The 65370-nt window shown below is 42.3% G+C and overlaps 2 protein-coding genes, 1 long non-coding RNA gene and 1 pseudogene across 5 annotated transcripts; 2 read left to right on the top strand and 2 right to left on the bottom strand.

The window, feature by feature from the left end:
• The first annotated feature begins 20157 nt into the window (after positions 1–20157).
• On the top strand, positions 20158–22386 carry iba57 (iron-sulfur cluster assembly factor IBA57). Its single transcript, XM_024435916.2, has 3 exons — positions 20158–20669; positions 20888–21237; positions 21661–22386. The coding sequence occupies exons 1-3, from the start codon at positions 20293–20295 to the stop codon at positions 22050–22052; spliced, it is 1119 nt and encodes a 372-aa protein (XP_024291684.1). The 5' UTR covers positions 20158–20292; the 3' UTR covers positions 22053–22386.
• Positions 22387–23021: 635 nt separating this feature from the next.
• Positions 23022–26753, bottom strand: LOC112259618 (annotated as a pseudogene).
• A 371-nt stretch (positions 26754–27124) lies between these two features.
• On the bottom strand, positions 27125–28105 carry LOC112260642. Its single transcript, XR_002955041.2, has 2 exons — positions 27402–28105; positions 27125–27162 (listed from the first exon to the last, which is right to left on the bottom strand). It is a non-coding gene; the product is annotated as an uncharacterized LOC112260642 (long non-coding RNA).
• Positions 28106–28177: 72 nt separating this feature from the next.
• snap47 (synaptosome associated protein 47) lies at positions 28178–34171 on the top strand. Of its 3 annotated transcripts, none has more exons than XM_024435915.2 (6): positions 28178–28345; positions 28841–29369; positions 29625–30124; positions 30734–30855; positions 33030–33172; positions 33652–34171. In XM_024435915.2, exons 2-6 carry the CDS (start codon positions 28864–28866, stop codon positions 33665–33667), a joined length of 1287 nt encoding a protein of 428 aa, XP_024291683.1. In that variant the 5' UTR covers positions 28178–28345; positions 28841–28863; the 3' UTR covers positions 33668–34171. The 3 variants fall into 3 exon arrangements, with proteins under 3 accessions (XP_024291683.1, XP_024291681.1, XP_024291682.1); XM_024435913.2 differs by having other exon boundaries at positions 28179–28345; positions 30731–30855; XM_024435914.1 differs by lacking the exon at positions 28178–28345 and adding an exon at positions 28357–28460 and having other exon boundaries at positions 30731–30855.
• Positions 34172–65370: the final 31199 nt, after the last annotated feature.

Here is a 65370-nt window from a genome sequence, read left to right as displayed (position 1 = left end):
CAGTTTGCACTTGTAACTTTTTAACTCATTTTGAGTTGTATTATGACATTTAGAGAAATGATGCATGAATAATTTATTTGTTTAAGACATTTTGGATGAAGTTAGTATAGGTTTTGTTGAAAGAAGAGATGTGACATGTCATGGAACAAATGGTGTTCCATCAGCAGCAAAGATTTGAGCTACACTGTTCTCCATAAAGTCATATTTGAATTCACTCCACTTCTTAAAGCTTTGTCACTTTAGGCATTGTCGGAATAAATTAGTTTAAGAAGAAAAAGGTAAGTTGTTGTATTGAAAACTTACCGTAAACCAATTTCTGATCATTTCTGATGTTTTTGTGGGGCATATAATGCATGCTACATTTTTACACATATGACATATACAACACAATGTACATAGTCAAAAATCTATCCTCATAAAGTTGACTCCATATTTTCCTATATTTAGGAATCTGTCTTGAATCAAGTAGTTTTCTGCATTGTTTTCATAGTAGATACATAATTCTGCCTTTAGCATTATGATACTCCAGTCCAAAGTGCCTCAAACGGTTAAGATTGTTCCTGTGTTTAATTCAAAAATAAATAAACCTAGATTATGTGTGTCTCTAATTATATGTCATTGTATATTGTATATTGTATGTGAAAGGGGATACCTAGTCAAATAAAATGTTATTTGTCACAGGCGCTGAATACAACATTTTACCTTACAGTGAAATGTTTACTTACAAACCCTTAACCAACAATTGCTTTAAGAAGTTAAGAAGAAAAACATGTTAAGTAAAAAATGTATAAGTAAAAAAATTGAAAATAAAAGTAACAAATAATTCAATAGGAGCAGTAAAATAACAATAGCGAGGTTATATACGGGGGGTACCGGTACAGAGTCAGTGTGCAGGGGCACCAGTTAGTCAAGGTAAATGCGGTAATATGTACATGTAGGTAAAGTTAAAGTGACCATGCATAGATAATAAACAGAGAGTAAATAATACATGGAGATGAGTAGCAGCTTGAAAGAGGGCGTCAGGTTAGCCCTTTGATTAGCTGTTCATGAGTCTTATGGCTTGGGGGTAGAAGCTGTTAAGAAGCCTTTTGGACCTAGATTTGGCGCTCCGGTACCGCTTGCCGTGCGGTAGCAGAGAGAACAGTCTATGACTAGGGTGACTGGGGTCTTTGACAATTTTTAGGGTCTTCCTCTGACACCGCCTAGTGTAGAGGTCCTGGATAGCAGGCAGCTTAGCCCCAGTGATGTACTGGGCTGTGCAAACTACCCTCTGTAGTGCCTTGTGGTCAAAGGCCGAGCAGTTACCATACCAGGCAGTGATGCAACCAGTCAGGATGCTCTTGATGGTGTAGCTGTAGAACCTTTTGAGGATCTGAGGACCCATGCCAAATCTTTTTAGTTTCCTGAGGAGGAATAGGCTTTGTTGTGCCCTCTTCACTACTGTCTTGGTGTATTTGGACCATTCTAATTTGTTGGTGATGTGGACACCAAGGAACTTGAAGCTCTCAACCTGCTCCACTACAGCCCCACCAATGAGAATAGGGGTGTGCTTGGTCCTTCTTTTCCTGTAGTCCACAATCATCTCCTTTGTCTTGATTACGTTGAGGGAGAGGTTGTTATTCTGGCACTATCCGGCCAGGTCTCTGACCACCTCCCTATAGGCTGTCTCGTCGTTGTCGGTGATCAGGACTACCATTGTTGTGTCGTCTGCAAACTTCATGATGGTGTTGGAGTCGTGCCTGACCATGCAGTCGTGAGTGAACAGGGAGTACAGGAGGGGGCTGAGCATGCAGCCCTTGGTACCCCTGTGTTGAGGATTAGCGTGGTGGATGTGTTGTTACCTATCCTTACCACCTGGGGGCAGCCCGTCAGGAAGTCCAGGATCCAGTTGCAGAGGGAGGTGTTTAGTTCCATGGTCCTTTGCTTAGTGATGAGCTTTGAGGGCACTATGGTGTTGAACGCTAAGCTGTAGTCAATGAATAGCATTCTCACGTAGGTGTTACTTTTGTCCAGGTGGGAAAGGGCAGTGTGGAGTGCAATAGAGATTGCATTATCTGTGGATTTGTTTTGGCGGTACGCAAATTGGAGATGGTCTAGGGTTTCTGGGATAATGGTGTTAATTACCAGCCTTTCAAAGCACTTCATTGTAATTATTGTGATTATATTAGCAGAATACCTTATTGAACATGTGACTAGTGGCTGATAACATAATGTCACTGTAAAATTGTCTGAACACAGTTCAGCGACAATGGATAAGTCTGCCCTTCTCTTTCTCACCGGTACAGTTAGAAATATTAGTAGTATTATTGGGGACGAAGTGATACTCCTCCTCGACTTCTCTCAGCTATGGAGACAGGTTATCAGTCAGAACTGCCTGTGAAAAAGCACCTAAATTATGCAAAAAGTTTAACATGGGGGAAACATAAAACAAATAATCAATAGCTAGGCTTCCATCCAATTTGCAATTTGAATTTTCCCATCAGAGATGGGTTTCCATCAAAATTACTATTTGAGGGGAAAGGGTTGTGCGTGATAACGTTGTGCACATTTTTAAAAAGTTGACGTTAAATTCCCATGTACCAAATGAAAAATACAAGTGAAATGGGTTTCCATCACATTTTCAACTCTACTGATGGTGTTGTCCCAAAATATTTTGCATTATATAGCAAATGTGCCCACTCTGATCTTGACACATGCGCTCTAGCCTAGCCAACATCTTGCATATACAGTAAAGATAGGCTAACTACATTATGAAATGATTATGGATAAGAGCGATATTATTTCTATTTGTCAAACAGCAGCCAAGCATCGATCATCATATCACCAGAATAAGATCCTCAATATTTATTGGAAAGAACCATCAAACTCATCACCACACAACATATCACGTGACTCCAAGTTTATTTCAATATGATGGTTATTATATCAATATTTGCGTTTCCACCGTCGTTTCTCAAATAATTAATTTTACCGACACAAAAAGATCCCACCATGTCAAATGAACAAATTTCAAAAATTCACATGAAACGGTTTGATGGAAACATTGGTGATGTAAAATGAACTAATAAGTGCACAAGTTACAATTCAATAACTGTTTTTTATTGTTCACGATAACTACAGTGCATTCGGAAAGTATTCAGACCCTTTGACTTTTTACACATTTTGTTACATTACAGCCTTATTCTAAAATTGATTAAATAAATAAACATCCTACACACAATAACATCAATCTAATAACATCAATCTACACACAATAACTCCATAATGGTGAAGCAAAAACAGGTTTTTTGAAACTTCTGTGAATTTATTTAAAAAAAAACAGAAATACCTTATTTACATAAGACCATTTTTTGCTATGAGACTTGAAATTGAGCTCATGTGTATCCTGTCTCCATTGATCATCCTTAAGATGTATCTACAACGTGATTGGAGTCCACCTGTGGTAAATTCAATTGATTGAACATGATTTGGAAAGGCACTGTCACGATCGTCGTAAGAACATTCGGCCCAAAGTGCAGCGTAATATGGGTTCCACATATTTACTGACGTGAAACGCACAAAACAATAAAAAGCAAACGATTACATGAAGCTATGGAGTGCTCACAGGCAACTACACATAAACAAGATCCCACAAAAACCCAGTGGGGAAACGGCTGCCTAAATATGATCCCCAATCAGAGACAACGCTAAACAGCTGCCTCTGATTGGGAACCATACCAGGCCAACATAGAAATAAAACAACCTAGATTACCCACCCTAGTCACACCCCGACCTAACCAAAATAGAGAATAAAAAGGCACTCCAATGGTCAGGGCGTGACAGGCACACACCTGTCTATATAAGGTCCCACAGTTGACAGTCCATGTCAGAGGAAAAACCAAGCCATGAGGTTGAAGGGATTGTCCGTGGAGCTCCGAGACAGGATTGTGTCGAGGCACAGATCTGCAGAAAGGTACAAAAACATTTCTGCAGCATTGAAGGTCCACAAGAACACAGTGGCCTCCATCATTCCGTAACGGAAGAGGTTTGGAACCACCAAGACTCTTCGTAGAGCTGGCTGCCTGGCCAATCTGAGCAATCGGAGAAGGGCCTTGGTCAGGGAGGTGACCAAGAAGCCAATGGTCACTCTGACAGAGCTCTATAGTTACTCTGTGGAAATTGGAAGAACCTTCCAGAAGGACAACCCTATCCGCAGCACTCCACCAATCAGGCCTTTATGGTAGAGTGGCCAGACAGAAGCCAATCCTCAGTAAAAGGCACATGACAGTCCACTTGGAGTTTGCCAAAAAGCACCTAAACTCTCAGACCATGAGAAACAAGATTCTCTGGTCTGATGAAACCAAGATTGAACTCTTTGGCCTGAATGCCAAGCGTTACATCTGGAGGAAACCTGGAACCATCCCTACGGTGAAGCATGGTGGTGGAAGCATCATGCTGTTGGGATGTTTTTCAGGGGATTGGGAGACTAGTCAGGTTCAAGGCAAAGATGAAAGGAGCAAAGTACTGTGAGATCATTGATTAAAACCGGCTCCAGAGCACTCAGGACCTCAGCCAGGGGCGAAGGTTCACCTTCCAAGAGGACAATGACCCTAAGCACACAGCCAAGACAACGCAGGATTGGCTTCGGGACAAGTCTCTGAATGTCCTTGAGTGGCCCAGCCAGTGTCCGGACTTGAACCCGATCTAAATCACTGGAGAGACCTGAAAATAGCTGTGCAGCAACGCTCCCTATCCAATCTGACAGAGATTGAGAGGATCTGCAGAGAAGATTGGGAGAAACTCCACAAATACAGGTGTGTCAAGCTTGTAGCGTCACACCCAAGAAGACTCGAGCCTGTAATTGCTGCCAAAGGTTATTCAACAAAGTACTGAGTAAAGGGTGTGAATACTTATGTAAATGTGATATTTCAGTTACTTATTTATTTATACATTTTGCTTTGTCATTATGGGGTATTGTGTGTAGATTGATGAGGGTAAAAAACAATTTAATCAATTTTAGAATAAGGCTGTAACGGCTTGGGGGTAGAAGCTGTTCAGGGTCCTGTGTGTTCCAGACTTAGTGCATCAGTACCTCTTGCCATGCGGTAGCAGAAAGAACAGTCTATGACTTAGGTGGCTGGAGTCTGACAATTTTTAGGGCCTTCTCCTCTGACACTGCCTGGTATAGAGGTCCTGGATGACAGGGAGCCTGGCCCCAGTGATGTACTGGGCAGTGCTCACTACCCCCTGTAGTGCCTTGCCGTCGGATGAAAAACAGTTGCAATACCCAGTGGTGATGCAGCCAGTCAAGATGCTCTCAATTCTGCAGCTGTAGAACTTTGAGGATCTGATGTTCAGTTGCAAATCTGTTCAGCCACCTGAGGAGGAAGAGGCATTGCCGTGCCCTCTTCATGACTGTGTTTCTGTGTCTGGACCATGGTAGATCCTTAGTGACGTGGACACCGAGGAACTTGAAGCTCTCGACCCTCTCCACTACAGCCCTGTCGACATGAATGGGTGAGTGCTCAGCCCTCCGTTTCCCATAGTCCAAGATCAGCTCCTTTGTCTTGCTGATGTTGAGGTTGTTGTCCAGGCACCACACTGCCAGGTCTCTGACCTCTTCCCTATAGGCGGTCTCATCATCATCTGTTATAAGTCCAACCCCTGTTGTGACGTCAGTAAACTTAATGATGGTGTTCGGCGACGCATTCAAGGTTGAACAGTCCTGAAGGGAACTTAACACGCACTGCTGAGGGGCCCCTGTGTTGAGGGTCAGCGTGGCAGATGTGTTATTGCCTACCCTCATCACCTGGGGACGGCCCGTCAGGAAGTCCAGGACCCAGTTGCAGAGGGAGGCGTTCAGTCCCAGGTTCCCAGGGTCCTTAGCTTAGTAATGAGCTTGGAGGGCACTATGGTGTGCTGTAGTCAATGAACAGCATCCTAACATAGGTGTTTCTCTTGTCTAGGTGGGAATGGGGAGCATGGAGTGCAATAGATATTGAGTCATCTGTGGATCTGTTGGGGCAGCATGCGAATTGGAGTAGGTCCAGGTTGTCTGGGATGATGGTGTTGATGTGAACCATGGCCAGCCTTTCAAAGCATGTCATGGCTACAGATGTGAATGCTACGGGGCGATAGTCATTTAGACAGGTTACCTTGGCGTTCTTAGACACAGGGACTATGGTGGTCTGCTTGAAACATGTAGGCATTACAGAGTGGATCAGGGAGAGGTTAAAAATGTCAGTGAAGACACATGCCAGCTGGTCAGCACATTCTCTGAGTACAATTCCTGATAATCCTTCTGTCCTTGTAAATGTCAACCTGTTTATAGGTCTTCCTCACATCAGGTATGGAGAGCTTGATCACACAGTCATCTGGAACAGCTAGTGCTCTCATGCATGATTCAGTGTTGCTTGCCTCAAAGCGAGCATATAAGGCATTTAGCTCGTCTGGTAGGCTTGTATCACTGGGCTGATTTTAGTTCTGTATTGATGTTTTGCTTGTTTGATTGTTCATTAGAGGGCATAGCAGGATTTCTTATTAGCACCCGGATTAGTGTCTCGCTCTTTGAACGCGGCAGCTCTAGCCATTAGTTCAGTGTGGATGTTTCTTGTAATCCATGGGATATGTATGTACGGTCTGAGGGGATGATGTCGTTGACGCACTTATTAATGAAGCTGGTGACTGACGTGATAAACTCCTCAATGCAATCGGATTAATCCCGGAACAAATTACAGTCTTTGCTAACGAAACAGTGCTGTAGCTTAGCATGCACTTCATCAAACCAGTTCCTTATTGAGCACATCACTGGTACTTCCTGTTTGAGTTTTTGCTTGTAAGCAGGAATCAGGAGGATAGAGAAATGGGGATATTTGCCAAATTTGTGTGTGTGGAGTAAAGGTGATCTTGAATTTTTCCACCTCTAGTTGCACAGATAAAAAGCATAATATGTTCGGCGCTGAGGAGGGTGCGCATCTTTCCAGTTCTTTCTCAACTTTGCTTTTTTATTTTATTTTTGAGTTATTGCTTTGTTAGCTTAGAATGTTCGTGCAATTATTTTCTATGACCGACAAACACTTCTGGATTTGTTCCCTGCACAGCGGGCTTACCTGTTGCTCTTGGCCAAGATGACCTAAGGCAACAAAGAAGAGGAAGGAAAGGGGGACTCCAAGCTAGGCTACATGGCCTCCTCTTCTTAGTATCCTGATGGCTAATGTCCAATCGCTGGAAAATAAACTTTGTGAACTCAGAGAAAGGCTTCAATTGCAAAGGGACATTATGTCTTTGTTTTTACTGAGACGTGGCTTAGAGACAATATACTCGACTCTGCTATTCAACCAGATGGCTTCTCCATATTCCAAATGGATCGATCGGCGGTTCCTGGTAAGAGTCAGGAGGAGGGGTATGTTTCCTCATAAGCAATTCCTGGTGTACTGAAGTTGGAAACATTGCAAGCTCCTGTTCACCTGAACTGGAGTTTCTGATATTAAAATGCCGACCCCACTGTATGCAGAGGGAATTTACTTGTGTTATTATCACAGCATCTACTGCCACAAGCAAACACCAAGGCGGAACTCAGTGAACTGTACAGGATCATTAGCCAACAAGAATCCTCTCACCCGGAAGCAGTCCTTATTGTCACGGGTGGATTTAACCAAGCCTGTCTAAAACACATTTTCCCAAAATATCACCAACATGTGTCCTTCCCCAGAAGAGGATCCGCCGTGCATGAACATGAATACACAAACATCTGTGATGCGTACAAAGCCACCCCCCGCCCCCATTTTGGCCAATCAGATTAAATCTCTCTGTTCCTACTTCCCGCCTACAATCAGCAACTCAGAGGGAGCCACCAACACAGAGAATAGTGAGGTGCTGGACAGAGGCAGAGTCAATGCTGCAGGATTGTTTTGAGAATACTGATTGGAATATGTTCAAAGATTCAACCACCCTGGACTCATCCATTAACATTGAGGAATATACATTGCCTTCAGAAAGTATTTACACCCGTTGACTTATTACCGTGTCTGAATTCTGGCTTAGGAAAGCCACCAAAAATTCTGAAATTTCCATCCCCAACATCAACATTTCCCACCAAGATAGAACTGACAAAGGGTGTGGAGATGCAATCTACTGCAGAGATAGTCTGCAGAGTTCTGTCATGCTATCCAGGTCTGTGCCCAAACAGTTCGAGCTTCTACTTTCAAAAATCGTTCCAGGGAAAAAAATCTCTCACTGTTGCTACTTGTTATAGACCCCCCCAGCCCCCAGCTGTGCCCTGGACACCATATGTGAATTAATTGCCCCCCATCTATCTTCAGAGTTCATATTTTTAGGTGATCTAAACTGGGATATGCTTAACACGCCGTCCTACAATCTAAACTAGATGCCCTCAATCTCACACAAATGATCATGAAACCTACCAGGTACAACCCTAAATCCATAAACACGGGCACCCTCATAGATATCATCCTGACCAACCTGCCTTCTAAATACACTTCTGCTGTCTTCAACCAGGATCTCAGCAATCAGGACGGCAGGGTAGCCTAGTGTTTAGAGCATTGGACTAGTAACCGAAAGGTTGCAAGTTCAAATCCCCGAGCTGACAAGGTACAAAATCTGTCGTTCTGCCCCTGAACAGGCAGTTAACCCACTGTTCCTAGGCCGTCATTGAAAATAAGAATTTGTTCTTAACTGACTTGCCTAGTAAAATAAAGGTTAAATAAAATGTAAAAAATCACTGCCTCATTGCCTGCGTTCGTAATGGGTCCGTGGTCAAACGACCCCCCCTCACCACTGTCAATTGCTCTGTAAATCACTTCAGCAAGCAGGCCTTTCTAATTGACCTGGCCCGGGTATCCTGGAATGATATTGACCTCATTCCGTTAGTAGAGGATGCCTGGTAATTCTTTAAAAGTGCTTTCCTCACCATCTTATATAAGCATGCCCCATTCAAAAAAGGTAGAACTAAGAACAGATATAGCCCTTGGTTCACTTCCGACTTGATTGCCCTTGCCACAAGATGTTTTTGTGTTGGTCATACTGCATTAGCATTGAATAACCCCCGCGATATGCAACTTTTCAGGGAAGTTAGGAACCAATATACACAGGCAGTTAGGAAAGCAGATGCTAGCTTTTTCAAACAGAAATTTGCATCCTGTAGCACAAACTCCCAAAAGTTCTGGGACACTGTAAAGTCCATGAAGAATAAGAGCACCTCCTCCCAGGTGACCACTGTTAGGAAACACTGTCACCACCGATAAATCTACGATAATCGAGAATTTCAGTAAGCATTTTGCTACTGGCAATGACTTTTGACTCTGGCAATCACAGCATTCTTATCGGCAGACTCAATAGCCTTGGTTTCTCAAATGACTGCCTCACCTGGTTCACCAACTACTTCTCAGATAGAGTTCATTGTGTCAAATCGGAGGGCCTGTTGTCTGGACCTTTGGCAGTCTCTATGGGGGTGCCACAGGGTTCAATTCTCAGACTCTTTTTTTCTGATTACATCAATGACTTCGCTCTTGCTGCTGGTGATTCTCTGATCCACCGCTCCGCAGACGACACCATTCTGTATACTTCTGGCCCTTCTTTGGACAGTGATGAGCTTCAATGCCATACAACCCTCCTTCCGTGGCCTCCAACTGCTCTTAAATGCAAGTAAAACTAAATGCATGCTCTTCAACCAATCGCTGCACGCACCCACCCGCCCGTCTAGCATCACTACCGTGGATGGTTCTGACTTAGAATATGTGGAAAACTACAAATACTTAGGTGTCTGGCTAGACTGTAAAATCTCCTTCCAGACTCACATTAAGCATCTCCAATCCAAAATGTATTCTAGAATCGGCTTCCTATTTCACATCAAAGCAACCTTCACTCATGCTGCCCTCATAAAACACACCCTCATAAAACGGACTATCCCAATGATCCTTGACTTCGGCGATGTCATTCACAAAATAGCCTCCAACTCAGCAAATTTGATGTAGTCTATCACAGTGCCATCCGTTTTGTCACCATAAGCTTAATATACTACCCACCATTGCGAACTGTATGCTCTTGTTGGCTGGTCCTCGCTACATATTCGTCGCCAAACCCACTGGCTCCAGGTCATCTATAAGTCTTTGCTAGGTAAAGCCCCGCCTTATCTCAGCTCACTGGTCACCATAGCAGCACCCACCCGTAGCACGCGCTCCAGCAGGTATATTTCACTGGTCATCCCCAAAGCCAATTCCTCCTTTGGCCATCTTTCCTTTCAGTTCTCTGCTGCCAATGATTGGAACGAATTGCAAAAATAACTGAAGCTGGAGTCTTATATCTCCCTCACTAACTTTAAGCATCAGCTGTCAGAGCAGCTTACTGATCATTGCACCTGTACACAGCCCATCTGTAAATAGCCCACCCAACTACCTCATCCCTATATTGTTATTTGTATTTTGCTCCTTTGAACCCCAGTATCTCTACTTGAACATTCATCTTCTACACATCTATCACTTCAGTGTTTAATTCTTAAATTGAAATTATTTAGCCACTATGGCCTATTTATTGCCTTTACCTCCCTAATCTTACTACATTTGCACACACTGTAGATATACTTTACTATTGTGTTATTAACTGTACGTTTGCTTATTCCATGTGTAACTCTGTGTTGTTGTTTGTGTCGCACTGCTTTGCTTTATCTTGGCCAGGTCGCAGATGTACATGAGAACTTGTTCTCAACTGGCCTACCTGGTTAAATAAAGGTGAAAAATGTATAAAAGGTGAAAAATGAATAAATGAATAAATATGACACATTTTTTGTGTTACAGCCTGCATTTAAAATGGATTGAATTGTGATGTTTGGCTCTGGCCTACACACAATACCCCATAATGTCAAAGTGGACTTTTGATTTTAGACATTTTTGCAAATGAATGACAAGCTGAAATGTCTTGAGTCAATAACTATTCAACCCCTTTTGTTATGGCAAGCCTAAATAAGTTCAGGACTTCAAATGCACTTAACAAGTCACATAATAAGTTGCATGGACTCACTCTGTGCAACAGTAGTGTTTAACATGATTTTTGAATGACTAATTCACAGAGTTGTGGACTCGAGTCACATGAATGAACCCCAATGACTCTGTGGCTCGTGATGTGTACAAGGAAAGAAGGTACAAGGTCCGCAAATCCATTAGGGACGCAAAAAGACAATACAGACTCAAACTTGAATTGATGTCACAACTCAGTCGTGCATGTGATAGGGACTACAGACTATCACAGACTACAAAGAAAAATCCAGCTGTGCGGTGCCCACTGAAGCATCCCTCCCACACGAGCGTAACACATTCTATGCTTGCGTCAAGGCAGATAATACTGAGCCATCCTGGAACACTGTCGCTGCTCCAGATGACCAGGTGCTTTTGCTCTCTGAGGCCGACATAAGAAATCTCAAGAGTGAATACTCCGAAAGCCTCCGATTATCGTTCTGATTAACGTTGTCTTTACTATGGACAGTCTGGACATTTCTGTGCCTCCTGTCCCGAGCTGATCAGAAACAGGATGACTCGTCAGTAGACGGGAGAATACTGGCGAGTCAGATACAGTCCCCAGCTGCCGACACGGTACGCACCTTGCTTCTGGCCAACCTGCAGTGGGACAATGGGCAGTTGAACATTCCTGCTTTCATAGAATCTGGGGCTACCGGCTGTTTTCTGGATCGTTTTCTGGATACAATAGCACGTCAACAGGGGCTGCCTCTCACTAAGCTGGACATTCCGTTGTCGGCCACTGTGCTGGATGGTCAACCCCTAAGGTCTGGGAAGGTGGAGCAACTCAACATGCCTATTCAGCTACGGGTTCTGGATTATCATGTGGAGTTTATCCTGTTACATTTGGTCTCCTGAGCTTCCCCTGGTTCTTGGACATCCATGGCTTTCTATCCATAATCCTCAAATTGACTGGCCCTCGGGAAGAGTTCTGGGTGGAAATCCTTTCCAGTCCACCCGCCAGCAACTATCTCCAAACCTTTCCGGGCCCTGCATGTCTGGAGGCTTTCGATTCTCCTGTTCCCCTGGCTGGGGATTACAAGCCTGATCTTTCCCACGTACCTTGGGAGTACTGGGATCTGGGTCAGGTCTTTCGCAAATGAAGGGCCAGCGAACTGCCTCCTTACAGATCCTACAATTGTTCCATCGACATCCTGCTCGGCACCACCTCTCAGAGAGGAGGGCTGTATTCTCTCTCAGGTCCAGATACTGCAGCCATGAACAGTTACAGTTGAAGTCAGACGTTTACATACACTTAGTTTGGAGTCATTAAAACTTGTTTTCAACCACTCCACAAATTTCTTGTTAACAAACTATAGTTTTGGCAAGTCGGTTAGGACATCTACTTTGTGCCTGACACAATACATTTTTCCAACAATTGTTTACAGACAGATTATTTCACTTAAAATGCACTGTATCACAATTCCAGTGGGTCAGAAGTTTACATACACTAAGTTGACTGTGCCTTTAAACAGCTTGGAAAATTCAAGAAAATCCATGGGACCATGCAGCCGTCATACTGCCATTTCACATCCGTTACACTCACCCCCCTTTTGACCTCCTCCTTTTCCGCAGCAACCAGTGATCTGGGTCAACAGCATCAATGTAACAGTATAACTTTAGTCCGTCCCCTCGCCCCTACCCGGGTGCGAACCAGGGACCCTCTGTACACACAGACAACAGTCACCCACAAAGCATCGTTACCCATCGCTCCACAAAAGCCGCGGCCCTAGCAGAGCAAGGGGAACCACTACTTCAAGGTCTCAAAGCGAGTGTAGTCACCGATTTAAACACTATTAGTGCGCACCACCGCTAACTAGCTAGCCATTTCACATCGGTTACAGTAGCAAATGGGTCTTCCAAATGGACAATGACCCGAAGCATACTTCCAAAGTTGTGGCAAAATGGCTTAAGGACAACAAAGACAAGGTATTGGAGTGGCCATCACAAAGCCCTGACCTCAATCCTATAGAACATTTAAGGGCAGAACTGAAAAAGTGTGTGCTAGCAAGGAGGCCTACAAACCTGACTCCGTTACACCAGCTCTGTCAGGATGAATGGGCCAAAATTCACCCAACTTATTGTGGGAAGCTTATGGAGGGCTACCCGAAACGTTTGACCCAAGTTAAACAATTCAAAGGCAATGCTAACAAATAGTAATTGAGCGTATTTAAACTTCTGACCCACTGGAAATGTGATGAAAGAAATAAAAGCTGAAATAAATCATTCTCTCTACTATTATTCTGACATTTCACATTCTTAAAATAAAGTGGTGATCCAAACTGACCTAAAACAGGGAATTTTTACTTGGATTGAAAACTGAGTTTACATGTATTTGGCTAAACTTCCGACTTCAACTGTAAATTAACGAGGCGCTGGCGGCTGGATTTATTCGGTCGTCCACTTAACCCGCAAGAGCGGGTTTTTTCTTTGTTGGAAAGAGGCATGGGGGATACATTACCATCAAAAACCATTACCGTCGTCCTCTTATGTTGTCAGCCTTTGAAAGACTCCAGGGAGCTACGGTTTTCTCAAAATTGGATTTACGGGAACGCATACAATCTGGTGCACATCAGACAGGGATACGAGTGGAAGACAGCGTTCAACACCCCAAATGGACATTATGAGCATTATTATTATGAGACATTACTTCGGTGGCGGCGTCACTGACAGCGCTCACCAAGGGAAATGCTGGGCATGTAAGCTGGAACCCTGCTGCTGAGAAGGAGTTCCAGAACCTGAAATGTTGGTTTTCTTCTGCACCCATTCTAGTTCATGCGGATCCTTCTCTTCCCTTTGTGGCAGAGGTGGATGCCTCTGTCGTTAGCGTGGTTGTGGTTCTGTCTCAGTGCTCGGCTAAAGACCAAAAGCTTCATTCCCATGCCTTCTTCTCCAGGCGTCTCACTCCAGCAGAGAGGAACTATTATGTCAGAAATCGGGAGCTGTTTGCAGTCAAAATGGCTTTGGAGGAGTGGCGGCACTGGTTGGAGGGTTTGGAACATCCATTTACGGTTGGACTGACCACAAGAACATGGCCTACATCCAGGAGGCTAAATGCCTCAGTCCCCGACAGGCTCGTTGGGCTCTTTTCTTCCCTCGGTTCAGATTCACGTTATCTTAATGTCCGGGGTCTAAGAACGTGAAGCCGGATGCCCTTTCTCGACAGTTCTCCAGCTCCAGTGAGGATTGGCTGCTTGGATCCATCATCCCCAGGTCGTTCATCCTAGCGCCAGTGTCCAGGGGTTTAGAGACTGTAGTGAGGGAGGCACAAGGTAGGGAGGCAGTTCCTGACGGCTGTCTATCTAACAAACTTTTTGTTCCTCTTGAGGCACGGTCCAAGGTACTTCAGTGGGTTAACTCATCGAGTCTCACCTCTCATCTGGGAGGGCAGCGGACACTAGAGTTTCTGAGGAGGAGGTTTTGGTAGGCCTCAGAGGAGGCGGAAACTCGGACCTTTGTGGCTGCCTGTCCGACATGCATCCGGAACAAGACTCCTCATCAGCAGCCTCTGGGGGTTCTTCATCCGCTGACAACACCTCCTCGACCCTTCATCACGAGTTTTCCATCCTCAGAGGGCCACACTGTCATCCTGGTCATTGTGGACCGCTTTTCCAAGGCGGCACATTTCATTCCACTGCCTAAGCTTCCATCTGCCCATGAGACTGATCATCTACTTATTCAGCATGTTTTCCGCCTTCACAGACTTCCTCTGGACATCGTCTCCGACCGGGGCCCCCAGTTTGCCTCCAGATTCTGTAGGGCGTTCTGTACTCTTCTGGGGTCATCGGCCAGTTTGTCCTCGGGCTATCACCCTCAGTCCAACGGTCAAACGGAGCGGGTGAACCAGGATCTGGAGACCGCCTCATGGTGCTGTGTGTCTGCCAACCCTGCCACTTGGAGTCAGCATCTTCCCTGGGTGGAGTACGCACACAACACTCTCCAGTGTTCCTCCACCGGCCTGTCACCATTCCAGATTTTGTTACGGATACCAGCCTTCTCTGTTTCCAGATCAGGAGATTGAAGTGGCGGTTCCATCCACTCAACGTCTCATCTCTCGTTGCCGCCGGACCTGGCAGTGGCTAACCATATGATGGATTGTGGTCTCTCCTTTTCCATAAGAAACAAACATGTAAATATGTAATTAATTTGGGTGAACTATGCTATCCCTTTAAAATAGGACCATAGAAAATCCTGCCTCGAGATAGCTCTCCAAGAGGGTTGGCTACAACTGATCTATGTTTACAAATACTTGGTGTTTCTACAAATTACTTTGATATTGATATTTGATATTGATATTCATGATAAGTCTAATGAATATCAATCTTCAGGTGGTTGAGACTGATTTGTAAAACATTTCCATCATCTTACTCTAGGCACTGGGCTATATTGTCATATGCTGTCAAAAGGAAGCATTCTGTGACTAATTAATTTATTGACAATTATGTGTACAACACAGAGCTACAAGTTGCCTTACTACTCTTTTGACAGTTGAGTTCATCAACTTAGTTCAGAAGATAACAAACATGCCTGTCCAGTCTGCCAGTGGCTGTCTGCTTGACTCTAATCATGAGGGGTGTTATGGGATTTTTATGAATAATAACTCAATTATGTATACATTTAACTTAGAACTATAACTAAACGGAATACTCTCTGTTACTGTATGAATGTATGAATCTTATTAGAATCATAATACTGAATATAATGTGTGTAGTTTTGGTCAAGAATTAGAACAAGGACTTTCTGTTCCTTGTTGGAGCTATCGTTGAATACTGTGTTCCTTACAGGACATTCTGTCCCCACCCAGGGAGGGGAGAGACCTTGGGCTTGTAGTAGATTGTTTAACGGGTGGCAGACAATGTGAGAAGGCTTGTGAACTATATTGCCATAGTATCTGAGAGGAGGAAGGACATTTATGACAAAATGTGAGGTATATAGACCACTGTACCGGAAATGATAGGGAGAACGTTCCCGTGAAAAAAACATTTAACTATTGTACTATTGTAGACTGGGCCTCTGTCTGTCTTCATTTCTTTCAGTATCCTACAAATCCTGATATAGCAGACTGAGTAGTTTAATTGAATTGGTTAATGAACACATAGTTACCAAATTCATCTAACAGGGGTCTTTCATTACATTTATAAACTGGGTGGTTTGAGCCCTGAATGCTGATTGGCTGACAGCCGTGGTATATCAGACCATATACCATGGGTATGACAAAACATGTATTGTTACTGCTCTGATTACATTGGTAACCAGTTTATAATAGAAATAAGCCACCTTGGGGGTTTGTAGTATATGGCCAATATACCACGGCTAAGGGCTGTGTCCAGGCACTCAGCGACGTGTTGGTCCTGAAGAACAACCCTTAGCTGTGGTGTATTGGCCATATACCACACCCCCTCATACCTTATTACTTAAATGTGCACCTACTAAACCAAATCACAAGCTTCAATCTGCCGCTTTTCACAGTGCGGTGGCAGGAAAATGAATAAGAACATAGAAGCAGTACTTTTTTCAATACCTGAGAAATAAGAGGTATGGTGTGTGAAGGGTCAAATGAGTGAGAGTTGGCAGCACTGAATCAATATTTCAGTTGTATGAAGGCTTAAAAATCCTTATTCAGCCTATCTCCTCCCCATCATCTAAATTGATTGAAGTGGAAGTAAATGACCTCAATAAGGGATCATTGCATTCATCTGGATTCACCTGGTTAGTCTGAAACCATGGAAAGAGCAGGTGTTCCTACAATCTAAACAGTGTGATGAACACATCAAAGTTGAAGGTCCTGTCTGTCCGGCGCTGCTGCCGGAGTCTCCCGCCTGTCCGGCGCTGCTGCCGGAGTCTCCCGCCTGTCCGGCGCTGCTACCGGAGTCTCCCGCCTGTCCGGCGCTGCTACCGGAGTCTGAGGCGCCAGAGCCTCAGAGCCCCTCAGCCCAGAGGCGCCAGAGCTTCTGCCCCTCTATCCCGAGCTTCTGCCCCTCTATCCCGAGCCTCTGCCCCTCTATCCCGAGCTTCTGCCACTCTGTCCAGAGCTTCCGCCCCTCTGTCCCGAGCTGCCCCTCTGTCCCGAGCTGCCCCTCTGTCCAGTGGGGTCATTGAGAAGGGTTGCCATGGTTAGAAAGCCACGGAGGCGGACAATAAGGCGGACTAAGACAATGGTGAAGTGGGGTCCGCGTCCCGCGCCAGAGACGCCACCGCGGACAGACGCCCACCCAGACCCTCTCCTATAGGTTAAAGTTTTGCGGCCGGAGTCAGCACCTTTGGGGGGGGGGTACTGTCACGTTCTGACCTTTATTTCCTTTGTTTTGTCATTATTTTGTATGGTCAGGGCGTGAGTTGGGGTGGGCAGTCTATGTTTGTTTTTCTATGATTTGGGGATTTCTATGTTTCGGCCTAGTATGGTTCTCAATCAGAGGCAGGTGTCATTAGTTGTCTCTGATTGAGAATCATACTCAGGTAGCCTGGGTTGCACTGTTTGTTTGTGGGTGATTGTCTAAGTTGATTGCTTGTTTCAGCGCAGTTCGCATTAGCTTCATGGTTGTTATTTCGTTTATTGTTTTTGTATAGGGTTTCAGTGTTCAGTGTATTCTTTATTAAAATTAATGATGAACACATACCACGCCGCATTTTGGTCCTCCGATCCATCTCGCCTCTCCTCTTCAGATGAAGAGGAGGACGACCGTGACACACAGTCTGGCTTCATGAGGAACAGACATATTTCTAACAATGTCAGACGTCAGACTAGTATTAGACGTACTTGACTACTCAGACCTAATAACCGAGGATAGCTTCATATTATTTTTTAAATTTTTATAAAGCATTTGACACAGTAGAGCATCAGTTTCTCTTCCACTCCCTTGAGAGACTTGGCTTTGGGGATTTTTTCTGTAAGGCTATTAAGACTCTCTATGCAAATGGTAACAACTCTATCAAATTGAAATATGGCACCTCACCTAGATTTGACTTAAAGAGAGGAATTAGGCAAGGTTGTCCTATCTCTCCGTACCTGTTTTTATTAATCACCCAACTTCTTGCAAATTCTTTAAATAATAGTCCTGTACAAGGTATTTCCATAGCTGGTAAAGAAATTATTATAAGCCAGCTGGCTGACGATACTACACTTTTTCTGAAAGACGCTAACCAAATTCCCATATCGATCAATGTGATACAATCCTTTTCCAAAGCGACTGGTCTATATCTTAACATTAATAAATGTGAACTCATAGCTGTCAAAGATTGTGTGACACCTTCATATTATGGTATTCCAGTAAAAGAAGAACTTACATATTTAGGCATAACCATTACAAAGGATCAGAAGTCTAGAGGCTTACTAAATTTTAACCCTCTTATTAAAAAAACCCAGAAGAAACTAAATCAATGGCTACAGAGGAACTTATCTTTAAAAGGTAGAGTCCTAATAACCAAGGCCGAAGGTATCTCTAGACTAACATATGATGCTCTATCTTTATATCTTGACCGTAAAATAAGCAAGGAGATAGACCAGATGCTTTTCAACTTTCTTTGGAGAAACCGTACCCAATACATTAGGAAAATTGTTCTAATGAACACTTATAAGAATGGTGGACTGAATTTTCTGGACTTTACTACTTTAAATAATACTTTTAAGATCAATTGGATAAAACAATTCCTAAGAAGACCCACTTCTATCTGGAATTTTATTCCTCATCATGTCTTCTCTACTTTTGGTGGCCTTAACTTCATGTTGTTTTGCAATTATAATATTGACAAAGTTCCAGTGAAACTTTATGCTTTTCATCGGCAGTTTTTCTTGTCATGGTCCTTAATTTATAAACACAATTTTTCTCCACACAGATATTATATATGGAATAATCGGTATATAATGTATAAAAATACCTCTCTGTTTTTAGAATATTGGTTCCGAAATAATATCCTATTGGTGAGCCAACTGGTAAATGCAGAGGGTCTTTTACTCAGTTATAAAGAACACCTAAAACACTTTAAACACCTAAAGATTTTGCAATTGTTTTAGATGCCATTTCCTCAGGTGTTGCTATGTTATTCAGGAACATGTCAAGACCTGACCCTCAGAGCCTACCTTCTGTTGACCCTGTTGACTCATCAGTAGGAAAGATTTGTTTCTCTTTTGGTCCAAAGTAAACATCCAAATGTTAGCTAGTGTTCAGAACTATATACAAAACATACATGCACTGATGTTAAAACAAAATCTTAACTGTAAGGTCAAGACAACTTAGCCTCATTTATAAAAAGGGTAGACGAACGGAGCATATCTTAACTCCAAAACAATATTTGACATTTTTTAAAAGGCTGTACTTTGGAGCAAAGCATAGTTGATCTGCTCCTCAGACTGAGTAATGGGATTACAGGAGGTAGAGGTGGAATATCCCCAAACTGAACTTCAAACGTCTAACATTGTAATAAATAGTTCAACATTTATGTATGTTTTAAAAAGCAAGACACATTGACTTGACAATGTGGTGCTATGACAATATGTAAAGAGTAAAACCTGTTTATTCAAATGGAACATTGAGAAATTACAGGCATGCTTGGAATACAACAAAATACGTTCCCTAAAATTGTCATTTCAAATCAAACGGATTCTGTTTTATTAGTAACTGACCAAATCAAATTGACCTAAAAGGTTATTTTAATGATAAATTAACAGAACATGGGAGCACTTATTTAAGAAATTATTCTGTCATTTCTTTTCTTCTGGCATTGACTTTCACTATGATCAATTCTCAACAAGAAAACAAGTATGTTTCAGAGCAAAACGGCATAACTTTAATTATGAACCGTTGTGGAAAATTCGAGATGTTTCTACCCTGATATGCATATATATATATATATATATATATATTTTTTTTTTACAGGGAAGATCATGAGATGAAAGTGAATTGCAGTTCACACAAAACAAAACCAGACACCTCATAGTACATGCAATCCAGCTATTCAAATAATTATTCAAAAAAATAGGCCTCAATGAAATATGTGATGTCATAAATTCTTTAGTTAAACCTCAACTCTGACACCCACAGTTTATCAGTTATAGAATACAATTTGAAAAACATTTTTTTTTTAAACAGAATACATGCATAACCAATGAGGCTGAACACACGGAATCTTCTGGTACGCACCCATCGTCGTGACGTAAATGCACGCAGTGCATTGTGGGATTCAAAATGGAGTTTGTTATCAAGATGTCAGCTGAAACGTCCTGTCTTGGACTTATTTAACGAATTTTATTTAATTGTCTAGTTGCTGTTTTTCGCACACGTACCAAACAATGCACTGTATGGGATTGGTTTGTTTCGCTAGGGCCGCGGTTGGTCCAAACTCTTTTCTTCGACTCTACTCACGCAATTTCAATGCTAGAAAATGTTCCGAACGCCGGTACCAGTGGACAGGTGCTTGGTGCCCAGCAGGATGGACCAACATCAATAATTACAGTCAGGAAGCACGTAAGAATGAATTGGGACAGTATGTTTGCTATCATCTTCCACACAGGACCTTAATGAAAGTTCAAGGGCAAGATACAAGATCGTTTCTTCAAGGTATTGTAACCAATGACATGGAGCTCTTTGCAAAAGAGGAACAGAACGTTTTGTATGCGCACATGCTGAACGTTCAAGGAAGGACACTGTATGACATTATCATATACAGGTAATGCCTTATTGTAACAGCTACATCTTGTTTACGGTCAGGCTAGCCATAACCTCCATTGTGGGCGTGGCTTGCTTATCTAACTACTAAGTTTCACATAGAAGTTACTGTGCAGCAGTTAAGACTGTTTCAATTAGTTACTAGAAACCCAGGCATGATATACATTTGAAGTACTTCCACATGATGGCTGACGTGTTCTTTCTTTTATTGTTATTTAGGTTGAAAGTAGCAGAAGCGGGCTGTGGTGTTCTGCTCGAGTGTGACACCACCATAAAGGACGTAATTTTGAAACATTTGAAGGTGTACAAAATTCGCCGGCAGGTGAAGATCAGCACCTGTCCAGAGCTTTCTCTATGGGCTGTGTTGCCTCAGGGAACAGCCCCAGGCCACAAGAGGCCTAAGCCAGATCTCACTGACCCAGAAAAAGCTATGATGTGGGAGGAAGATCCGAGAACTGAAGCCATGGGCTGGAGGTTGGTGGTGGACAACGAAGTCGATCCTCTGGAAATGATTCCATGGTGTCAGCAAGGCAACTCAGAAGAGTACCACAGGCACCGCTATGCAATAGGTAGGATCAGCCAACTAGAGGTTTAAGTGGTGGAAATGGTTTGCTTGCCTCATCTAATACTATGTGGTGTGTAGCCAACTCTATGGTTGTATATTGTCAACTACTGGGTTGTTGTTATGCCATATACAATAGAACAGTTGATTGCAGCATACGGTATGGGGTGGCAGGTAGCCTAGTGGTTAGAGCATTGGACTAGTAACCGAAAGGTTGCAAGATCAAGTCCCAGAGCTGACAAGGAAAACATCTGTCGTTCTGCTGCTGGACAAGTCAGTTAACCAACGGTTCGTCATTGAAAATAAGAATTTGTTCTTAACTGACGTGCCTAGTTAAATAAAGGTAAAATACAAAATATGTTTAGCAGGGCTGTTGGATTGAAATGATTCCTGTAATCACCGTATGTTTCTATCTACCTGTTTCGCATAGGACTTCCTGAGGGGGTGAAGGACCTTCCTCCCGGGGTGGCTCTTCCTCTGGAGTCCAACCTGGTCTACATGCAGGGCATCAGCTTCAGTAAGGGCTGTTACATTGGCCAGGAGTTGACCGCCAGGACTCATCACACCGGGGTGGTGCGGAAGCGCCTGATGCCTGTACGCATGTCAGCACCAGCCGAAGGCCTGGAGGAAGGAGTATCGCTACAGACCCAGTCTGGCAAGCCAGCCGGGAAGCACAGGGCCGGGGTTGGAGAGCTGGGCCTGAGCCTGATCCGCCTGGCTCACGCTAAAGAGCCACTGACACTCAAGGCGTCAGAGGACACCACAGTGACTCTAGAGGCCTCCGTGCCAGACTGGTGGCCAAAAGACACTAAAGCAAAATGAGGATAGAGGTATTTTATTGACCCCAACAATATGAAACGTACATATGTTCAAAAGAGCCATATCATTTCTACATGGATAGGGTCCATAGTTACATCTTCTCATTCCAAATTCATCTAATACAGTATTTCACTGGTACCACTAGCAGCCATGTGTATGACAATAGTTTTACTTAGTTTGCAATATTACAATTGCTTTAGATAGACTCTGAAATTATAATTTCAGAGTCTATCTTCCTTGAAACTATGCTGTTTGCCAGTGCACCACAATTTACTAGCTATTGTCAGACATATTACTATGCATCTCTGGTGTAATAAACATATAAGGACACAAAGTATGGATGTTTCTCATTTTCTCAACATCTCATTCACACAAAACATCCATAAACGTATGTATTTCAAGACGTCAGGCAAGTCATTTGGGCTACCTATCTCTGAAACCAAAGCCTTATCAACCAAATGTATTGATAAAGATGCTCAGAAAGGGATAGTGGCCTACTCCTGGTAAAGGGAGTGCTGCCCTCTAGTGGAGTGTATGTTTCTTTAATCTACTCCAGAAAACTTTCTGTTTTTTAAATTTCACCTTTATTTAACCAGGTAGGCTAGTTGAGAACAAGTTCTCATTTACAACTGCAACCTGGCCAACATAAAGCAGTTTGACACAACAACACAGTTACACATGGAATAAACAAAAATACAGTCAATAGTACAGTAGAAAAAGTATATATACAGTGTGTGCAAATGAGGTAGGATAAGGGAGGTAAGGCAATAAATTGGCCATGGTGGCGAAGTAATTACAATATAGCAATTAAACACTGGAATGGTAGATGTGCAGAAGATGAATGTGCAAGTAGAGATACTGGGGTGCAAAGGAGCAAAATATATAAATACAGTATGGGGAGCTGCTCTGACAGCTGGTGCTTAAAGCTAGTGAGGGAGATATGAGTTTCCAGCTTCAGTGATTTTTGCAGTTTGTTCCAATCATTGGTAGCAGAGAACTGGAAGGAAAGACGGCCAAAGGAAGAATAGGCTTTGGGGTGACCAGTGAGATATACCTGCTGGAGTGCGATCTACGGGTGGGTGTTGTGTGAGCTCAGAGTTGAATGTTAAAGTAATTGCAGAGCATGCATTCTAGAATGTGAGCCATCCTCTGCAGGTCACAGGCAGCGTGGTGAGGTCCTAACGTGGTCAGGGTATCTGAAAGATGCAGGGGGTCATTTGAGGTGTTTCAAGAGCTCAAGAAAGACATGCGGTTGTCAGCGACGATCTTTAGGAAAGAGGCAAACTCCCTGTAGTCAATCCCAGAGCAAGACTTCATGATGACCTGGAAAACAAAAACAATTTAGTTACTACAGACCACAGCTTTTTCAAAATAAATCTGCTTTTGTCATACCAGTATCTCCAAGTGTTACTCCACTCCTCTATCTCCCTCTGGACAGCAGACAGCTCGTTATAAAGAAACTGCCACATAATGTACACATTGCAGCCATTCAACCAGTTATGGTTGATAGAGATGTTGTCTTCCTGTAGGATTATGAGACAAAAATGGGGTTATTACAGTTAAAAATTAGCCAGATGAGCTTATGTGCTTAACTGGCAATGATTTATAAATAAGCTCTTGCACCACATCCAAACAGCAGCACTTACCAAATTATAAACCTGATGGTGCCAACCACTGAGCACACGAATGATCTCCCCCGCTTCCTGAATGATCTCTAGTGGTTGGCAGGCCTCAACAGAGTGTGAGAACTGCCCCTGGTCTTAAAGCTCGGGAGTAGTGATGTCATAAGCAAGGTTGCCATGGCTGTCTTGTAGAAACTCTTCTTGGCCCGGGGGAAATAGGAGCCATTTTTTCCTGCCAGATATTCACTGACCAGCTGTAGGACCGAAACACATCAGTGTGGAATGGTGTCCTGTAGTGATGAGAGAAACAAGCACATGATGATAAGGGAGAGTGAGATAAGAGGATATCCATATTAGGGTCTATAATGAAATATGTTTTGTTATACCATGAGTCTTTGGGTTCCATGTAGACAAAGCGGTAGTTGTCCACCTCCAAGGTATCCCAATACTTATTGAACCAGTCAGAAGAAAAGAAGATTGGGGTGGTATAAACGTTAAGGAAAATCCCTGTTGCAGACAGGAGGGAACAGTTGAGCAATGTCTAAATCAAATCAAGTTTCACATCAATTCAAATTTTATTGGTCACATACACATGGTAAGCAGATGTTAATGCGAGTGTAGCGAAATGCTTGTGCTTCTAGTTCCGACCATGCAGTAATACCTAACAAGTAATCTAACAATTTCACAACAACTACCTTATACACACAAGTGTAAAGGAATGAATAAGAATATGAACATATAAATATATGGATGAGCGATAGCCGAACGGCATAGGCAAGATGCAGTAGATGGTATAGAGTACAGTATATCCATGTGAGATGAGTAATGCAAGGTATGTAAACATTATATAAAGTGGCATTGTGATACATTTATTACATCCAATTTTTAATTATTAAGTGGCTAGAGATTTGAGTCAGTATGTTGGCAGCAGCCACTCGATGTTAGTGATGGCTATTTAACAGTCTGATGGCCTTGATATAAAAGCTGCTTTTCAGTCTCTCGGTCCCAGCTTTGATGCACCTTTACTGACATCGCCTTCTGGATGATAGCAGGGTGAACAGGCAGTGGCTCGGGTGGTTGTTGTCCTTGATGATCTTTTTGTCCTTCCTGTGACATCGGGTGCTGTAGGTGTCCTGGAGGGCAGGTATTTTTCCCCCGGTGATGTGTTGTGCAGACCTCACTACCCTCTGGAGAGCCTTACGGTTATGGGCGGAGCAGTTGCCATACCAGGCGGTGATACAGCCCAACAGGATGCTCTCGATTGTGAATCTGTAAAAGTTTGAGTGTTTTTGGTGACAAGGCTAATTTCTTCAGCCTCCTGAGGTTGAAGAGGCGCTGTTGCGCCTTCTTCACAACGCTGTCTGTGTGGGTGGACCATTTCAGTTTGTCCGTAATGTGTATGCCGAGGAATGTAAAACTTTCCACCTTCTCCACTACTGTCCCGTCGATGTGGATAGGAGGCTGCTCCCTCTGCTGTTTCCTGAAGTCCACGATCATCTCCTTTGTTTAGTTGATGTTAAGTGTGAGGTTATTTTCCTGACACCACACTCCGAGGGCCCTCACCTCCTCCCTGTAGGCCGTTTCATCGTTGTTGGTAATCAAGCCTACCACTGTAGTGTCGTCTGCAAACTTGATGATTGAGTTGGAGGCGTGCATGGCCACGCAGTCATGGGTGAACAGAGAGTACAGGAGAGGGCTGAGAACACACCCTTGTGGGTCCCCAGTGTTGAGGATCAGCAGGGTGGAGATGTTGCTTCCTACCCTCACCACCTGGGGGCGTCCCGTCAGAAAGTCCAGGACCCAGTTGCACAGGGCGGGGTCTATGGTGTTAAATGCTGAGCTGTAGTCGATGAACAGCATTACATAGGTATTCCTCTTGTCCAGATGGGTTAGGGCAGTGTGCAGTGTGATTGCGATTGTGTCGTCTGTGGACCTATTGTGGCGGTAAGCAAATTGGAGTGGGTCTAGGGTGTCAGGTAGGGTGGAGGTGATATGATCCTTGACTAGTCTCTCAAAGCACTTCATGATGACGGAAGTGAGTGCTACGGGGCGATCGTCGTTTAGCTCAGTTACCTTAGCTTTCTTGGGAACAGGAACAATGGTGGCCCTCTTGAAGCATGTGGGAACAGCAGACTGGGATAGGGATTGATTGAATATGTCCGTAACCACACCAGCCAGCTGGTCTGCACATGCTCTGAGGATGTGGCTAGGGATGCCGTCTAGGCCGGCAGCCTTGCGAGGGTTAACACATTTAAACGTTTTACTCACGTTGGCTGCGGTGAAGGAGAGCCTGCAGGTTTTGGTAGCGGGCTGTGTCGGTGGCACTGTATTGTCCTTAAAGCGAGCAAAGAAGCTGTTTAGTTTGTCTGGGAGCAAGACATCGGGGTCCGCGACGGGGATGGTTTCGTGGTCCGTGATTGACTGTAGACCCTGCCACATACCTCTCGTGTCTGAGCCGTTGAATTGTGACTCTACTTTGTCTCTAAACTGATGCTTAGCTTGTTTGATTGCCTTGCGGAGGGAATAGCTACACTGTTTGTATTCTGTCATGTTTCCGGTCGCCTTGCCCTGATTAAAAGCAATGGTTCGCGCTTTCAGGTTTGCGTGAATGCTGAAGTCAATCCACAGTTTCTGGTTGGGGAAGGTATTAATAGTCGCTGTGGATACAACATCACCGATGCACTTGCTAATAAACTCGCTCACCGAATCAGCGTATACATCAATGTTGTTGTTCGACGCCATTCGGAACATATCCCAGTCCATGTGATCGAAGCAATCTTGAAGCGTGGAATCAGATTGGTTGGACCAGCATTGAACAGACCTGTCGTGTTCCTGGTCATAATGTTGGTAAATTGGCATTGCTCTTATATCCAATAGTTCCTCCCGGCTGTATGTAATAAAACTTAAGATTTCCTGTGGTAACAATGTAAGAAATAATACATAAAAAAACAAAATACTGCATAGTTTCGTAAGAACGCAAAGAGTACAAGTACTATTCATTACAAATAAACACTTTCAAATCTTTTGGACTACTGCTCTTTTGGACTGAGGCAACATATCAGTGAATTCAATACCTTGACATGTGTCAATCCTTCAGATAAAAGATTTAAAAAACATGAGCTGGCGCCCACCCAGAATAATAGTTTGTGTGGAGGTACTGACTACCGTCGAATAAGCTATCAAAATAAAGTCGCACACTCCATGTATAATCTCCCAGCAATTTAATGGGTATTTACCAATGTTTTGGCATCACTGTGCCTTCCTCAGGGTGATGCCGAAACGTTGGTAAATACCCATTAAATTGCTGGGAGATTATACATGGAGTGTGCGACTTTCTTTATTTTGATAGTTTAGAATCGTTCAGATAGACATCCTTTTGGTGACGAGTGTCCATACTGGATGTATTCTTTCCAGTAGTGAATAAATCATTTGCTTGGGGTTTGCATTGTATTCTTTCACATCACTGTTTGCAACAGGAACCAGAGTCTCATCTGCAAGGGTAAAAACAAATGAAAAACCTTATGTGAAAACAACTTAGAAATGGGTTATTTGTTCATCATAACTGCAGCACAAATTATATCAGATAATTCCACAGACGATGAGATATGGCTGTCAAATCACAGATCAGAACAGCCCATGCATAGGCTAATCAAACTCGTTCATGTCACACCAAAATTATGAATACAAAGTTACTGGGCATTGTAATAGATCTGTAACAAAATGTATTTACCAAATTGCTGCAGCAGTTTCTGGAAGGTTGGTTTCTCCTCTTCAGTGATCCACTGTTTTCTGCATGTCCAGTCTAGTGAATTTCCTCGAGAACATGAATGGGTGGTTGGGAAGTAAGTACCTTTTAAAGAATTTGGAATAGCTCAACTCCTTGTCTATGTAATCCACAAAGTGCGAAGACCAGAATTTTTCATAAGATTGCCTTGGTATTTTGACAAGGCTGCAGCAGTTATAGTAAGACTCCCTGTCCATGATATTCAATAATGTAAACAAATCCTGGATATAGCTAACTAGTTAGCAAGCAATTAAAACTGGCGACGTATCTACATAATATAACTACATAATTTTTGGATTTGCATTACAAAGATAAGTCGAAAATTAGGAGGGTCTGGTTCGTTTATTCGAACCTACAAATAGCTTTCTATTTTACATGCTATGGCTATGATATTCAGTTTGCATTGCAAGGGAACACATTTATCGATGCACAAGCCCAATATTAATTACAAAGCTACATTTGTTTATTTTTTTTTGCACCTTATTGTTTCCGTACATCTTGGATATTGTCTGCTAATTCAACGTTGTCTTAAAAATACAATTTATATAGTACATATAAGCAACGAAATTAGACAATCATGTTAATCTACAAATGTAAGGTAGCAGGATCATTGTTTCTAGACGGACTGTAAACATGTCTGTACTGAGAACCTGCCGTTGTTCCACTTCCTAAACAAATCAGTCGCCTGCAAACAGGTGTTTTTATTTAATTTGACAAATTATTAAACTGACAGATTAAAATATATATTCACAGAACAACTGTACTCGAATAAAAATGACTTTTGCACAATCGATAATATTAGCGCCTTGCCCAACATTGCAGAATTGTTGCCATTGATTTCCTGGGATAGTCATAACCCTGCAGGAGCTCACGTGCCAGGTTTCTAAAAAGTAAACAAAAACATGAACGTTGAATGGTCGCTAGTTATTTTGTTTGGTTACAGCTATTCTTTAGTTTGTACACGAATGTAATTTAATGCAAAATATATTTTATTTTATTTTAGAGGTAAGCTTATGAAGATGGCTGCTGGCTGGATAACTAGCTAACGTTAGATAGCTTCCTGGCGTATTATGATTGTGCATGTTTTAATAGCCAGCTAGCAAGTTTAGCATATACACAGTGGCCCTAGAAAAGTAACGTTAACTATTACACGGTAACGTATGTTTCTATCTGTAACGTTACTGCCATGCAGTAGGTCTAAATAGCTAGTCCAAAGTTAATTGATTACCATGATGGCATCTAGCTAGCTACTTGAAATACCTAGCTAATAGTTCCAAAGGTTTAGGGTCTAATCTTTAATCTTGATTAACATCTTGACCTTGATTCAAATACTCTGTTATTTCTAATATGACATCTGAATTTATGTTCACCCCTCTTTACTTAAGTGAGCATCTGAAGCCAAGTCAAGATGACAAGCCCAAACCGAGACATCCCCATCCACAGCTGGCCAGGCTCCTACTACATCAACAGCGAGAAGCGCTGGGAGGCCGGGACCCTGTCCCTGACCCGCACCATATTGCGCTTCACCTCAGACCAGAGCAAAGAGAACCTGGTTGGCTTCCGCCTCACCAGGATCATGGAGATCAAGATGGAGTCGTCCAGCTTCATCTTCAGCACTCTGACTGTGTTGGAACAGGGGAATCTCAAGCACTGGTTCGGCTCACTGAGGCCCAACCGGTTGGTGGTCTACAATGTCCTGGAGCATTTCTGGAGGGAGAGGTTGTTGTCCCCCTCTACTGAGGTCCAGAGGGCCGAGGCACAGCCCACCAAGGGGAGGGAGCTGATTAACCTGGTGGCAGGGGCTCAAAGACGGCTAGAGGACACAGGGTATGTCCTCCACCACCAGGGAGAGCAGTTTGATAACGTCATGCAGGGCCTGGACAAGATCGACTCTGATCTGGGCGTGGCAGACAAGTAAGGAGGATTTTGATATTCTATTCTACCTCTGGGCCTTGTCATGTAACTGTTTTATTGTTTTTATGTTTACAAATATTGTAGCTTGCCATGGATATTGTCTGACATTTTGATGCCTTTCTATTTACATGTAATTGGTTAATCTATAATAGTAAGGAATCGAGATTGGATAGCGATAATCCAGAAGATTGATTTGTGTGAACCGTCACTGAATTGGATGGATTCCTCTAACTTCTGTCACCATTCACTCCGCAGGCTACTGTCTGAACTGCAGTCTCCCCCTTGGTGGCCTTTTGGCAAATTACCCTGGAAGAGTCAGCAGGATGCCAATGCTGAGCATGCTGCCAGGGAGGCCACTTGTAAGGGAACAGCAACAGGCAAGCACAGAGTGATCACCAGCATACCAGCCATCGTTTCCAGAGGTGGAGACTCGGACCTGAAGCCTGGCTGCTTGATGGTGATGGTCTCCTCTTTAGAAGTCCGAGACACAAACTATGTGCTCCTCCACCGCTTTGAGAGGGACGAGGTGGATGACATCCGGGTGCACAACCCTTATGAGATCAGTGTGAGGCAGAGGTTCATAGGGAAGCCAGACATATGCTTCAGACTCCTGTCGGCTAAAATGCCGGAGGCCATGTCTGTGCTAGAGATACAGTATAAGAAGAAGGTAGAGTACACGAGTGAGTACTCTGCCTTTAAGACGACCCCAGCCACAACCCCAGGTGACCAGAATCAACGTTTAATATGGAATGCAGGTAAGAACTGTAGAATTCACCTCTGAAGTCACAGGCAGTTGTTCTTTGTTTATTTTGTATTGTACATTGGTTTGTATTTGACCACCAAGTGTCAGTAAAGGTCTGTATTTTAGCATTAGTTCAATATACATCTTTGAAATAGCTTTAGGCTCAAATGTCATGATACACTCTAGATCATTTTATTTGGCACCCCAAGTTTTCTGATTTAAAACATATATCATTTTTGTTGTTTGACATAAGACTGTAAAATCTCCAGGATATCAGCTCAAAGTGTATTTTAATGTAGGAAATCTTTTACCAAGTGCTCCCACACATAACTAGAGAGACATTGGCGGTCGTATTCCAGTGTAATCAAGGTTTTCAAAGATTCTGTGTTTGTCAAATACTATATCTGTTTGGGATTCTTGCTGTCAATTTGGCTGTATACAAATTATTTATAACTATGTTGACCCCTGCTCTAGATTATTGATTTATTACACAATTCTGCCTTTTATGTTATGAGCTTTCCCCCATACATTATCATGGGGATACTGTTACGCTCATAGGATGATCATTTGTTTGTTTGAGTTGCCTTCTCACTGTATCTCTGTCCCCCTTCCTTGGCAGCAGGCTTGCAGCAGTACCAGGAGACAGAGGTCCCCCGTACAGTCCCAGGAGGAGAGCTTTCCCAGGTGCATCTACATGTCCTTAAGCCAGAGGTTACTCAGGCTGAGGTTCAGGAGCTCCGACAGGTGAGAGATCTCTCCATCTGTATACTAAAGCAGTCTAAAGTTATACTGCCCTTACATTGTCTCTCTTTCTGCTTAATACCTGTCCTGTAGACACCTGTTTTGTATGTAGAGGAAATGCATAATTTAATAACCATGTTACGATTCAGTAAAGGTATTCCATTTCAATAGCAGGTTTTAAAGAACAAGCATAACTTTGCCCATGGAAATCATGGGAAGATAAATGCTGTATTTCCATTCCAAACAGAGATTCACTGTAATCATTTAGATTTGTCAAATTATATTTTATATGTAAGTCGGTGAGACCACAAACCAAACTCCAATGTGTTTAGGAGAGAGAGACGAGAGAGGGAAAGATACATGGCCAGTTATTTGGTCGACTTTTCTGGTCAGACAGTGTATAAAGTATTTCCATTCATAGCCATAATGTTGAACAGGGTGAGCTCCATACATGGTCTATGGTCGCGAGACATAAACAGTGACGCAAATGCAGTCAATTATTTTTTATTTAACACATTATTATAACTTTCTCAGAATGCTGTATTCCATATTAAACCTCTTCATGACACAACATTTTGTGTATATCTAAGACCACATATGTAATTGGTTGGTGAACCGTTACAGGTATGTTGTCATTTTCATAATCCTCCTGAAACATAGGCTACAGTCTCTCCAGACATGGATGGTTCTTACTGTCCCATAAGCAATTCTTTAAACCTGAATTGAAGCTAAGATTGAATGAGCCTTTTGTGGAAACTGCGTTTACAACGGAATAGTTAGTTAGGTATTACAAGTTAAGTATTGACCACTTCAGAATGGTCTCAATACGATTGTATCTCAATATAATATTTTAGTTTTATATATAATCATTTTACAAACAAATCGATCATGTAAGTGACATTTTTCTCAATTAGTCTGTGTACAATTCAGGGATGTGTATTCTTTCTCTATCAATGGATTATTATGTTGTGAAGATAAGTCTTAATGGTTCTTTTGAACTACAAAGCCTGCCACTTTCTCAAGTGATACAATAGTACACTTTTTGACACACCCAACCCTTCTCTTGAAGTCATTCATATCATGATTAGAACCTATAGTAAGAGCCCCTCGTTGAGAGCCACTTTCAACCTTATTTCCTACCCAAGTGTATAGCAAATAGACCCTTTTGTCAAAAGATATTTGATACAGATTATCAATAGGTTTATTGTTCAAATCAGTTAAATATTTACAGTTCTTTATGTCCTAAACAAATTCCTACGAGTCACCTCACCTCACCTTTCATCAGTTTGCTGAGGTTATTAGCCTGCTTTTTAAAACTTGTTTATTTTACTAACATATCTGACTAAGTTAATACACCCAAACAAACCTACTTTTCAAGCAGTGGTGTGATGATATTGAACTTGAGCAGTAGGACTGAGTTAAAGGTCCTGTGCACATTGTTTCTGTGTCACTTACTGGCAGTTGAAAACGTACATAATGTCAATGGGTGTGTGTGTGAGCATGTGTGGGATAACATAATATTAGTTCAGAAACCACGGTGGAGTTTGGAGTGAATGTTTATTAGATTTTGCTTGGCACAACGCAGTTTATTTTAGATGTTCCATTGACCATTACATACACAGTTTTTGGAGCTTGGAGATGGAGTTGCAGAATTCCCTGAACACATGGAAAGTTGAAATAACATTTAATTTGACTTGTTGGTTATCGATGACCAGAGGAGCACCTCTGTCAAACCACCATGTGCTTGAGTATCATATACTAGTCACATGAATATTGTTTCACATGGCGATTGTGTCTTGACCTAGCGATGTAAATTCAGTTATTATAGATCGTTTTCTTTCTGTCTCCTTGGCCCCGGCAGGCAGTGGAAGAAGAATTATGACTGAGAAGAAAGTGTTATTCCTCCTCTCTGCTCATCTCCCCTGTCTTTTCCACTGACTGACTCACTCCCTCTCCTCTCAGGACATAACGCCTAGACAAGACACTTTTTCCCCCACAACAAGAAACAAAATGACTCCCACAGACCTAGGTCAAATACATATGTCAAATACTTGAGCTGCACTTGATTTACTTTGCCCTGTAAAGTGAAACAGAAGAAATGGATCCAAAAGTGTGAACCACAAGCTAAATCAAGTGTGTGTGTGTGTGCCTATATGTTTCTCTCCCTGTTCTCGCAGATGCTAATGCAGCTGAAAAATCTTGCTCTGGAGGCTGAGACTGAGCTGGAGAGGCAAGACGAGGGCCTGGATGTTCTGACCACCTCTATGGACCAGGCCACCATGCACATAGACAAACACACCTGCCGCATGAAAAGGCTGCTGTAACTAACTCACTTACAACGCAATGCAGAAATGCACCGAGTTGCTATTGCCTTACAACAAATGTATTCTGTTAGAAAGTTCTTGTACTGTACCTCTATATTTGAGGTTCCATAACCTTGAAACCAGAGTTTACCATCTGCTTCGTTGTATCACATAAAGTTAAGTCTTAGCCTCAGGTGTAGTCATACACCCTTACCTCATTGTAACGTGTAAAATATATCAATGTGGTAATTACTGACCAGTCCACTAGATGTTATTTACACCAAGGTGAGGAAGCGTTCACTCATCAGCACTTTGTGGAGATATCGTCCTCTTTGCACTGACAAACTATGAATATATCCAAACTTGGTTGTTGTTGACGGGAGGTTGGACAGACATAATGGTCTCTGTCACACATGTAATCCATGGTTTCTGATGTTGTACTTAAATCACAGTGAGGAGCGATTGTCACACGTGTTTTTTTCTTCTTCTTTTTCAGTTGCAGGTGTCAGTAAAGCCATCCCCCTCCCTCCATGCACATGGTTTCCCTCCAGCTCCAAGTGTTGCATGTTCCCATGTTTCTGCTGAGTAAAGCGATGCATCGAGTGGGATCTGTAGAACTGTGAGGTATGCAGTGGGTATGTAACATGTAGCAAAGTCCCTTGAAATACACGGTCTACTTTACAGAGCCCCTACTCTTAAGTCAATTTCTATACCATAATGTTCCGTACTAGAGAAAGCAGGGAGTAACTCACAATAGGTTGTCTCTCTGACATTATCACTGGATTTAGGAATATCTGTATAATCTTATGTGTATATGAATGACTTGCATATTTCTATGCTGTAGTGTACTCGGATGTTTTACTGAAATGTAATTATTGTCTCGCTATCATATATGAACTTGCGATAATGTAACGGTCTTCTTGTGGTGAAGTAGTGGCGGACCAAAATGCAGCGTGGTGGTTATTCATGTTTCTTTAATAAAGACTCAATACATGAATAAACTAACAAAACAATAAATGTGCGAAAACCTAAACAGTCCTATCTGGTGCAAACACAGAGACAGGAACAATCACCCACAAACACACAGTGAAACCCAGGCTACCCAAATATGGTTCCCAATCAGAGACAATGACTAACACCTGCCTCTGATTGAGAACCATATCAGGCCAGACATAGAAATAGACAAACAAGAAATCATACATAGAATGCCCACTCAGGTCACACCCTGACCAACCAAAACATAGAAACATACAAAGCAAACTATGGTCAGGGTGTGACAGATAAACTGTTATTTAAACTCAATATCTGGTAAATAATGCTTTTCTCCGTACAAATAATGCCCAAGGCTCCCCATGCTACTGTACTGTAGAGAGCAGAGGAAGTATTTGAGTGGCGTGTAATTATCCAATAGAACAGATTTACATAAAATACAGACGAATGGCTTTAAGTAGTACAGTACGACCCGCCCAGTTCATAAAAGGCAATTGACACTGAAACAAAATATAAATGCAACATGTTAACTGTTGGTTTCATGAGTTGAAATAAAAGATCCCAGAAATATTCCATGCGCACAAAAAGCTTATTTCTCTAAAATTTTGTTCACAAATTTGTTTACATTCCTGTTAGTGAGCATTTCTCCACACCTGGCAGGTGTGTTATATCAAGAACATGATTAAACAGCGTGATCATTACACATGTGCACTTTGTACTGGGGACAATAAAGGTCACTATAAAATGTGCAGTTTTGACACACAACACAATGCCACAGATGTCTCAAGTTTTGATGGGGCGTGCAATTGGCATGCTGACTACAGGAATGTCCGCCATAGCTGTTGCCAGAGAATTCAATGTTAATTTCTCTACCATAAGCCGCCTACAACATTGTTTTAGAGAATTTGGCAGTACGTCTAACTGGCCTCACAACCGCAGACCAGGTGTAATCACGCCGGCCCAGGATCTCCACATCCGGCTTTTTCACCTGCGGTATTGTCTGAAAGAAGCCACTGCGGACAGCTGATGAAACTGTGGGTTTGCACAACCAAAGAATTTCTGTTCTGCACAAACTGTCAGAAACCGTCTCGGGAAGCACATCTGCACGCTCGTTGTTGTCACCAGGGTCTTGACCTGACTGCAGTTCGTCGTTGTAACTGATTTCAGTGGGCAAATGCTCAAACGCTTTTCACGGATGAATCATGGTTTCAACTGTACCAGGCTGATGGCAGACAGCGTGTATGATGTCGCGTGGGCGAGCGGTTTGCTGGCGTCAATGTTGTGAAGAGAGTGCCCCATGGTGGCTGTGGGGTTAAGGTATGGGCAAGCAAAAGCTACAGACAATGAGCACAATTGCATTTTATCAATGGCAATTTGAAATCACAGAGATACCGTGACAAGATCCTGAGGCCCATTGTCATGCCATTCGTCCGCTGCCATCACCTCATGTTTCAGCATGCTAATGCACGGCCCCATGTCGCAAGGATCTGTACACAATTTCTGGAAGCTGAAAATGTCCCAGTTGGTTAGGACATCTACTTTGTGCATGACACAAGTAATTTTTCCAACAATTATTTACCTATATTTTCACTGTATCACAATTCCAGTGGGTCAGAAGTTTGCATACACTAAGTTGACTGTGCCTTTAAACAGCTTGGAAAATTAAAAAAAAAAAAATTCCATGGCTTCAGAAGCTTCTGATAGGCTTATTGACATAATTTCAGTCAATTGGAGGTGTACCTGTGGATGTATTTCAAGGCCTACCTTCAAACTCAGTGCCTCTTTGCTTGACATCATGGGAAAATCAAAAGAAATCAGCCAAGACCTCAGAAAAAGAATTGTAAGACCTCCACAAGTCTGGTTTATCCTTGGGAGCAATTTTCAAATGCATGAAGGTACCACGTTCATCTGTATAAACAATAGTACTCAAGTATAAACACCATGGGACCACGCAGCCGTCATAACGCTCAGGAAAGAGACACGTTCTGTCTCCTAGAAATGAACGTACTTTGGTGTGAAAGTGCACATCAATCCCAGAACAACAGCAAAGGACCTTGTGAAGATGCTGGAGGAAACAGGTACAAAAGTATCTATATCCACAGTAAAACGAGTCCTATATCGACATAACCTGAAAGGCCGCTCAGCAAGGAAGAAGTCACTGCTCCAAAACCGCCATAAAAAAGCCAGACTACGGTTTGCAACTGCACATGGGGACAAAGATCGTACTTTTTGGAGAAATGTCCTCTGGTCTGATGAAACAAAAATAGAACAGTTTGGCCATAATGACCATCGTTAAGTTTGGAGGAAAAATTTGGGTGGCTTGCAAGCTGAAGAACACCATCCCAACCGTGAATCACAAGGGTGTAAGCATCATGTTGTGGGGGTGCTTTGCTGCAGGATGGACTGGTGCACTTCACAAAATAGATGGCGTCATGAGGAAGGAAAATTATGTGGATATATTGAAGCAACATCTCAAGACATCAGTCAGGAAGTTAAAGCTTGGTCGCAAATGGGTCTTCAAAATGGCTTAAGGACAACACTGTCAAGGTATTGGAGTGGCCATCACAAAGCCCTGACCTCAATCCAATAGAAAATGTGTGGGCAGAACTGAAAAAGCGTGTGCGAACAAGGATGCCTACAAACCTGACTCAGCTACACCAGCTCTGTCAGGAGGAATGGGCCAAAATTCACCCAACTTATTGTGGGAAGCTTGTGGAAGGCTACTCAAAATGTTTGACCCAAGTTAAGCAATTTAAAGGCAATGCTACCAAATACTATTTGAGTGTGTGTAATCTTCTGACCCACTGGGAATGTGATGAAAGAAATTACAGCTGAAATAAATAATTCTCTCTACTATTATTCTGACATTTCACATTTAAAAAAATAAGTGGTGATCCTAGCTGACCTAAGACAGGGAATATTTGTCAGGAAATGTCAGGAATTGTGAAAAACTGAGTTTAAATGTATTTGGCTAAGGTGTATGTAAACCTCCGACTTCAACTGTAAATATCTGTATTCCCAGTCATGTGAAATCCATAGTATAGGGCCTAATGAATTGACTTAAGTTGACTGATTTACTGATATGAACTATAACTAAGTAAAATCTTTTAAATTGTTGCATGTTGTTTATTTTGGTTCAGTGTAGTTCCTTTTTATAAATTTAAGAATGATAATGAATAGAAAACAAAACAGGCAACAAAACAACACTCGGAGAAAGGCAAAGCAAGGCAACACCCAATAATAACAGGGTTCACATGTGACAAATTGGCATGGAGATTGTCATAACTATGGCAAACGAGATGGAAGTGGAAGCTATTTACTATTGAAAGTTCCCCATGCATGTCGGTCCCTGGCCTGTTGAATGAAAGTGAGTGCAGAGTAAACAGGCCTGTTGTTATTACATCCTGTTGGCACCAGGAGTTGGTTTGGTATCTGCTCACTGCCCCTGTTGGGGCCGGAGCTCTCTCTCACACACACATACGTACAACACCGAAGATGTGGCCACGGGTAGTGGCCACTAGCTTTCACGAGAGAGGGGACCACCAGAAGCCAAAAGCCCAGATTAACCTGATTTGGTGGGGTGGCTGTACTCTCATTAATGACTCAGGAAGAAGCTAAACTAGTTTTTAAAGAACACTGGCGACCTCTCAAAGGTCTCAGTCCGGGTCCATCACTGGGATGTGATCCTACACTAAAGATGTAATAAATTGAGGATGAACACTTGTCATGAGTTACATTGCCTTCGGAAAGGATTCAGACCCCTTGACTTTTTCCACATTTTGGTACGGTACAGCCTTATTCTAAAATTGATTTAAAAAATAATAATTGGCATCAGTCCACACACAATACCCCATAATGACAAAGCAAAAACAGGATAAAAAACTGAAATACCAACTGAAACTTAAAAAACTGAAATACCACATTTACATAAGTATTCAGACCCTTTACTCAGTACTTTGTTCAAGCACCTTTGGCAGCGATTACAGCCTCTTCTTGGGTATGACGCTACAAGCTTGGCACACCTGTATTTGAGAGTTTTTCCAATTCTTCTCTGCAGATCCTCTCAAGCTCTGTCAGGGTGGATGGGGAGCGTCGCTGCACATCTGTTTTCAGGTCTCTCCAGAGGTGTTTGATCGGGTTCAAGTCCGGGCTCTGGCTTTGCCACTCAAGGACATTCAGAGACTTGTCCCGAAGCCACTCCTGCGTTGTCTTGGCTGTGTGCTTAGGGTTGTTGTCCTGTTGGAATGTGAACCTTCGCCCCAGTTTGAGGTCCTGAGAGCTCTGGAGCAGGTTTTCATCAAGGATCTCACTGAACTTTTCTCCATTCATCTTTGACTCGATCCTGACTAGTCTTCCTGCCGCTGAAAAACCACCACCATGTTTCACCGTAGAAATGGTGCCAGGTTTCCTCTCGATGGGACTCTTGGCATTCAGGCCAAAGAGTTAAATCTTGGTTTCATCAGACCAGAGAATCTTGTTTCTCATGGTCTGAGAGTCTTTAGATGCTTTTTGGGAAACTCCAAGCGGGCTGTCATGTGCCTTTTACTGAGAAATAACTTCCGTCTAGCCTCTCTACCATAAGGGCCTGATTGGTGGAGTGCTGCAGATAGGATTGTCCTTCTGGAAGGTTCTCTCAATTTCCACAGAGTAACTCTGGAGCTCTGTTAGATTGATCATCGGGTTCTTGGTCACCTCCCTGGCCAAGGCCCTTGTCCTCTGATTGCTCAGTTTGGCCGGGCAGCCAGCTCTACGAAGAGTCTTCGTTGTTCCAAACTTCTTCCATTTAAGAATGATGGAGGCCGCTGTGTTCTTGGGGACCTTCAATGCTGCAGAAATGTTTTGGTACCCTTCCCCAGATCTGTGCCTCGACACAATCCTGTCTCGGAGCTCTACGTACAATTCCTTCGACTTCATGGCTTGGTTTTAGCTCTGACATGCACCTGTCAACTGTGGGACCTTATATAGACAGGTGTGTGCCTTTCCAAATCATTGTCCAATCAATTTAATTTACCACAGGTGGACTCCAATGAAGTTGTTGAAACATCTCAAGGATGATCAATGGAAACAGGATGGCGCTGAGCTCAATTTCGAGTCTCATAGCAAAGGGTCTGAATACTTATGTAAGTCAGGTATTTGTTTTTATTTTTAATACATTTGCATACATGTTTTTGCTTCGTCATTATGGGGTATTGTGTGTCGATTGCTGAGGATTTTTTATTTTTATTTAATCAATTTTAGAATAAAGCTGTAACATAACAAAATGTGTGAAAAGTCAAGGGGTCTGAATACTTTCCGAATGCACTGTATATGACAAGAAAATTGTTGTCGGAGAAAAGGGGGTTATACCAAACACTTCTTCTAGTCTGATCAAAGATGGTGAACTGGAGAGAGTTTCTTCTGTTGTTGATTTGAGCGATAAACAGTTCCATTCATTTGCGAGACCCGGTGTCCCGAACTCCAGAAGCATACCACACGGTTATGTGCATTCTTAGCCTCTAAAAAAAGGCGAAGAAGGGAGAGAGTGAACACATACTGCCGTGGTTTCGAAGCAGCCCTGCTTTAGAAGGAAGTGGTGTCGGTCTGGTCTGACCACAGATGCATGAGATCCGGCGTTGCCTTCCTAGCGGATGGTATGGAGACACCATGCAGGCCTGGACTTCCAAGTCTGTTTACTAGATTGTCCCTGTGGTGAGGTCGTTCTTTCCAACAAGGAGCGTGTCTCAATTGAAAGCCAATCAATCAAGTTCTGCTTGGAAAGAGCTTCACAAAGGCTGCGGGATTCTGTCAGGGCACATGTGGGTTGCTCTCTGCTCTCGAAAATAAGGAGCCATGTGATTGTTATACCAAGTCAGAGTTGTCATTTCCCCAAGGGCTTTGAGGTGGATGTTGTTTTTGCTTTCTGTAAAAATAGTGCTCAAGACATCTCTCATGACATCCTTTGTTATTTATTTACCATTATTTTGTATTTAGGTTACCTTGGCAATATTACCACAGGTTGCATCAGTAAAATAATACATGTTTTCAGTGTTGGTAAATGTAAAATATTTAACTGACAATTTTTCGGTTTATCATGCAAATGAAACTCTGTTAATGTCGGTAAGGATTTTGATGTTTATATTCATCAATGTGATTCATTTTGAGAATGGATTCCAAGGTCTCTAATTGGAAATGAGAGAAATACACAATATTATTTTATTCCTGTGTAGCACTATACTATTAGAGTATGTCTGTGTGTCTGTAATGGTTGGACTCTTGACTCACGTCCTGGCTGGTCTCCTACTGGTGCAGGTGTTGCTGCTGCTGTGTTCATTCCACCACGCAGAGGGAGGCTCCAGTTTCAGGAAATTAGGCCTGTTGGTTAATGTTAGAACTGGAAGGAAAAGTTCCTGGAAGGTGGTTGAGTCCAACCGGGGGGTGGTGAATTGGTTCCCTTTCTATTAGAGAAAAGATATGACACCCACTTCTTATAGATGGCTTTGGTTGAAAGTCAATTGTGTTATACACGTTTTACAATACGTTTGCTGTAAACTTACAGTACACAAATTGCATTTTATGTGTTTTCAATCCATTTTTATAACATTCCTTCATAGTTGACTTCAATGATTGAAGTCATAAAAGTAGTGGTAAGAGTTTGGTTTCTGTTTGTGTACCTGTTGTTGTTGTTGATGAGGATTTGGCTTCAAATAAATTTAACATCCCATTGCAATCCCATCAGAAGATGCCCTATGTTTTAGTATTAATGTGGTACTTTCCCAGATGCTGAGAGACAGAATGATATCATATACCTCTTGCACTTGTTATTGTTATCTTTTCTTTGGTCTTCAGACGGAGGTGCACTTTGTTGGATTTCCGTTTCTCTTTATTCAGAGAGTAACTCTCATCTCTGCTAGAGGGAGTTAACTGCGAGTCGCCCCGGCCAAAGTAAACTCCAACCATGGTCTGGTCTTTCTGAAGCAACTCGAATGAAGGTCTACTACTCCATTAAGCATTGGTGTGTGAACAGCACCGGCCTACTGTATTGAACAGCTGAAACAATTGTGTGATCACTATTTAAACTTAAATTGACTTGTATGTAGTGACAGGTAGGTTTTAGCTGAAAAGTAAACCAATGTGGGATTGTTACCCATTATTTAATATTTACACAGTAAACATCTTAAAATATACAAGATTCTAATTGTTCTCAAGGAGCAGTGCCACTGTTCATGATTAAATATAGGGAAATTTAATCATTGTTGTTGAAGGACTGATAATGGGTAAATTTCCTTTGAGATAGTATCCTAATGAGTGGTGTCTCAGTTATGTATGATCATGACACTTGTTGGCTGTAGATTCAGAAGAGGGCAGCAGTGAGTTGCTTATTCAATGGAATGTTGGGCTGCAGTTAATTGATAGACAATTATTAGACCTCGTGAAGTTTCAGTACTTGGGCCTGGTGTCTTATTTCTATTGAAGCTGTACGTAAAGTTTTCACTATATTGTTGTGATCGATTTGTGTAACTTTACATTCTAGATATCTTAACTGATGCTTCACTCTGAACTAGATTTGTCAATGGGCTTCTAATTGAGCAACCCTCATATTGTAAGCTAAAAAAATCAACCAACAATTTGACAGTCACGGTTCTTTCTCTATTTCATTCCAATTTTGGATTCCTTATTTTCCTCATCGTAATGATATATATATATATATATATATATATATAAAAAAAAATCTTCCCCATCTTCATTTCTACTCTTTCATATTATGGAACAGTTACAGGGAATTGGAAACCATTTCCCAAATAAACATGTTCTTGTTTTCTTTCTGAAACCTATCCTAAAAACGCCTCACACTTCTCTTGTGTCTGCTGAATGAAAACACAATGGTCAGGAGTGTAGCCTACCTTTGGCAAAGAGTTAGGAGCTAGGGGACGGGGTCTTTTTGTGATGACTGGATTATGTATTCATTAAAATCACATCTATACTGCTCCCCAAACAGGTTGTCAGGCTGGGAGCCAGCTCACACCGCATCAGTACTTTTACGAGTGGGCCCCCCAGAAACTTTCAGCGAGACTGTTTTTAGTGGCTCTTGATGCAAATGGAAACACTTAGCTCCCACAATAAATGACCCTGCAGCCAGAGATGGTGATGCCACACTGCACAGACCCCCAGCCCTGCCGCTCTGCCCAGTCAGAGAGATACTTGCACACGTAGCAGCAGAAGTGTTTGGATTGAGCAAAAGTAGCAGTTATGGATAGTGGAATGATGATGGCAGACAGTGAATGGACATAAACAAGAAAAAGGAATGGGGTTGTTGTACTAGGGTGTAGTGTCCTCTGGTGAAGAGTGATAAAGGCAGGAGATATCATAGCCCCCCCTGGGGTTGAGATTGGGTTCGTGTCAGGATAGTCGAGTGTCTTGCTCTTCATTTTTTGGAGGGAAATAGATAAACAACCATTAGTGTTGTTGGAGTTCAGTGCTCTCCAGAGTAATACTCCCATCTCACCAAAGTACTACTATTCAATATAGCTACTATTATTCTGAATATGCTTTGTATGATTTAATAGATACATTATAAAAGCTCTATAGGCTATTGTCAAATCAAGTAGCACTTTCTCGGCCAATCAATGACATACTCCCTTTCTACCAGACTCGGATGTGGTCAAGTTCAAACATTACAACAACACACTTACAGGTACTTTACTTAAACTGCTGTATTAGAAGTCCAGGTGCATAAGGAAATAATAGTTGCAAAATGGTGTGTTGCCTTTGCCTAAGAACACCTACCCAAATAAATAATCAAAATTATTATGCCTGCTGGTTCTAACTTGTTTGACTGCCTAATGATGTAATTGCAGCTGACCAAACTGATTGTTGTTGAAATATTGCCCCGCTGTTATAGCTACGTTGTGACAATGTTGTGTGTTCACCGAGTGGGCCAACGGCACAACCATAACAAACACAACAAACACAGCTGAATGTGGGGTTTCCATTTCAATTGCATGACGGGGCACGCAGCGTCTGGATGGGACTTGGGAAAAGGGAGCTCAGTCATCTGCTGTGCTCTGCTCTGTTTCGCTACTGGCCAGCATGGTAAGCAGAGCCCTGACAGTACAACCGACCTGTGAAATCATTGTCCAGATGCACTTAAACATTTCCAAATGCAAATGATACATAAAGAGACGGACAAAATCAGTTACAGGTTGTGCACAACAGAATGAATGCAGGGACTGCAGGAGCATGTTTGACAAAGTAAAGCTGTGCCAGATTAAAGGGTTGCGCCTTTAATGAGGGTGTGGACCAAGAAGGTCAGGTCAGAGAGACTGTGACGTAGGCTGATGTTCAAATTGTATTAGTTTTCATTCAAACACTCCCAGTGTTTGATCGAATCTGCCTGGAGCGCCTGATGGGGAGGATTTTGCACGCATGAGACTATTCCATTGATTCCATTGCACCAGGCAAACTCAATTAAGCGCAGCTAAAGTATAAACAAAAATAATATAATAACACTACCGTTCAAAAGTTTGGGGTCACTTAGAAAGTCCTTATTTTTTAAAGAAAAACATATTTTTTTGTCCATTAAAATAACATCAAATTGATCAGAAATACAGTGTAGACATTGTTAATGTTGTAAATGACTATTGTTGCTGGAAATGGCAAATTGTTTCGGGAATATCTACATAGGCATACAGAGGCCCATTAGCAGCAACCATCACTCCTGTCTTCCAATGACACGTTGTGTTAGCTAATCCAAGTTTATAATTTTAAAAATCTAATTGATCATTAGAAAACCCTTTTGCAATTATGTTAGCACAGCTGAAAACTGTTGTGCTAATTAAAGAAGCAATAAAACTGTCTGTCTTCAGACTAGTTGAGTATCTGGAGCATCAGCAATTGTGGGTTCGATTACAGGCTCAAAATGGCCAGAAACAAATCACTTTCTTCTGAAACCTGTCAGTCTATTCCTGTTCTGAGAAATGAAGGCTATTCCATACGAGAAATTGCCAAGAAACTGAAGATCTCGTACAACGCTGTGTACTACTCCCTTCACAGAACAGCGCAAACTGTCTCTAACCAGAATAGAAAGAGTGGGAGGCCCCGGTGCACAACTGAGCAATAGGACAAGTATATTAGAGTGTCTAGTTTGAGAAACAGACACGTCACAAGTCCTCAACTGGTAGCTTCATTAAAAACTACCCGCAAAACACCAGTCTCATCGTCAACAGTGAAGAGGCGACTCCCGGATGCTGGCCTGGAATCACATAGTAACCAAAAAAGTGTTAAACCAATCAAAATATATTTTATATTAGAGATTCTACATAGTAGGCACCCATTGCCTTGATGACAGCTTTGCACACTCTTGGCATTCTCTCAACCAGCTTCATGAGGTAGTCACCTACTTTGTGGAATTTCATTTCCTTCTTAATGCGTTTGAGCCAATCAGTTGTGTTGTGACAAGATATGGGTGGTATACAGAAGATAGCCCTATTTGGTAAAAGACCAAGTCCATATTATGGCAAGAACAGCTCAAATAAGCAAGGAGAAACAACAGTCCATCATGACTTTAAGACATGAAGGTCGTTCAATCCGGAAAATTTCAAGAACTTTGAAAGTCACATTCGCAAAAACCATCAAGCACTATGATGAATCTGGCTCTCATGAGGACTGCTACAGGAAAGGAAGACCCAGAGTTACCTGTGCTGCAGAGAATGAGTTAGAGTTAACTGCACCTCATATTGCAGCCCAAATAAATGCTTCACAAGTGTTCAAGTAACAGACACATCTCTACATCAACTGTTTAGAGGAGACTACGTGAATCAGGCCTTCATGGTCAAATTGCTGCAAAAAAACACTACTAAACGACACCAATAAGAAGAAGAGACTTGCTTGGGCCAAGAAACACGAGCAATGGACATTAGTCCGGTGGAAATCTGTCCTTTGTTCTGATGAGTCCAAATTTTAGATTTTTTATTCCAACCACCGGTCTAATGTCTATTGCTCGTGTAGAGTAGGTGAACGGATTATCTCCGCATTTGTGGTTCCCACCATGAAGCATGGAGGAGGAGGTGTGATAGTGTGGGGGTGCTTTGCTGGTGACACTGTCTGATTTACAGTTGAAGTCAGAAGTTTACATACACTTAGTTTGGAGTCATTAAAACTTGTTTTTCAATCACTCCACACATTTCTTGTTAACAAACTATAGTTTTGGCAAGTCAGTTAGGACATTTACTTTGTGCATGACACAAGTAATTTTTCCAACAATTGGTTACGGACTGATTTCACTTATAATTCAACGTATATCACAATTCCAGTGGGTAAGAAGTGTACATACACTAAGTTGACTGTGCCTTTCAACAGCTTGAAAAATGACAGAAAATTGTGAAGATACTGGAAGAAACGGGTACAAAAGTATCTATATCAACAGTAAAACGAGTCCTATATCGATATGACCTGAAAGGCCGCTCAGCAAGGAAAAAACCACTACTCCAAAACCGCCATAAAAATGCCAGACTACGGTTTGCAACTGCACATGGGGACTAAGTTCGTACTTTTTGGAGAAATGTTCTCTGGTCTGATGAAACAAAAATAGAACCGTTTTGCCATAATGATCATCGTTATGTTTGGAGGAAAAAGGGGGTGGCTTGCAAGCCGAAGAACACCATCCCAACCGTGAAGCATGGGAGTGGCAGCTTCATGTTGTGGAGGTGCTTTGCTGCAGGAGGGACTGGTGCACATCACTAAATTAATGGCATCATAAGGAAGGAAAATTATGTGGATATATTGAAGCAACATCTCAAGATATCAGTCAGGAAGTTAAAGCTTGGTTGCAAATGGGTCTTCAAATTGGCTTAAGGACAGCAATGTCAAGGTATTGGAGTGGCCATCACAAAGCCCTGACCTCAATCCAATAGAAAATTAGTGGCCAGAACTGAAAAAGCGTGTGCGAGCAAGGAGGCCTACAAACCTGACTCAGCTACACCAGCTCTGTCAGGAGGAATGGGCCAACATTCACCCAACTTATTGTGGAAGGCTACCTGAAATGTTTGAGCCATGTTAAACTGTTTAAAGGCAATGCTACCAAATACTAATTGAGTGTATGTAAACTTCTGACCCACTGGGAATGTGATGAAAGAAATTAAAGCTGAAATAAATCATTCTCTCTGACATTTCACATTTCTAAAATAAAGTGGTGATCCTAACTGACCTAAGACAGGGAATTTTTACCAGGATTAAATGTCAGGAATTGTGAAAAACTGTATTTGGCTAAGGTGTATGTAAACTTCCGACTTCAACTGTAGCCCACCATCAAATGACCGACCCGCCCCGCTAAATGTCATTAAAGCCGTCTAATCTATATTTATTTTCCTTTAGCTGAGAGTGATTGGCTCTATAGCCTAACCTTGGCCTACTAACCTTTCAGCCTACTTTTATTTCCCCTTTTTTTAAATTATTTTTTATTATTTGTAGTTATCATTTTCACATAGGCCTCCACCATTTATAAGCTGTCGATTACAACACATTTACAGACCTAACGAAAGTGTCAATGTGTCATTTTTATACCTCTAGCCTTATCCTGTTGATATTTCGTTTCTAAGAAAAATAAAAACAACTTATCCTATAGATCCCTCTTAAGGATTTGCCACAACATTTATGTTTTAATTGGTCCAAACGATTAGCCCTATGTCCTTTCGGGGAGGTATTTGTAGGCTGGGCTATTGATTTTATTTTCTGCCTCTTTTTTACTGCGGTCTGGAGAGGGCTACGTTGTCACTTACTTATTGCGTGGCGGAGAGGAAGAGGCATTTCTTCGGGGGGGATGTTGTGCATTGCTAACTGTTCACGTTTTTATCCGGAACACAGAATTGAGACTGAGCATGGGGTTAAATAAATCCAACGGGTTATTTCGAGTTGTTTGGGAACTCGGCTGGGATGTTCAGAGATTCTTTTATGTACACCATTTATTTTTATTTTATGTGATCGCAGCTGTAACTATTATCCACTGTCACGACTTCCGCCGAAGTTGATCCCTCTCCTTGTTCGGGCGGCATTTGGCGGTCGAAGTCGCCAACCTTCTAGCCATCACTGATCCTCTTTTCATTTTCCTTTGGTCTTGTCTTGTATCACACCTGGTTCCAATCCCATTCGTTACATGTTGTGTATTTAACCCTCTGTTCCCCCTCATTGTCCTTATCGGTGATTGTTTGTTTGTAAGCATTGTGCAAGTTATGTTCTGGTGTGCGACGGGTTTTGTACCCACTTGTATTATTTTGTATATTTTGGTTTTCTGAGTTTTTGAGCACTTATTGAACTGCTCCGTTTTATACCAAGTTCTATCTTCTGCGCCTGACTTCCCTGCCACCAGCACGCACCCTTACATCCACCTATACCCAGAGATGACTTGCACTAGAGTTTGATTACTATTCGATGACGTTGACTAGTACCTTTAATCTACGGACATGGAACTGCCATGGTCCAGGTCATGCAATAAAACAGAAAAATATACTATGTGCTCTAAAAAAGGACAAAGCAGACATTGCGCTATTACAAGAGACACACCTCTGTGATGCCGAACATGCTCATCTCCGCAGAGCTTGGTTGGGACAGGTGTATTTCTCGTCTTTCAAATCAAACAGAAGAGGCACAGCCGTACTTATCCATAAGCATGTTCCATTCATAATTGAGAAAAACATATCTGATCCGGAGGGAACATTTATTCTGATAACTGGGTCACTGTATGGGCAACCAATTACTATCTTAAACATATACGCCCCAAACACAGATACTCCTGCTTTCATGTAAAAAAAATTATAACCCTGTTCAATGAGCATTGTGTTTCCTTTTGGAAGGCTGGCTGGAGATTTTAATTGTACCCGTCAACCCAACCCTGGACAAATCATCTCAAGTCTCCACCACAAACCCTAGATCAGCAAGATGTTGAAGTCTTACTAAAGAGATGGGACTGATAGATGCCTGGAGAGAGACTAATAGCTCATGTATGGACTATACATACTACTCTAATGTCCATAATACCTACTCCCGTATAGATTACATTTTGTCCCCAAAGATTTTCATAAATTCAGCCACGTGAACAATCGGACCATAGCACTTTTAGATCATGCCTTTTCCACCGCCGCTTTGACCTCTGCAAAATCATCCCGAGGTCAAAGAGCTGGAAATTCAACACCTTCATGCTATCAAATGAAGCATTCCATACATTGGTTACTACATGGATAGACAACTACACACAAGACAACATAGACTCTCCTGTTTCTCCGGCCACAATGTAAATCTAATTGCATATGCTTCCTCTAAGAAAAAAGCACTGGAAGCACACAGGCTAGATCTTGAGAGGGAGCTGGAACGCTGTGAAAAAGTACATGAACAATCCCCAGACAGCACCTCCTGGAGTCAACTTAAAGCAGCCAAAGCCAAACTGAACTTGGACTATACTCGGGAGATAAAAAAAATATGTTTTCTTTACTAAACAGAAATACCATGAGTATAGCAATAGGCCTAGTAGATTGCTTGTTTACCAATTAAAACAAGAGTAGTCCGAGCGTACAATCATGACCATTCGAACAGCAGAGGATGAGGTCACATATGACCCAAATAAGATACATTTTACTTTTCATGATTTTTACTGCAAACTACAGTGGGGCAAAAATGTATTTAGTCAGCCACCAATTGTGCAAGTTCTCCCACTTAAAAAGATGAGAGAGGCCTGTAATTTTCATCATAGGTACACTTCAACTATGACAGACAAAATGAGAGAAAAAAATCCAGAAAATCACATTGTAGGATTTTTTATGAATTTATTTGGAAATTATGGTGGAAAATAATTATTTGGTCAATAACAAAAGTTTATCTCAATACTTTGTTATATAGCCTTTGTTGGCAATGACAGAGGTCAAACGTTTTCTGTAAGTCTTCACAAGGTTTTCACACACTGTTGCTGGTATTTTAGCCCATTCCTCCATGCAGATTTCCTCTAGAGCAGAGATGTTTTGGGGCTGTTGCTGGGCAACATGGACTTTCAACTCCCTCCAAAGATTTTCTATGGGGTTGAGATCTGGAGACTGGCTAGGCCACTCCAGGACCTTGAAATGCTTCTTACGAAGCCACTCCTTTGTTCCCCGGGCGGTGTGTTTGGGACCATTGTCATGCTGAAAGACCGAGCCACGTTTCGTCTTCAATGCCCTTGCTGATGGAATGAGGTTTTCACTCAAAATCTCAAGATACTTGGCCCCATTCATTCTTTCCTTTACACGGATCAGTCGTCCTGGTCAATTTGCAGAAAAACAGCCCCAAAGCATGATGTTTCCACCCCCATGCTTCACAGTAGGTATGGTATTCTTTGGATGCAAGGAGAGCCTGCAGGTTTTGGTAGCGGGACATGTCAGTGGCACTGTATTGTCCTCAAAGCGAGCAAAGAAGCTGTTTAGTTTGTCTGGGAGCAGACATCGTGGTCCGCGACGGGGCTGGTTTTCCTTTTGTAGTCTGTGATTGACTGTAGACCCTGCCACATACCTCTCGTGTCTGAGCCGTTGAATTGTGACACTACTTTGTCTCTAAACTGACGCTTAGCTTGTTTGATTGCCTTGCGGAGGGAATAGCTACACTGTTTGTATTCGGTCATGTTTCTGGTTGCTTTGCCCTGATTAAAAGCAATGGTTTGCGCTTTCAGTTTTGCGCGAATGTTACCATCAATCCACGGTTTCTGGTTGGGGAATGTTTTAATAGTCGCCGTGGATACAACATCACCGATGCACTTGCTAATAAACCCGCTCACCGAATCAGCGTATACATCAATGTGGTTGTTCGACGCCATCCGGAAAAATATCCCAGTCCACGTGATCGAAGCAATCTTGAAGCGTGGAATCAGATTGGTGGGACCAGCATAGTTTCTTTCTATAGGCTGGGAGCAACAAAATGGAGTCGTGGTCAGATTTTCCAAAAGATGGGCGGGGGATGGCTTTATATGCGTCGCGGAAGTTAGAATAACAATGATCCAGGGTTTTGCCAGTCTGGGTTGTGCATTCGATATGCTGATAAAATTTAGGGACCCTTGTTTTCAGATTAGCCTTGTTAAGATCCACAGCTACAATAAATGCAGCCTCAGGATATGTGGTTTCCAGTTTACATAGAGTCAAATGAAGTTCTTTCAGGGCCGTCGATGTGTCTGCTTGGGGGGGAATATGCACGACTGTGATTATGATCGAAGAGAATTCTGACGCTCCGTCTGCCCCTTCTGCGGCACCGTTGTATTGGGTTGCCGGCTGGCATCCGATCCATTGTCATGGGTGGTGGACCAAACAGAGGATCCGCTTCGGGAAAGTCGTATATCTGGTCGTAATGTTTGGTGAGTTGAAGTTGCTCTTATATCCAATAGTTCCTCCGAACTGTATGTAATAAAACCTAAGATTTCCTGGGGTAACAATGTAAGAAATAACACATAAAAACCAATGTACCGCATAGTTTCCTAGGAATGCGAAGAGAGGCGGCCATCTCTGTCGGCGCCGGAACCTGTTTACACAGCGGGAAATGCAGAACAATTTTATTTTTCACTATGATCAGCGTGCCAACAATGTACGGATACAAAATTTAAACAACTGATCATGACAATGAGGTGAAACTCCGGGACAACAGTTGTGATTGTCCCTTCCATATTGTCCATTTTACTTTGACCTGTCCTTTTTCAGGGTATGTTGTTTGTTAACATGACAGCACATGTTTTATTTGATTGAGCACCATTTAGGTTAGGCTATTTGAGTTAAGCTATTTGATCGGAGAAAACTGCATGATCATTACTCTGTCATAGTATAATTACACTGTCATAGTGTAACAGTCTGTAGGCTACAGAAAACACCACTTACTCTTTATTCCATTTCCTATATCTGCTACATGATTTACGTTAGATAATTTTTTGGATTGAATGTTGGTGGTGCACTGCAGAGATACGTCTCTCCAACAGCACCCTGGAGAGGCGCGCTGGGAATGGACAAGCAAAATATTTTGCACCTCTGACAAAGTGGGCACTGCTTATCTAAGGGCGGCATCAGCGCTCGGCATCAGCGCTTGAGAGAAATTGGCATTGTTTTTGTACATAATTATGTGAGGTTTTATGTGTTGTTGTTGGAGGTGCGTCTTGGTCAGTTTTGCTCAGAAAATGCTGCCTTCGTCAATCTGCCACCATAGGCGGCCACCTAAACCTGCTTAATGAGTGGGCCGGCCGTGGGCACTCTCATTTTTTCGTCTGTCAGATTTTTACAAATGCACTTCTTGTGAAGTTTTGACCTTATTCCACTCTCCCTGAGTGTTTCTTGCCATGGTGTTCACTGTTTTCTTAGAAGCACAGATGATTAGAATATTCCTTTTACTGTAATTTTGCATTGATTTGTGAACATCTTTCAAACAGAGGACACAGTGGGGTGAAAGAGATAGCAGTACACATGGTAGACAGATTGATTCCATTTAAATTATAAGATTTCTTATTTTATTTTGTATTTTTTTCTACAAAATACAAACTTATACATACGAACAACAACGTACAGATGCCCACAAACAATGACTAGATCTCTTCTGCCCAGACCCGTAAGCAGGCACATCTGTAGGGCCTGCATTTTTACAATAAATCAGAAAATATCCAAGATTTACTATTCATGTACCATGCAGGTCTTTCTCTATCTGTCTGTCTCTCTTTCTCTCTCTCTCTCTACCATCCGTGTCTCTCCATCATCTTCTCTTTCTGTGGGTTTATTTCCATAACCGCAAGGATTTTTTGGACAACACCTATTTTGTGGAAACCCCTTCCACAATCCCAAACGGTTTGTCCACGTAACCTCAGAGGAGCAGCCAGCAACTCTGTAACTGGAGAAGATTGAGTACACACACTAGACTGTAGCCTGGTGAGCCTATTGAGAAGTTAAAACAAAGATTACCAGATGCTTACCCAGTCCAGTCCTACCATATGTGAGTGAGGTGCAGGATACTGTGCAAATGTGGTAGAGGGAGTGGGAGAAAGAGAGAAGAGGCTTGTGATCCTTTGACCTGCAGTGTTCATTACAGATTGAAAAAAGTAAAAGCCCTGAATGTCTATTGACCACAAAGCTAATGGAAAACAATGACGTGCTATGTCGTCTGTCAGTTGGTTGGTTTTCCTCCTGGGGAAATGTAGTTTTCCTCTCAGGATATCAGTCAGGAATCCCCTTCTTCACTGATGAAAACCATGGAGCAGTCAAAACAGTTGCTCTGTAATTCCGCATGAGGCCTGGTTTCAATTAAAGCTTTGAATATCAAAGACAATCACTCCCATTTTAATGTGCCTTTTTTATGTGTACCCAGTATATTTTGATGGAACATTTGTGGGTGGAGCACTTGCTAATTGGTATGGAAAACTTGCACCTGTGGTAGACCAATGTTTTGAGAGTCAGAAAAATTAAATATTTGCATTCTTTTGGTCTCTTTTGAGGAGGAGTTTGAGTTTATCCCAAAACATTTTCAGACCACAATCGCATCTGACCATATTAGGCAGTCAGACAGTGAACAATAGACATATTTGGTGCTTCTGCTCCAGCTCAGTTATAACTGTCAAGTAACCTACCAAAACACCAGCTGGCGCTAATGATATACCTTTGCCTTGCACCAAGTTCGGGAACAAAACATGAAAATAAACAGAAAACTTTGGGAATCGGGGGACGAGGGCCACTTGCCATTAAGAGACAACTGTGCTGCCAGACTCCCAGGACTGCCTCTGTTGCTAAGCCCTGTGCCACCACCTCAGTAGTGGTAATCATGAATGAACGAAAATGCCAAGTTCCTTTTGATCAGATCATCTTGTGTCAGAGTTGAGTACTAGCAGGTTGAAGGAGGATATTATGTCATTGTTTTCACGGCTCAAAACACAACCTTCTGGGACGTTTATTGTGACGCTTTCTGTATTATGCCATTATATGACCCACTCTTACACAGCAATGTCACAGATGACAGCGATGTTGAATGAATACTACTCTATGGGTTTATACATTAACAGTAGGCCTACTTGTTAATTAACAGTAGGCCTACTTGTATTTTGACTAGCACATAAAATGAAACCAAAATCTCCTATTCTACATTTTTCTGATGAGGTTGTCACAGTGAGTGAGATGTTTTTGTTTTCTTCCTCTGCATGCGTTCGGCAGGGGAGGATCCATCAAGACATTCTTTCCATTCTGGAGGAAGGAGAGGTGGAATCACTCCATCTATATATATGACGATGTGCGTCATTCTCCTCCCTTCTCTCCTGCCCTGTGGTTTTCTGGACCGGGGATATCTATATTCTATGATGTTAAAGTTACTGTGGTGATCTCTCATTTGTGGTGGAGCCCTAATCCCTAAATTAGAAGGGCAATATCATCAAATATTCCTTACATCTGCAAACCGAATGAGAGAGAGAAGTTTCCCTTCTAGATAGAAGGCTGGTAGAGGGTTCATATGGCCCACTGGGTCAGGTACACTGTAGACCACATATTTACTGTACATAATGGCTGCAGTGGTGAAGCCTTTGTGGTTTATGAGTTATGATGCAGGGGGAGATGCTCTCTTAAGAGATTTACCATAAGGATTTACAGTGCAGATGCAGAAAACATATTCTCTTAGGTAAAAGATATACTGAAATGAACCTCTAAAGGTTTCATCCTTATTGGAGCAGTGTATAGCAGGCCTACGGGCTGGGAGATCCGGGTTTGATACCTGCAGCGGGCGTACGTTGCAAAACAGCTACAATACTGTAAGAGAACGATTTGGATCTCTTCTTGGATTGTTATAGTCAGGTGATGCATCCGTCATCAACTTGAGTTGACCATCATTTTAAACAGGTTTAAGGCATCTGCATATTGGCCATGTCAGGTGCACAATGGGGATATAATGTGCTTGGATATTTTACTGCAAGACTCAACCACTACATTTCTTGTCCTGACCTTTTCACGATGCTTGAAAAGAGATCTGGCTGTTACATTGTAATAACATATTCATCTTTTCTGCATACCAAACATGATTTTAATGATAAAATAACACTTAGTTAAGCCCACCATATCCCTTGTTCAACAAAACCCTTCCTTGAGTGAAACGTGATTTATTTGAGTATGAATTTAAAGTTCCTTCAAGGAATCCTGTTCCATTGAAAATACAGCCTGGAAAAATGTAAATCAATTGTATAAGCATAGTATTCTGACAGATACATTAGAGCACTGCTCTGCTCAGCACACTACAATAATGGGTGCTGGCTGTGGCCTAGGAATAGCGCCACCTGTTGGAGGACAACATATTACTGTAACAGTAGTATTAGTACAAGTAAAAATACAAATGTAGACCTCCACAAGTCTGATTCATCCTTGGGAGCAATTTCCAAACGCCTGAAGGTACCACGTTCATCTGTACAAACAATAGTACACAAGTATTAACACCATGGGACCACGCAGCCGTCATACCGCTCAGGAAGGAGACGCGTTCTGTCTCCTAGAGATGAACGTACTTTGGTGCGAAAAGTGCAAATCAATCCCAGAACAACAGCAAAGAACCTTGTGAAGATGCTGGAGGAAGCAGGTACAAAAGTATCTATATCCACAGTAAAACGAGTCCGATATCGACATAACCTGAAAGGCCGCTCAAGCAAGGAAGAAGCCACTGCTTCAAAACGGCCATAAAAAAGGGGACAAAGTTCGTACTTTTTGGAAAAATGTCCTCTGGTCTGATGAAACAAAAAATTTAACTGTTTGGCCATAATGACCATCGTTATATTTGGAGGAAAAAGGTTGGAGGCTTGCAAGTCGAAGAACACCATCCCAACCGTGAAGCACGGGGGTGGTAGCATCATGTTGTGGGGGTGCTTTGCTGCAGGAGGGACTGGTACACTTCACAAAATAGATGGCATCATGAGGAAGGAAAATCATGTGGATATATTGAAGCAACATCTCAAGACATCAGTGAGGAAGCAAAAGCTTGGTCGCAAATGGGTCTTCCAAATGGACAATGACCCCAAGCATACTTCTAAAGTTGTGGCAAAAAAAACAACAAAGTCCAGGTATTGGAGTTGCCATCACTAAGCCCTGACCTCAACCCTATAGAAAATTTTGGGGCAGAACTGAAAAAGCGTGTGTGAGCAAGGAGACCTACAAACCTGACTCCGTTACTTACACCAGCCCTGTCAGGAGGAATGGGCCAGAATTCACCCAACTTATTGTGGGAAGCTTGTGGACGGCTACCAGGAAGGTTTGACCCAAGTTAAACAATTTCAAGGCAATGCTACCAAATACTAATTGAGTGTATGTAAACTTCTGACCCACTGGGAATGTGATGAAATAAATAAAAGCAGAAATAAATAATTCTCTACTATTATTCTGACATTTCACATTCTTAAAATAAAGTGGTGATCCTAACTGACCTAAGACAGGGAATTTTTGTTAGGATTAAATGTCAGGAACTGTGGAAAACTGAGTGTAAATATATTTGGCTAAGGTGTACAGTATGTAAACTTCCGACTTCAACTTTATAGATATATATATATGTATATAAATTATTTTTCATGCTGAAACCCTCAAATCAAACACCAATGGTATTCACTAAGTTGATGGTTTATATTTAGGTAAATGTTTTACAGCTTGTCATTCAAATGTTTTTATTTTTTGTATCTTTTTGTATTATTTTATATGTTTTACATATGATAAGGCCACACAGAGGGACGGAAATAATTACAGACACCTGTGATAATCTGAAGTACCCAAAAAGGCCACTAGATGTCATGTAATAAAATTCCCCCTAAAAATGGAAAGTTACCAAATTCTGGTAGTTTACTGGTAAACTTTGAATGTTACCACTAATTTACCCTTTCTTTGCATCCCTAACAATTAGCAATAGGACAAATGATCTCAATCCTCATTCAAATGGTAATGGTGTTGTACAATGATGCATTTCTTGAGTATTAGATGAAGATCTGCTTCAATTTTGCCACACAAATGAGTCAATTCATTCACATGTGAATAGGAGGGCTTGAACTTGCAGCTGGGTGATGACATACTTTGTGTATATCAGTCATCAGAACAATAGGTTATGACACAGCGTTGTAATATTCCATCTGGAACAGAGATCTTAGTTTTTTTTTAAAATAATCTTATTGTGAAAAACATAAGAACCTTATTTTGAGCACATTGCCTGGTATCTAAAACACAGTGCTTCAATTTACTCCAACAGAACCCCAGAAGTGAAACCGCAGTCTTTTGTGGGTCACTCCACTCGCTCACACCCATTGTCACAAGTCTCTTAACGTGATTTATAGGGGTCTAGCATTTCACAATATAAAAACTAGAATTTATTAGTTTGGTCCTCGTCAATTTGTTTTCCGCCAGAGACGCAGCTGACCTTTTGTGAGAATATGAAAAATACATTTTGGGCTCGTTTAGATTAGTTACAGAACCATTAAGCCGCTTCCTCCCATAGGTTCCACAAAGTCCTAAGAGCACACAAACACATTGCTCAATGATCGCATTAGAGCATTACTATATACTGAGGTGATATCAAAACCCAATCCACCACCTAGTAATAATTAGCCCTAGGTCAACTGGGCCAAGAGATATGTTGTAAGCAATTTTGTGTCAGCATGCTTTTGATTATCATGTAGAAAATATCTCCCTTGGTTCTCTAGTCCAGATATCTAAAGGAACCTGAACCTGTTGGGAGTTCCTTTCCATAATATTTCTCTTACACTCTCCTTGGGTAATTGTTTTGTTTCATATACTCACTGTGCTGTATTATGATAATTTATTGTGTTCCAGGTGTTGAATTATGTTATTTAATCTCCTCAGTTTTTCTGCAAAGTCATATTACTGGGATTTAGGAATGGTTTTCATAATGTGTGCACACCTGCTCCAGATGCATCGTCTGACTCGAGGTCTTTGATTAGGCAATAACGACTGTTGATATTATGCGAATTCATGGGAAGGACGCATACATATGTAGGATCTTAATTTGAGCCAGTTTGCCTAGGAAAGGAAATAATCCTGCAGCAACAGGACATTTGAATTATGTGGATTATAATTCTTTGACATTTTTGTAAGGGTTGATACATTTTTCATAAGAGAAAATCAAGTATGACATTTCAAAATGGAAATTACAAACTTCAGAAGCCTTTTTAAACCTCAAATACACTACATGCTTTTAATTTCCTTGATTGCACGAAAGTTCTCCTGCAACAAGGTGACAAATTATGATCCTACATCTGTTCTGCTTTTTACAATCCATACAATAATTATTCAGAGGCATAGATATAGTAAGTTAGTGTTCTCAACTATTAATACGTCTGGTTGTGTTAGTACAAACATCAGCCATAACCTTCAGAACTTTTACAATCATATTCAAGGTCTCTGTTATCTCTCTTATTTTGTTTTTTTACAGTAGATTACCTGGAGGAATTTGAATTAGCTTGTGACCTCTGACCCCACCCAATTTAATTATCTTGCCTATTTTGAAAGGAGAGAAACACTTATTTTAATATCTCTGTTCAGTGCCAGGCATTAGTTTTGTGTATTTCTCTTAATACGAGACAAAGATCTCATTCATTCCAATAAAATACATTCTCCACAGTACCATTAGTTACCCTGAGAACTGTGGGGTTTTTTGTGGAGTAACTTCCTTCTCATTGACTCCTCAAACTAAATGCACATATGGGGCTGTTTCTCTGCAGTGAGCATCAACCCAGGCCTGTAATTTAAGACTTGTGACTGACTGTTGGGGATGGTGACCTCCTGTGTGTGTGAGTAAGCCTGTGCAGGCTTCTAGCGCAAGGCGGGCCAGGACCAGAGAGAGGGGGACAAGACGGGTTTTACTAGGCCCACCCGCTAGGAGAATGCAACAATTTCCTCTTCATAAATCAAAATGGACACAGTCTGTCTGGGGGCCTTCAATAGAAACAGACTAGAGAATGTCCAGTTTCCTTTATAGGGTCTGAAATTAACTTGCTTGTTTGGAGGATTGCCAGCCATTGAATACTTTTTTCACTTTGGGCCAAAATGACACATCTCCCACTTAGATAAATAGTCCTAAAACCTACCCAATCTTCCCATTTATCTTCAGCCCTTTTGAATAACCTACAGAATCCTGAGCAAACCGTTATCGTAAAAGGAATGTGCTCTAGCAGAGCAGACTAGGGCATCAAAGCTGCATCACAAACTAAACCGAGTCATTTAAAATGAATTAGATGAATATCACTGTTATTGCATTCCTATGAAAGTGTAACTGTCTTGGTTAACGTCACGTCTGCTCCGCCAGTCCCCCCCATTGGTTGTGTTTAGTCATTAATATTACTTTACACGAGTAAAGATATTGTAATTTTCAACAATTATGGGCTCCTAACCAACTGTGCTATTTTGTTTGTTTTTTCGCATTGTTTTCAACTCATTTTGTACATAATGTCGCTGCTACCGTCTCTTCTGACTGAAAAGAGCTTCTGGATATCAGAACAGCGATTACTCACCTCGAACTGGACAAAGATTTTTTAGTAATGAGTTCGACTTCATCAGTGTGAAGAAAATACGGAGAAAAAAGGGGAGGAGGGTGGGGTGCCTTGTAAGAATTCTCCCGACGAGTAGGTAAACCTCCAATTCCCTCCGTATTATTGGCCAACGTGCAAGCATTACAAAACAAACTGGACGATCTACGATTAAGACTATCCTACCAACGGGACGTTAAAACTGTAATATCTTATGTTTCACTGAGATGTGGCTGAACGACGACACGGATAATACAGAGCTGGGGTGCTTCTCAACACATCGGCAGGCCAGAGCAGCTACGTCTTGTAAGAAGAGGGGCGGGGATGCTTGTCTATTTGTCAACTGCTGGTGCGCGATGTCTAATAATTAAGAAATCTCAAGGTATTGCTCACCTGAGTTAGAATACCTCATGACAAGCTGTAGACCACATTATCTACCAAGATAATTATCATCTATATTATTCATATCTGTCTATTTACCGATGCTGGCACTAAGACCGCACTCAACGAGCTGTATACGGCTTCTGGACATCAAATAAGAAAGTGCTAATCCAGAAGCGGCTCACCTAATGGCCGGGGACATTAATGCAGGCCAACTTAAATCCAGAGGAAAACAACTCTAGACCACCTTTACTCCACACACCGAGACACATACAAAGCGCTCCCTCGCCCCCCATTTGGCAAATCTGATCATAATTCTATCCTCCTGATTCCTGCATACAAGGAAAAACTAAAGCAGAAATTCCAGTGACTTGCTCAATACGGAAGTGGTCAGATGACACAGATGCTACGCTACAGGACTGTTTTGCTAGCACAGATTGGAGTATGTTCCAAGGATTCATCCAATGGCATTGAGGAGTGTGCCACCTCAGTCACCGGCTTCAACAATAAGTGCATCAATGACGTCATCCCCACAGTGACCGTATGTACATTTCCCAACCAAAAGCCATGGATTACAGGCAACATCCGTACCGAGACTAGTGCTGCCGCTTTCAAGGAGCGGGACACTAATCTAGACGCTTATAAGAAATCCCGCTATGCCCTCAGACAAACCATCAAACAGGCAAATCGTCAATACAGAACTAAAATTGAATCCTACTACATCGGCTCTGATGCTTGTCAGATGTGGCTGGGCTTGAAAAATATTATGGACAACAAAGGGAAACCCAGTCACGAGCTGCCCAGTGACGCTAAATGCCTTTTATGCTCGCTTCGAGTCAAGTAACACTGAAGCATGCATGAGAGCACCAGCTGTTCTGGACGATTACGCTCTTCGTGGCCCATGTAAGCAAGACCTTTAAACAGGTTAACATTCACAAAGCATTGGGGCCAGACGGATTACCAGGACGTGTACTCCAAAGCATGTTCAACCTTTCACTGACCGAGTCGGTAATACCTACATGTTTCAAACAGGACACCATAGTCCCTGTACCAAAGAAAGCGAAGGTAACCTGCCTAAATGTTTACTGCCCCGTAGCACTCACGTTGGTAGCCATGAAGTGCTTAGAAAGGCTGGTCATGGCTCACATCAACACCATCTTGCCGGAAACTCTACACCCACTCCAATTCGCATACCGCCCAAACAGATCCCCAGATGACGCAATCTGAATCGCACTCCACACTGCCCTTTCCAACCTGGACAAAAGGAACACCTATGTGAGAATACTGTTCATTGACTACAGCTTAGCGTTCAACACCATAGTGCCCACAAAGCTCATCACTAACCTGGGACTAAACACCCCCCTCTGCAACTGGATCCTGGACTTCCTGACGGTCCGCCCCCAGGTGGTAAGGGTATGCAGCAACACATCTGTCATGCTGATCCTCAACACTGGGGCCCCTCAGGGATGTGTGCTTAGTCCCCTCCTGTACTCCCTGTTCACCCACGATTGCGTGGCCAAACACGACTCCAACACCATCATTAAGTTTGCTGACGACACAACAACGATGAGACAGCCTTGGAGGTCAGACACCTGGTAGTGTGGTGCCATGACAACAACGTGGACTCGTAGGAAAAGGATCGTGGACTATAGGAAAAGGAGGGCCGAACAGGCCCCCGTTAACATTGACGGGGCTGAAGTGGCGCGAGTCTAGAGTTTCAAGTTCCTTGGTGTCCACATCACCAACAAACTATCATGGTCCAAACACACCAAGACAGTTGTGAAGAGAGTACGACAACACCTTTCCCCCTCAGGAGACTGAAAAGATTTGGCATGGGTCCCCAGATCCTCAAAAAGTTCTACAGCTGCACCATGGAGAGCATCCTGACCGGTTGCATCATCGCCTGGTATGGCAACTGCTTGGCATCTGACCATAAGGCGCTACAGAGGGTAGTGCATATGGCCTAGTACATCACTGGGACCAAGCTTCCTGACAACCATATATATATATTCTAGGCAGTGGCAGAGGAAGGCCCAAAAAATTGTCTTTGACAATTTGCGTGTGCGTGCGTGCGTGCGTGTGTGCGTGCGTGCGTGTCATGTCAACAACATTGTGTCTTTAGCCATTATATGCATTCACAATCCACAAAGAATCCAGACAGTCGTTAGTCATCCCACATCTCCAAAGAGATAAGAAATTAGTTTGAATGTTTTGGCTTCTCATTGAAATGTACTGTCTGGGCTGTGTCATCAAGTATTTATTAGTAATGAGTTATGCAATGATTAGTCATCTTGGCAAATGTGCAGCGTACTTTTAGAACCTGTAGTAACACATGCTATAATTAAGGAATAAGGCCAGAGGAGATGTGGTATATGGCCAATGTATCACGGCTAAGAGCTGATCTTAACACGACACACAGCCCTTAGCCGTGGTATATTGGCCATATATTACAAACCCCCGAGGTGCCTTATTGCTATTATAAACTTGGTAATTAGAGCAGTAAAAATAAATGTTTTGTCATACCCGTGGTATACAATCTGATATACCATAGCTGTCAGCCATTCAGCATTCAGGGATCGAACCAGTAGGGCTGTTTTTTTAAGCTCATGTCCTGAATATGCCAGTTATAAACCAACAAGTAAATGTCATCGCATAAAAATGAAAACAAAAGTATGGTTAAGACTCTAAAGGTTTAAGTTGGAGATAGAGCCACTAAATTGGCACGTGCAAAATCAATCTCGAACATCCGCCCCACCTTGTCTCCTTGCCTTCTTTTTCTAAATATTGGTGGTAAGATGAAAAAATGTCAGTCCTTGGCAGCCCATATTTCCAATGTAAACCCACAGGAAGGATGTACTGGAACAATTCACCCTGCAAGGCATCTGGCTGGGAATCTGCAGGGCTGTGTATGTGCGTGCGTAATTGGTCCAGCAGCAGAGCAATGACCTTAAGTTTAGTTTCAGGCAGTTGGGAGGCCTTGGAGACAGACGGCATCAATCCCAGAGCCTGGGAGATTCAGGTTTCCACTAGCTTCTATAGCGACAAAGTCAGATTTCACAGCCACAAAGCCAGATTTCACAGACAAAAAGTCAGATTCAACAGCCACAAAGTCAAAATTGTCTACAATTTGTTTGTTTTTAAAAATCTTAATTCAAGGTTAGGGTTAGGCATAAGGTTAGCAGTGTCATTAGATTTAAACTAACATTTAAAATAACATTTAATAATATTTTAAGAGAAATTGTAGAAATGGGCAGGGCTTATGGCTTTGTGGGTATAAAAGCTGGTGATGACCCAGAGCCTGTCCCTCAGATCCCTCGCATTCTCTCATTCTGAGGGTCGAGTAGAGTAGTAATACTATGCCGCTGAGGAAAACGCATACACACACAATAAGGCTGCCTGGAGTGCCTGCACAATTCGGACATTATTATATAATGTACAAATGTGTTTAATGAAATCTCTACGATAATATGGAGTGTCTGTAATAGTTATAATATCAATGTAATGACATATTTGTCTGTTTTTACAGAAACAGGCATTGAGGTTACATGGAAATGGAACACACTCTTGTATGTTTATGAAGTAGACAGTTAAGTGGGCTGTGTTAGCTTGTGTGTATTTACAGTGGGAGGAGGGCAGGGAAAGGAGAGAGACGTCCATTACCACTGAAGGAGATGGTTAGCAAGTAGCGCCCCAGCCCAGCGAATATGTCTGCCATGAGAAAACTATGTCTCTAGCCCGACCTTGGTTGTGAAGCCCTCACACACACGCACGCCACTTGCACCAGGTCCAAGTTCGTGCGAGACATCTGGCTGGTACTTACTCAGGATGTAAGGAGGGTTGTCGAAGTAGAAAACCTGACCCACACCCTCCTCAACACATACATACACACTTTCACATACACACACACCCGCCCACCCCATTTTTATTTGTACAACATTACTAGTGGTCGTTATGGAACTGGTGCACAGAGGAACTCCCCACTGATCCTGAGAGGAGCGGAGCTGGTCCGGGGAGGGATCCAAGCAGCTGGGGCATTAAGCTAGCTGGAACTGGGGAAGCCTCCGTGCTCTCCAGCGTGAACTGAGGTAATGCTTTAGACATCCGCAGCCCTTTCTAATTATGCCAGACGTTCGACGCTGTGCAACTACTTTGTGTGTCTGCTGGCTGCACTTCGCCAACTGGTAGAGGAGCCAACGCAAGCCATTTTAACTCTGTTGAATGGGTGAGGCAGACACAAAGGGATGTCCTTGTGTCCTCATTATACCATCATGCTCTTGTTTGGCCAATGGCACATGTAGCATTTACTATCTCGCCTCAGATAGATTGTGAGATTATGTAGATATTAAATCACAATAATTAACTTCTGTGATTTCAGACATTTGTCACCAGACATTTGTCTATTAGAGTGCATCATTACGGAAGCCCTGAAACCGAAGGCAAAAAAAATATCCAAAAGCTTAACTTAAGCATTCGGAATTCATGAATGATTATGCTGAGCAGGAGGGGGGGAGCAACCCAGGGTGTCAAAACACAGAAATTTGAGGTTTGGAGAAACTTCTAAATTTGACATTTGGAAATACATGGATAAATGTCAGAATCTGAAGTAAAATTGGTAAAACCATGAGATCTTGTGGGCCCACTTGCTCTGGCATTCAAAAGCAGCCCTATCAAAGACTTGTCGATGAATAATCATATCAATGTATGGAATCAGTGAATGAATGGCTGCAAGAACGGCCTGACAAGCACAACTGGCGCTGCACCTCCTGATACCTCCTGAGGAAAGGAAGTGTTTAAGGTCAATGTTTTATGACCTCACTAACGATGCTGACTTCCTGTTGGGTGGGTAGCCTACAGCAGTGGTTTCCAAACTGATGGTCGGCAGGGGGGTGCGCCGGTTTTTATATATATATTGAGAGTCAATATATATATACAGTTGAAGTAGGAAGTTTACATACACTTAGGTTGGAGTCATTAAAACTCATTTTTCAACCACTCCACAAATTTCTTGTTAACAAACTATAGTTTTGGCAAGTCGGTTAGGACATCTACTTTATGCACGACAAAAGAAATGTTTCCAACAATTGTTTACAGACAGATTATTTCACTTATAATTCCCTGTATCACAATTCCAGGGGGTCAGAAGTTTACATACACTAAGTTGACTGTGCCTTTAAACAGCTTGGAAAATTCCAGAAAATGATGTCATGGCTTCAGAAGCTTCTGACAGGCTAATTGAGTTAATTGGAGGTGTACCTGTGGATGGATTTCAAGGCCTACCTTCAAACTCAGTGCCTCTTTGCTTGACATCATGGGAAAATCAAAATAAATCACCTAAGACCTCAGAAGAAAAATTGTAGACCTCCAACAGTCTGGTTCATCATTGGGAGCAATTCCCAAAAGCCTGAAAGTACCATGTTCCTCTGTACAAACAATAGTATGCAAGTATTAACACAATGGGACCATGCAGCCGTCATACCCCTCAGGAATGAGACACGTTCTGTCTCCTAGAGATGAATGTACTTTGGTGTGAAAGTGCAAATCAATCCCAGAACAACAACAGAGGACCTTGTAAAGATGCTGGAGGAAACAGGTACAAATTATCTATATCCACAGTAAAACGAGTCCTATATCAACATAACCCGAAAGGCCGCTCAGCAAGGAAGAAGCCACTGCTCCAAAACCACCAGAAAAGAAGCAAGGCTATGGTTTGCAACTGCACATGGGGACAAAGATTGTACTTTTTGGGGAAATGTCCTCTGGTCTGATGAAACAAAAAAATAACTGGCCATAATGACCATCGTTATGTTTGGAGGAAATAGTGGGAGGCGTGCAAGTTGAAGTACCCCATCCCAACCGTGAAGCACGGGGTTGGCAGCATTATGTTGTGGGGGTGCTTTGCTGCAGGAGGGACTGGTGCACATCACAAAATAGATGGCATTGTGAAGCAGGAAAATTATGTGGATATATTGAAGCAACATCTCAAGACATCAGTTAAAGCTTGGGTACTCCAAATGGACAGTGACCCCAAGCATACTTCCAAAGTTGTGGCAAAATGGCTTAAGGACAACAAAGTCAAGGCATTGGAGTGGCCATCACAAAGCCTTGACCTCAACCCTATAGAAAATTTGTGGGCAGAACTGAAAAAGCGTGTGTGAGCACGGAGGCCTACAAACCTGACTCAGTTACACCAGCTCTGTCAGAAGGAATGGGCCAGAATTCACCCAATTTATTGTGGGAAGCTTGTGGAAGGCTACTCAAAATGTTTGACCCAAGTTAAGCAATTTAAAGGCAATGCTACCAAATACTATTTGAGTGTGTGCAATCTTCTGACCCACTGGGAATGTGATGAAA

The sequence above is a fragment of the Oncorhynchus tshawytscha genome, linkage group LG10, assembly GCF_018296145.1.
Source record: "Oncorhynchus tshawytscha isolate Ot180627B linkage group LG10, Otsh_v2.0, whole genome shotgun sequence".
NCBI lineage: Eukaryota > Metazoa > Chordata > Actinopteri > Salmoniformes > Salmonidae > Oncorhynchus > Oncorhynchus tshawytscha.
This window is presented reverse-complemented; position numbering and strand designations above follow the sequence as displayed.

Excerpts from the sequence above, each read along its gene's own strand:
- snap47 (XM_024435913.2), top strand. The coding sequence starts at position 28,864 with ATGACAAGCCCAAACCGAGACATCCCCATCCACAGCTGGCCAGGCTCC. Across the intron at positions 30,125-30,730 it reads ACGTTTAATATGGAATGCAG|CAGGCTTGCAGCAGTACCAG; the intron begins GTAAGAACTGTA and ends CTTCCTTGGCAG. Across the intron at positions 30,856-33,029 it reads AGGTTCAGGAGCTCCGACAG|ATGCTAATGCAGCTGAAAAA; the intron begins GTGAGAGATCTC and ends CTGTTCTCGCAG.
- iba57 (XM_024435916.2), top strand. The coding sequence starts at position 20,293 with ATGCACTGTATGGGATTGGTTTGTTTCGCTAGGGCCGCGGTTGGTCCA. Across the intron at positions 20,670-20,887 it reads TATGACATTATCATATACAG|GTTGAAAGTAGCAGAAGCGG; the intron begins GTAATGCCTTAT and ends ATTGTTATTTAG. Across the intron at positions 21,238-21,660 it reads CAGGCACCGCTATGCAATAG|GACTTCCTGAGGGGGTGAAG; the intron begins GTAGGATCAGCC and ends TGTTTCGCATAG.